The 72089-nt window shown below is 37.9% G+C and overlaps 2 protein-coding genes and 2 long non-coding RNA genes across 11 annotated transcripts; 3 read left to right on the top strand and 1 right to left on the bottom strand.

Moving 5' to 3' along the window:
• Positions 1 to 15178: 15178 nt before the first annotated feature.
• LOC113356350 lies at positions 15179 to 17851 on the bottom strand. 4 transcript variants are annotated; one of them, XR_003362949.1, is made up of 4 exons: positions 17372 to 17851; positions 16360 to 16891; positions 15771 to 16059; positions 15179 to 15509 (listed from the first exon to the last, which is right to left on the bottom strand). It is a non-coding gene; the product is annotated as an uncharacterized LOC113356350 (long non-coding RNA). The 4 variants fall into 4 exon arrangements; XR_003362948.1 differs by having other exon boundaries at positions 15179 to 16059; positions 17372 to 17546; positions 17678 to 17850; XR_003362947.1 differs by having other exon boundaries at positions 15179 to 16059; positions 17372 to 17505; positions 17678 to 17846.
• Positions 17852 to 19752: 1901 nt separating this feature from the next.
• Positions 19753 to 27747, top strand: LOC113356349 (protein STICHEL-like 3). 3 transcript variants are annotated; one of them, XM_026599462.1, is made up of 7 exons: positions 19753 to 20163; positions 20547 to 22581; positions 23746 to 23965; positions 25175 to 25726; positions 26225 to 26855; positions 27240 to 27303; positions 27450 to 27747. In XM_026599462.1, the coding sequence occupies exons 2-7, from the start codon at positions 20632 to 20634 to the stop codon at positions 27540 to 27542; spliced, it is 3510 nt and encodes a 1169-aa protein (XP_026455247.1). In that variant the 5' UTR covers positions 19753 to 20163; positions 20547 to 20631; the 3' UTR covers positions 27543 to 27747. The 3 variants fall into 3 exon arrangements, with proteins under 3 accessions (XP_026455247.1, XP_026455246.1, XP_026455245.1); XM_026599461.1 differs by having other exon boundaries at positions 20483 to 22581; XM_026599460.1 differs by having other exon boundaries at positions 19753 to 22581.
• Positions 27748 to 29214: 1467 nt separating this feature from the next.
• Positions 29215 to 31318, top strand: LOC113361320. The gene is made up of 3 exons (XR_003365069.1): positions 29215 to 29729; positions 29812 to 30213; positions 30413 to 31318. It is a non-coding gene; the product is annotated as an uncharacterized LOC113361320 (long non-coding RNA).
• Positions 31319 to 54453: 23135 nt separating this feature from the next.
• On the top strand, positions 54454 to 58364 carry LOC113356348 (geranylgeranyl transferase type-2 subunit alpha 1-like). Of its 3 annotated transcripts, XM_026599459.1 has the most exons (10): positions 54454 to 54660; positions 54897 to 55018; positions 55124 to 55283; positions 55381 to 55541; positions 55629 to 55733; positions 56232 to 56353; positions 56579 to 57035; positions 57146 to 57335; positions 57486 to 57672; positions 57867 to 58364. In XM_026599459.1, exons 2-10 carry the CDS (start codon positions 54906 to 54908, stop codon positions 58226 to 58228), a joined length of 1857 nt encoding a protein of 618 aa, XP_026455244.1. In that variant the 5' UTR covers positions 54454 to 54660; positions 54897 to 54905; the 3' UTR covers positions 58229 to 58364. The 3 variants fall into 3 exon arrangements, with proteins under 3 accessions (XP_026455244.1, XP_026455243.1, XP_026455242.1); XM_026599458.1 differs by having other exon boundaries at positions 54454 to 54638; positions 56232 to 57035; XM_026599457.1 differs by having other exon boundaries at positions 56232 to 57035.
• Positions 58365 to 72089: the final 13725 nt, after the last annotated feature.

The raw sequence follows: 72089 nt of genomic DNA, 5'->3' as shown, positions 1-72089 counted from the left end.
CTCTTCAAAATGGAGATTTAATTTGGATGAGTTAAGATTGGTATTTGTCATGTCTCTTGTTTTTGAGTGTTTTGCTCTGTTTCGTCGCACTTGTTCCACTTCTCTTATACTTGGGCGCTTGGATTCATGGAGTAGTACTCTTCTAAGCTCATTTGAGCATTGCTCGGTCGAACTCGCATGCGTTGCTATCTCAATCATGTTTGTCAATGTTAGTGATCAAAACTATAAGTCTTGATTTCTAGTCTACTATAGTTAAAGTCTCGGACTAGGATAGAAAGTGTAGTTGAGCTCATGAACTCCATGTAAATCATCATATAAGACGAAGAACTACTCAAGGAACTGGTGGAGCTTCATCGACTAAAAGGTATGTGGAGACTTGAACTTATCTATCACTCAAAACTCTATCTACTCTATCTCCTATTTTGAGACAAAAGTCGTTTTGCTATATAGACTTTGATTATACACATTTGCTATTTCGAGCCGAGTTTATCTCGCCTATCTATTTCTCGAAATATGTGTGTTTATGGGTGAAAACTATTCCTGCCTAATTTGGTAATTTGGGGTGTGTGGATGAGGAATGAATCTAAACCCTAAACAAATGCACTGCACGGGAGTGCTTTGTGATTCGAGAAATCAATCTGTACAATTCTGGCCTAAACCAAGAAATGGTCGTTCCAGACTTGTTTCGGTCACAAAGTAAAGGAGATGGGGTTGATCTTAGGGAGGTAAGCGAAGAAGGTGTTGAGATTGTGAAGGTGTTGTCAATGTACGACTTGTATCAGAAAGCTGAACTGGCTTGCAGAATGTAAGCTATCAGTTCCGGTGTTTGAATACGGTTGTATTAACACTGGCTTCTGTTGTCTTGTCTTGTTTGAAAATAGGGAGGAGAACTTATTTATGCAAGTCATTGAGCCTAACCCACATCTCTCATAGGATGTGGAGAAAGTGGAGTGATGGAGTAGTGGAGTTGCGTGTGTTAGTGTTACACGATCAGTCTTGCCCGCTTCTCCCATCATCACTAACCGTCCATGACTTCCTGACACGTTCTTGTGATGGCGCATTGTGCGCTGCACGCTGTAAACCGCCATACCAATACCCCAGTATGTATCCCCCAGTTTGTGAATGATTGATGTCTCGAATGTGCGGATCGTGGGACCCACAAAAGGTAGCATGTAATGCTAGGTTAAATAACTAAGTTATTTGGGAATTTTATACTTGTAAAATATCACGTGAATTATATGCATGTAATGCATCGAATATACTCAACATATATGAAGCATCGTTGTTGAGCGTCTTAAAATAGCATCATGTCCAGCCTACTTCATGTGATAGTTTGGAGGCTGCGCAAGCAAGTCCTCTCTTGGCTGACCACATGGTGTGGTAGAGTGGCGGATGGTAATCACCACGACACCTCATTAACCAACTAACTCCTAACCAGGGCTGTATAACCAAGCAGTTGAAGTTGAACGGACGAGATAATCTTTGAGACACTCATCTGCGACCGTTAGTGGAGATAGATGGGACCACGATGATCATGTTGATGCGCACCAGACCTGCCTAGTCTATTCCTGGGCCCTTCATTCGTGCAGGAGAAAATGGACGCTCGTGATGTTGAAACCCTAATTAGGGATTCACCGGCTGTGCGTCATGCCTTGTTTGGGCGCACGAACTGGAACGACCAACTATAGTTGGTCCTGACCGATCGGTCATGTATGTAGGTGGGACCACGGTGATTGTGTTGATATGCTCTGGGCCCTTTGAATCTACATCTACACCCTCCATTTATGCCTGCGAATATGGATGGTTGAGACTGCTTTGCGACACATGTAATGTGCCGCAGACCCTAAGTTAGGGTTTCACGTCCGCGCTGCTTTGGATGGACGATTTTTCCAGCCATGCCACCCTTTTGGGGAGGCAGACCATACGGGGCCCGCATTGGGTCGGTGGTGAATACTCCAATACATGTCTGGGGGTTATTGATCCGATCTAAGCCATCCAATCATGCTGGTGAAGTTGGATGGTCGTGATCGTTTCTGAGACTGATACGGACAGTCCAGATGCTCGATCGGGCTAGTATAACACTCTGAGAGTTATAGCCTGTACGGGTATTTCGTACATGCCTCCTTATTTAATGCTTGGAGATTCGTGTTGCTTTGCTGAGAGCGATCACTCAGTCGTCATGTCGCACCAATAATGAGAATGAAGTAGTACAGGAAATACAAGGCTGGTCATGCATTAATTGGTAATGCTATAAGTTTATAGTGAAGAAGTATTCTCCACTTTATCAGTGGCTTTATCCTTTGCAGGATGTTAGCGCATAGTTTTGGCTTTTACAATTTTAGCCTTAAATGAAAATCCACCATCAACAATGTGTTGGTAAGCTTTCGCTTTGGCCAAATTCATCTTTACCTAGTGACGAAAGTCATGTTATGTTTCAATCACTTTGAAAATTGCTTTGACGAAAAATGGTTTGTGAATAAAAACTATATAACATCCTCTAAGAATGTTTCAGTGATTGAAATGAGAGTTTAGATTATATAACCAATGTTGGATATAAGCATTGTGTGGCAACACATATACGTATAAGTCATTTTTTCTTGAACCGAAGTTTGCGAACTTTGTTGATAAATAGAACCAGAATAAGTGGCGTGAGCTAAGTCCGCGAACTCATTCAGCGAACCCAGTCCTCGAACTGATGGAAGTTCTCGACCCGAGAATATCTGCTGGAGTTTGAGAACTCCTTCCGGAAACTTAATTCCGCGAACTAAGTTTGCGAACTTGAGGTGGTTATATCTAAAGACGATTGTTTGTGACTTATTTATATTAACTAAGAAATGCTAAATGCAAACCGTGGCTATATAGTTCATGAACCGATTCGAGTGAATCAAATCGTTTTTGCTTCAATTGTGTCTTGTGTAGTACATAAGATTTCCTTGGAATTGAAAAACTCTCTAACTAGTTCATTTGAGTCATTTGAACTAGTTATGGTGAAGAAGAATATGGTTGATATGAAAGTGCTCATATGGCTAACCATTTGGTTAACTATTGTTGAACCAACAAATGTACATGTTTGGGTACGGTTACACAAACCTAAGATCATGCATTTCATTTGTGTGTAACAAGCTAAGTTTTTGATCCAACAGTTGAAAGATATTAGCTTGAATCTAATCAGGTTTTCATCTAACGGTGAATATTGAATGCTTTGTTACCAAGATAACATTGATTGCAAACCATGATTTGAAAGATTATATAAGGGAAAACTCTTGCAACTGGGAAACCTAATCCCCACACCTTACGTGTGATACTAGTTGTATTAGCTAGAGTTGATTCTCCTTTAACCTTTGGTTTCTTCTTAAAAACCAGGTTAACGACTTAAAGACTTTATTGGGATTGTGAAGCCAGACCGCTACTACTTTCTCGTAGTTGTGTGATCTGATCTTGCTGATTTTATCGTTTTGAGTACAATCATAACGATTGGTTTGAGATTTACATCTCCGATAGGCAAGATAGAAAAGCAGTCACAAACATCTTTGTCTCATCGTTTGTGATTCCACAATATCTTCTTCGCCGCGTCGATTAAGATTATTGTGAGGTGATTGATAATACTGAGTTGTTATTCAGGAATATAAGATTCTGGTTTATCAATTGGTTCCTGTTCACCTTGATTTATCAAAAGACGGAACAAAACTTGTAGGTATTTCTGTGGGAGACAGATTTATCTATTCCTGTAGACTTTTCAGTGTGATACAGATTTGTTTATTAAAGTCTTCGACTTTGGGTCGTAGCAACTCTTAGTTGTGGGTGAGATCATCTAAGGGAATCAAGTGCGTAGTATCCTGCTAGGAATATAGACATAAGGAGCGCAACTGTACCTTGAATCAGTGTGAGATTTATTGGGGTTCAACTACAGTCTAGACCGAAGTTAGTTTGTAGTAGACTAGTGTCTGTAGCGGCTTAATACAGTATGATGTTCAATCTGGACTAGGTCCCGGGGTTTTTCTGCATTTGTGGTTTCCTCGTTAACAAAATTCGGGTGTCTGTGTTATTTCTATTCCGCATTATATTTTGTTATATAATTGAAATATCACAGGTTGTGCGTTTGAATCAATCAATTGGAAATCCGACCATTGGTTGTTGATTGAAATTGATTGATCGTTGAACATTGGTCTTTAGTACCGTACAAGTGATTTCTCTTGTATTCAATTAGACTCGCAGATTTCTATTTGCTTGAGAAAGAATTGAATCAAGAAAGAGAGGTATAACTCTTTGATATACTTTATTAAGATTGAGTCTAGTTGATTCTCTTGAAAGTATATTCGAGTTTGTCCATACAGATTGCTAATCGAAATATTGGGAGAGGTTGTTGTACCCCCGCTTTTTCAGACTGGCCAAAACGTAGGGCCGTGATCGTTTTCAGACTGACATGGACAGTCTATATTTTCCTTAAGGAATTTAAACGCGTTCAATCGCGCTAACTTTTAATTAAAAAATGAGTAAACACGCTGGTCTCTTTATAAGAGAGTGGTGTAGCCTATGTGAGTGTTTTCATGCAGGTCTCAATACTGACACTTCGGGAGATTCATGCTACTCCGCTGCGAGTGAACATTGATCGTCATGTCATGCCAATATTGAGAGTTCGGCTGGGAATATAGCATAGGAAAATACCAGGCAGGTCATGCATTAGTGAATAATGCAATATGTTAAAATTTATAGAATATCTGGGATTGCTGCTTCATGCACCATTCTGGATAAATTTCATAAATATGCTGAATTTCTCAATACATATGTAAGTGAAAAGGTTTAAGCACTCATCACTTGTAAATGGCTTTTGTTCCTTTGCAGGACAACAACGTATTAAAATACAGGGTTTCACGATTTTATCCCTAAACCGAAGACCACCATCAATATTAAGTCCCCTGCTTAGCACGTAATAGCGATGCTATTGCGGGGTAAGCACTAGATAGTGACAGACGAAGAAATTCATTAGAGAAGTTCGGTGTACATTACCAGGATAGAGGCTGGCTCGGTTCTTGAGTAAGATACATTTCCTTTTAGCGCACGTCAGTTGTCTTCAGATAGATAAGTATCTACTTGATTGTTATCCCGCATCTGGAGCCTTTATACACGGTAAGTAGAGACTCCTTTTCTTCCCGGGATCTTGCTGATTTGTGGAATATAAAGAAGACGCTGAAGCCTTTCTCCCGTCACAAAATTGCTTCTCTTCTTCGTTCCAGGTATTGCTCCGTGTTCATTATGCGGTTTGATTTTTGATTGATGATGATAATGATTTTTTTTTATATATACCAGCTGTTGATATGATCATAACGCCCTTTTTGCAGTATATTATGGGAATTGCTGGTGATGATTACTCTTTTACTTCTCCAGAAAAGAGCTTTGAAGTCGACAAACCCAAGGTTAATGCGTTCGAGGAGGTGATGGCCAAAATAGATTCCCCGTTTCGCGAAGCTGGTCGTGCCATACGGGGTATGTCTCTTCTGCACTTACGCATCGTTCGAGAGCGTACTCAGGCTTTTTTGGCTTCAGTCAGCATGGAGGAGAAATGGAGACACGGCGAAGCGCCTCAGCCGATGAGCGTGGGAGCGGAAAGGTTTGCAGCTCGGCTAAAGCGGCGAAGATTGAGCATGAGCGCCCCCCAGTGAAAACAAGTATGATTACCCTATCCTCAACGGAATCATAATTCTCGATTCTGACGTGGACGAACCGGAGCATCCTCAGAAGGATGTTGGGGAAGTTCCTGAGGAAGAGGTCGAAGTAGCTTCCGTGGAGGGTACTGAAGCAACTGTTGGAGGGAACACTGAAGTGGCTGCTGAGGAGATCATGGGAGCGGCATCTAGAGAAGATGTTGAAACAACTTCCAAGCAAGATGTTGGCGCGTCTTCTGGATGGAATATTAAAGCAGCTGTTGAGAGAGGCGTTGAAACGACATTGGAAAGGGAAGCCGAGGCGGATTTCAGAGAGGATGCAGTAGTGGCTTGTGATGAAGTTGTTGAAGCAGCTTCCAATGACGTCTCCAGTGAAGACACTGCTGATCCCCTTAATGACTAGACTTTCCATTTTTGCTTTCATTCATAGTTGAGCACTTTTCACAGTTTGTAGACATTTTCTTCTTATAGTTAGTAGTTTTGTGGCTGAGCCTGGTTTTCATTGAATGATTTTTTTTTTATATTCACGATATCTGGGAACCCTAGTTGTAGTACTCCCCAGTAGGGTTGCAATAGAATCTCTCCATTCCACCGAGTCGTACATCCAAAGAGAACGCGACATTCATAAGTGATGATGCGTTTTTATGTGACCGTGCACTGTCTTCATGATGATTGCATGTAACCCTAAAAACAATGAAGGGGATGCAATGATGGAAACCAGAGATTGACCATGAACCTGTATGCCCTCCAATTGATAACGTGTTGCAATCCGCATAATCAAGTGGTGATCGAGAGGCCGCTTTATTATTGGAGTAGACTGCTCTTCAGAGTACGAGACGCTTGCCCTAATAATCATACGATTCCTTTGCCCCTTTTCCTTCTGCATGTATTCCTTCAATGTTTTTCGAAAGATATGAGATTTTCCTTTTTAGGGTTTTGTCCTTCTGGTTTGAACTGATGGGTAATGATGAGGGTTTAGGCTTGCTCAAGACTTTGTGTCATGATTCAGGAGTAAAGAGATTTCTAAAAGGAAATAATACTTTGATTAACTGACGAATTGAAACCCTAATTATGAACACAAGCAGTGCAATCATTTTGGAGGAATTACAAATATTGCATGAAAGGGGAAATTGCTGGAGAAAATACTAAAGAGAACGCTGAAGGAAAATGTAGCACAACGTTTTAGGTATTGAAAGGCTTGAGCCATCGTGAGTGAATTGTCACGCCTTCCAGTTTGTCGGCATTGATGAGCTTGCAGTAACCGTCTAAGATAACATCTGCCACCAGGTATGGCTCGTCTTCCCTTTCTGTAGGCGAATCAGGTTGAGCGGTCACCTTCACTGTCACATCTCCGACTTGAAACACGGTCACCTTCACTACCATATCTCCAACTTGAAATGGGTTTGGGCGTTGTACAACTACTTGATTCTTGGACTCGTTGTCTTTGGCCGAGACAACTTCTAAATTTTTGATAAAGCATTTGAAAGGACCAGCATCCCATTCACATCTCCTAGTGGCGGTTGGGTTGTTGATCGGAGTGAGTCCCCGATCCTTAGCGGAAGGAGGAGTGACTGGTTGCAAAAAGTTTGTTCAATAAGACTTACTTTGGTTCGAAATCTTCGAATGTATGTTTATGGGCTCTCTCCAGGTAACTACGTCATATTAGCAAGTTGTTGATACGACAACAGATAATCTTCGGGGTTGGACGGCTTGGTGGAAATCCTTTAGGTATAGACACTGGCAAAGGACACACTCCTAGCTTTGCTTTGTTGTTATGCACCAACGAGCGCCCCATAATCATATCATAATTCGGGTAGTCTTTCACAATATGAAACTTACCGCGTGTTAGAGCGTCTCCCACCTTGATTTCGAGGTCGATGTACCCGTAAGCGTCTCTAGACTCTCCTTCAGAATTTTTAAATATGGTTGGGTAGTGAACAACTTTCTTCTTTGAAATCTTTGCAGCTTTCAGGGTCTTGACAGTAACAATATTGAAATCAGATGCTACATCAATCAGTGTGTTTTCAAACTCGACATCCTTCAAGCGAGCGATGGTTAGGAGTCCCCAGTTACATCTCGTGTTTCCCAGGAAGGATTGGGGTCTGGGAGCGACATCCTTAACTGAAAACAGACGCTTGCCTTATACAACACGGTTGAGGGCTCCAAACATGTCTTGACGCTGCACTTTAGAGAAATACAGAATTTCACATAAATGCTCCATCATAGACTGCACAGTTTTGTGGACAGAGTCTCCAGAAATCATGCATCTCCTGACAGGAAGAGGTCTCCGTGGACTCCTTCGTTTCCTAATTGAAGTTCTCCCGCATCCACCTTTTATTTGAAAATGCGCTTCAATTTGTTGCCGTCACTGGTTGGGTGATTGACAAACCTGTGGTAACGAAAATATTTCGGATTCACCATCTCTTCTTCCATATACGGATGTCTGAGAGGAGGTAGCTTGATGGCGTCATCTTGAATCCATGCTTCCAGGAGTTCAATGAATTCATCTATTGGAAATGGAAAGTCTGGAGCAGCATCTCCATCCTCTTGTTGTTGCGTAGGCGTTTTAGTTGGTGCTTTCCATGGTGGAGCTGCCTGATGCACCGGTGCTGCACGTTTGGGTTGTTTCTCCGCTGCTGGAGCTTTTCTCTTTCCTCATTCACCCACTACACTTACAGAGGACCCAGGATTGTATTGTTTGTTGATGAGACGTCTGCTTCCTCGAGTCTCACGTGCATCTTCGTTTCTGGCGGGTCTGGTCCTCTCCAGTAGTGCCGATGCTTTCGTGGCTGAGCATTTAGCGGCTTCATGAAGTTCAGAAAAAGTTTGGAAATGCAAGTTCTCCAGCAGAGCGCGATAGATGGGCACCATGCCATTAATGCATGACTCTACCAACTGTTGTTTAGTCACGTTTGGATCGTGACAATCCAACGCTTGAATCCTGAATCTTTTGACATAATCATTTGGATGCTCATTGTTTTGCTGGAACATCCTCCCCAAGTCTGAAAAGGTGATTTGCTCGGATACGAAGAAATACTTCTTGTAGAAAGCAGTTACCATCTCACACCAGTTGGATATGTTGTTTGGTGCAATGTTGTTGTATCAGGTGTACGCTCTCCCAGTAAGTGACTTTGAAAACTCTTTCAGGCAGAGGACATGATTGTATTCGTGTTCTCCTAATGACTCCAGAAAACGAGAGATGTATTCACGGGCATTACCAGTTCCGTCATAAAGGGAAAATTGAGGAGAAGCGTATCCTCTCGGGAGAGGAACTCTTTGCACATCAGGAGGATAAGGAGGTTGATGCTGGTGCAGGTCTACCGGATTTTCCTTGCCTCGATTTCGGAGAATTCGTTCCAGATCCTCACGCGTGATGAAATTGGATGGCTGATTTCTGTCCGGTGGACGTTCAGGAACAAAACGAGCCTCTTCATCTATTAAGGCTCGCCATGCTGAGGAGCCTGCGCCGAAAGTATTAAAAGTACTCCTTATCGGCTCTGCTTGGGATCGACGTGGATCTTGTGGTAGACGCTCCGTCAGTGTCTTGAGGAAAGTAAGTACCTCTTTCTGAGTTGTGGCCATGTCTGTCTGAGCCTTAGCGAGAACTTCATGTCTTTCCATCAAATCGAGAATAGTAATAGGGGGTTGACCTCCTTTGGATCCTCCAATTTCTCGTCCAGATGAGGGAGTGACAGTAGCTCTAGTAACGACCAGGGGCGTTACGCTCGAAGAAATATTGGGAACGGCGGCAACAACTCTGGCTCTGGTGATTGGAGGTGTCACGCCTAAGGGAATGTTTCCTGCACCGCTGGTTTTGGTAGTTGAGGACGTAGTACCACGAGATGTGTTGATCGTGTTGGTAGGCAGTACATTGGTGTCACTGGAAGGAATGTTGATACCAGGGGTGTTGTCAGCGCCAGTAACATCAGGATTTGTTACTGATCCAGACCTAAGATCCAGTATCTTGAATTTTTGAGAAAATTGAAATGAAATTGAAAATTGATCTTGCAACCGAGAGATCAATCTATAAGACTCTAGCTTAAACCAAGAAATGGTCGTTCCAGATTCAATTCGGTCACAAAGTGAAGTAGAAGGATTGATCTTAGGGAGGAAAGAAAAGAAGGTGTTTGAGATCAGAATGTTGAGTTATGAAGGTGTGGATGTTTTATGACTTGTACCAGAATATGGTTTCTGGATACTTGTGTTCTTTGTTGAAAATAGGTTGAAATCCTATTTATACAAGTCATGTTCGAGCGCATCCTGATCTCATAGGAAGTAGAGGAAGTTAAGTAATGGAGAAGTGGAGTTGTGTGGAAGGTGGTAATCATCGTGTTTCCGTTATGAGGGAAGACTGACCACGTTTTCGCTACTACTCTCATTATTATTAACTGTCCGTCTTTCCTGACACGTTCCCGTAATGGGCGCGTTGCACGCCGCACGTTGTAAACCGCCAGACCAATACCCCAGTGAGTATCCCCCAGTTTGTGACATGTTTGATGTCTCGAATAAATGGTCAAGTCGTGAGACTTGCCGCTAAAATCAGCACATAATGCTTTTAGGTCAAATAATAAAAATTATTTGTGAAATCAATATTCATAAAACATCGCTCATAATCGATGTATATAAAGCATCGCTTTTAAATAAGCAGCCGAAAATAATCGATGTGCAGGAGACATCGTTGTTTTATAGCTCGTTTAAATTGGTCGCGAATTGAATGTCTTAAAAGGAGCGCGACCACCCTCTTTCAGGAAATTGGCAGGAGCTACGCCCGCGTCCCAAGGAGTGGTCGATCAGTCCCTTATAGGAGAGTGGCGACTGGTAGCCATTCTAAAATCCTGTCAGTTGATCCAGGTTGGATCCAAATGTTTTAAAACCCGGACCAGACGTCGAACCGGGAAAATCACTGGATCAGGATCAACTGGTTTAATCAGTGGTTCACTGGATCGCATATAAATAAGCTATATATATATTTCTGTATAATAAGCTATTTGGGGAACGTGGACATGATCAGACGGTAACAAGACTATTTAACTTGTTAATACCATATACTTGCCCTTAAATGTATTAACTATTTACATCCTTTTGCCCTTAAAACCCTAAGTCCCGAGTTTAAAGTTCAAAGTACTTGTCATCCCGTGTAATACCACCCACCACTGCACCTTTTTCCCTCTTAACCTAGATATAAAAATTGTTTGTGCTTGAAGGTGTGAAAAGTAGCACCAGTTATCAACTTTAGTTAAACCTCCTTCCAGATTCAGAATTATAGTTTCTTTTCACCTTTCTAAAATTCAATCTGAAGTCAATTTATATGTTATGTTGGGGGTTTTGATTCTCTGTTTAAGATCTGTTTTTTATTCTTAATCTTCTCGAATTTGTAATTTGATGAGATTTGATTTAAATCAGAAAGTTATAATAGATCAGAATCTTTTTTGCGGCTGAACAACAGAAATTTTCAAAAGTTAAAGATTCCACCGATATGCACCGTGCAACAGTATCTACTGGGTCACTTCGGAAAACCAAATAAAACCCGGACTGGATGGAAGGGTCACTAGATGGACCGTCCGGGTCATCCGGTTTTCTAGTTTTTTGAACATGTTGGTGGGTCTATAGTGAACCAGACCGTTTTTCTGACTGGTTCACCGGTCCAACCGACCGGTCCGGTTCTTAAAACACTGGTTGAATCTGAACCGGTTAAATTGGATAGCCAAGTTGAGTGGCTAAGATGATTTGCGGCAGTTGATGGCTGTCGTTGAATTATGTGTAAGCAGCACAACTAGTTACCTTTGGGCGATCGTTTGGGATCCTTATGGGATAGTCGTTGCTTGGCCGATCATTCCTCGTGAAAGAGGAGTGGTTGGTGATCACGGCAACATCTTGTTGGTCTCCTGGAATCGAATCTAGGCCGGCCGACTTGGCTGGCGAAGTCGGACGACCGAGATGTTTTGCGGCAGTTGCACACTGCCGTTGATTCAATTTTAGGGTTTTAAAACCGTGTGGCCAACCTACTTTGGGCCAAAGATTTTGGGCGTTAGCCGCGTGCTAGAGAATACTCGATTGGTCAGCACAATAGCCGATCCACTGGTGAACGTATCCGCACCCTACCGGTTGAGTGATATTGAATTTAGGCCGGTCAATTCGGCCGGCGAAGTTGGTTGGTCACGATTGATTTAAGACCGACCTAGGCAGCCTGATTCGATTAAGACTCCTTTCGTTCACGCGGCTGGCATGTCTTCGTGCTAACGTTTTTGGTGGTTGTTAGCATATCATAGGTAGTTCGACTGTCCAGGGATGGATGAGAGTTGCTGGTGAGCATATCTGCACCTCATTGGTCGTTCGAAATAACATCCGAGCCATCCAACTAGGCTGGCGAAGTTTGACGGATGTGATGAGTTTGAGACCGATATGGTCGGTCTTAGCTCGTTGAGCTTCTTTTCAACAGCGCGATCACCCTAACTTCTGGCTAACGACCATGGGTGCTGCGGGTGAACTAAAAGTATCCAGATCGTTTGGGGTGATAGTGGGCCCGATGGTGAACATTATGGATCTTGTCCGACCATGTTAGGAGGCGGCTAGGTTTTGTAAATCGACTGGCCAAAACGAAGGGCCGTGATCGTTTCGAGACTGACATGGACAGTCTATATTTTCCTTAAGGAATTTAAACGCGTTCAATCGCGCTAACTTTTAATTAAAAAATGTGTAAACAGGTTTCTTTATCAGAGAGTGTTGTAGCCTATGTGAGTGTTTTCATGCAAGTCTCAATACTGATACTTCGGGAGATTCATGCTACTCCGCTGTGAGTGAATATTAATCGTCATGTCATGCCAATATTGAGAGTTCAGTTGGGAACATAGCATAGGAAAATACCAAGCATGTCATGCATTAGTGAATAATGCAATAGGTTAAAATTTACAAAATATCTGGGATTGTTGCTTCAAGCACCATTCTGGATAAATTTCATAAATATGCTGAATTGCTCAATACATATGTAAGTGAAAAGGTTTAAGAACTCATCACTTCCAAATGGCTTTTGTTCCTTTGCAGGACAACAGTGTATTAAAATACATGGTTTCACGATTTTATCCCTAAATCAAAAACCACCATCAACACCCTTCCTTAAATTTTGTACATGGGACAAGTCTATTCAATATTGATACTTGAAAAGTAGCATGAAAAGAGTGTATGGAATTGAGAGAGGTAAGTCTCAATACGAAACCTTCAAAAATTCATGCCAAACTTAAGTTTATTATATTTGTATGATTAGATTTTTCTAAGACCACATGTAGAATCTTAGTTTGTCAAGTAAGAATTCTCATGGATCATATTCTCGTCTCTTGCTTAGAAGTCACATAGGCAGGGAGAATTTTATACTGAAAGGCACAAGACTTACTTTATACCCACATCAAGTCATTAATTCATGGACTTTTTAAAGAGATGTGTGTAGCATCAAGTCATAGACTCATTGAAGATGCAGTGAGAATAAATTTTGACATTTAAGTTAATAACTAAGTCAAAAACCAGAGTGGATACTTAACCATATACTGGACCAGATTCAATGAAGCAAGGTTCAACATGAACTATTGTTATTCTCTATTTTTTAATGGAAATAATTTTAAACTAAAATCCTCTTGATGAATCGAAAGATAAAAATGCAAGTAATAATATTAAAGACATGAACTAAGTATAGTTTGACCCAAAGCCCTTGAGGTGCACAATTCTGTCTTTTTGGAGGGCAGTTGAGACAAAAATACACCTTTTCCAACATAATTAATTTATGTTGGGGTTCGTGCATAGGTTTGTCAACATCCATTTTCACTAATCGTTTAGATTTAGATCTCTTATTTCCTTTAGGTTTATCATTTCCCTTAGAATCATTCAAACTTTTAAAAGAAGAAGAAGAAGAAGAAACATAGTTACTTACCTTGGAAGGGTTTGACTTTTGGAAGAATTGAAGCATATTTGTCAAACGACTAACCCTGCATTGCAGTTTATTGACATACCTCACTTTTTGTTTGCACTTGAAACACTGTTTGAGTCCCTGACCTTCAGTGGTACAGTAAGGACATGTTTGGTTGAGAAGAGGTCCGAGAACATCTCTTGTATCTGCAAATAGGCACACTTGATATGATCCTGAAAATTAGTAACAAAGTTTTCATTAGAAAGTGAAAATTCCATTATATCCTCAAACGTAATTAAAGAAGGATCTTCAAGAATCTTATCAAGGTTGATGTGAGTATTGCTACTTTCATCAAAATTAGCCACTTCTGCCAAAAGTGCTGTATATACTTGACACATCTTCCTCTGCTGATTCATAACGATCATAATTTTCATTAAGAGTTGCAGCAAGATCCCTGTTGCCAGTGTATTTTATGTGGTTTCAGATTCGTCAACAAAATGACTGAAACCTCTACACTTGAAGCACTGAGGCATATCCTCATCATCACTATTGTCATCCACCTTTTTAGGAGGAATACGATCATATAGCTTGTTTGATGACGACGGACGTTCTCTAGAGAACCGTTCATTTCTCTTCTCGAGAAGATCTCTAAACTGTCTTGTGATAAGAGATACAAAATTTTCAAGATCTTCATCTGGTAATTCATTAACAAGACTTTTCTCAGAGTTGTCAACACTTTCACTTTTATCAAGTACTTTAGTGTTTTTAAGTGCTTTGAAGGCGATATTTTTTCGATCTTTAGTTTGATGTTCATGATCAAAGATCTTCAACTTTCCAACAAGATTGATTCTGGAAAGTGTAGTAAGATCGTTTCCTTCAGTGATGGCATGTTTCTTAGACTCATATCGAGCTGGCAAAGATCTCTGAATTTTCATTAAAATCACCTTTTTCAGGAATAGTCCTTCCTAATATATGACAAACATTCATTATTTCATATAACTTGTGATTAAATTCCTCAAACGAATCTTCAACAGCCATGCAAAGGTTTTCGCATTCATAAGTTAGGTTTTGATGCATTGCTTCTTTCTCAACGGTATTCCCTTCAAATAAGGTTTTTAAGATATCCCAAGCTTGCTTCGACGTAGTGCATGTGGACACATGATGTTGAAGACTATGGCATGGATAATAGCATTTAGACCATAAAAATTGTTTTTAGTATCATTTATTTCAGCATCGCTATAGTAGCTATGTCTTTTGGAACAACGACATGAACTTCATCCAAGAAAGTTCAATTCTTGCTTTTTACAAGTTCTGGTTGTCGAAGCAGGATGTGTATGATAACTTTTGTATGGGTGCTTATATTTGGTGGGCTATCTGGAAGCTCGCAACAAGAATATTTTTGAGAAATCCCCTTTTAACATCCATGTTATAATCCACGATGCTTTGTATTGGCGTACCCACCTATAAAGAAGCAACTGATCATGAACTTGAGGAACTCGATTCCAACTATCACACACCTCCCAGCTTAATCAAGCTCCTACTACTCAGTGGTAACCTCCAGCTCAAAATTTTATTAAGATTAATACTAGTATAAGACGCACGCGCGATGCGCCTGCCACTCTGTTCCAAATAAAATAGAACTTATTAACATTTTCTGATACCATGGATACACACCTAGATCAATACCACCAACTATTGGTAGTTTCCAACAGATTCGACAAAATATTAAGTAGCTTAGTAGTTAGTACTGTGTAACTTAAATTCAGAATACCATTTACAATAATGTGTTGCAGTAGATGTGACTAATTTCAGTTTCATGACATTAAGATACTCCCTTGCACTAAATGAAGGTCCAATGGATAAAAATGGAGCATGTGCTGTTTCCCAGCATGAGAAGCGCAGTACTACATCAAGTGATGACCTGCCAACTTGTCGTTATGATTAGTTGCTTCCTGGAATTAAAACATTGTACTGTTAAAATAGTTTTGTACATGGCTCCTAAACTTATAATAACGAATGAAATGCTTTGTACAACAAGACTTGATAAGCTCATACGAGACTAATTAACAAAAGCACTCTAAATCCAATTCTTGGCCACACTTCTCTTATTCATATAACCCTATGCTAGTGGATGAGTTTCCTGAATATAAGAAGCAGGTCCGAAATTCAAACATGCTCAAGAAAATGTAGTTATTTACTATATTGATACTTACCATGCCAGTAAACCAAGAATGTTACTACACCCAAAAACAACAAAATGCTTACACAGTATGAACCCCTGTCCCGGTCGATAAAAAATTAACAATGTTAGAGAAATAGGTTATGTCCCGCCTCCTCTGCATTTCCACATGACAAACCAAAAAACAATCCAGAGAAGTTACCATCACCCATGACATCTGAATTTGTACCTGACAATATATGCTACAGTCTTGAAGCACAGACTTGACGTTTAACAGCCTCTTATTGTGGTACGAAAGACAGAAGTTCCCTGAATGAGTCCTCCTGTATAGCAGTCACAAAATGGAACTTATTAAAAGATCATAACTGATCAATTACTAATAGTCTAATACTAATTAACCTATATCAAATAACATAATGGATTCCTCCTATGAGAACGAATCTACATACTTGAAAGGATTTTATATCTCAATCTTGATCAACTTACAGCAATTAGGTGGAATTCACAAACTGTTATAAGACTTTGCTTCTCATGTCATCTAATATCACTAATGAAGTCTCTTAAACGCCAAGGAATAGCAGAGGAGTTCTGGTGAAGAATTTTAACTATGCGCAGAGAGTTACCTTGCAAAATGAGGTTTTGAACATTTGAGGACTTTGCGAGATTACTGCCCAGCCTAAAAGCATGCGCCTCCGCCACCAGTGGGTCATTCTAGTGAAGCAAGTCTGCAACACCTCCCTAGTAGATGCCATCATGGTCATAAGAAACTGCTGACCCAGCAGAAATCATTTTGTGACTGGCTATCTGATGCATTTTGCTATTTGTTGTTTCATATAAAATGTTTTGTGAACTCCACCTATAACAGTCTTATCAGGATTTTATATCTCCATCATGATCAACTTAAAGCTTCCCTTTCATGTATTGTCATTGAGCTTTGTTTGGCTCTTTCAAGAAATCGACGCTGCTGTAGCAGATTAGAACTTTGATGTGAGTCTAATTCATGGCAACATTGTCTTTTCCTTTCATTTTTCATATCCGGCTTCTCTCTAACTCGAGCTTGCTCTGCGATTGACGTTTCTATCAACTCCCGAACTCGATCTTGCCCTGTGATTCTAGGGCTATGACGGGGAACGAAGACTTCCTTGCTTTCCATTACTACAAAGATGCAACAAACATGTATAGCCTCAGTCATCAAAACCAATAAAGAAAGCTTTTATCATACAAACTGTCCAAATTCAAAACTTCATTCAAATTTTGTATGTACATAACCCAGATAAAATATCTTCCATTTGTTTTATTCTTATCTCTTGAGCATAACACTCTAACAAAACCCCAATCATTAACCTGTCTAAGGAATAAGCATTAACTCGAAATCATTCTTCTCCATGGTACTTAGTAGCATTTCTGTGTGTACTTGACCTAGCAAATCATATGATTAAACATGTATAGCCTCAATCATCAAAAACCAATAAAGAAAGCTTCTATTGCACAAACTCTATCCGTGTGCCCATTCAAAACCAACAAATAGCCACTTCGTTCAAATTTTGTATGTATACATAACATTAACCTAATCATATAAACAGGTTATTCCCAATAAAAATCTCAAATTAGTAACTCAATTAGTTTAACACTAACCTGATTCAGGGGGATAAAACCCCCAGTTCTAGAATTCAAACTGTCAAGAAAAGCTGATCTTCAACCGAAGCATTTATGTAGCTTGAAAGCTGTTCTCCAAACCATTGTTCACAAATTATCGAAAGATGTATAGTCTGAACCAAAAACCCAAAGGGAAATTGAAGTTCACAAATTTCTGTAAGGTCCAATTTTAAAAACGTTTGAAATTGCGAAGGCGAAACTAAAAAGTTAGGTCAAAAAATGAGTGATTGAAATTCCCAAAATTAAATAAGAATCAGATTATAGTTTGATTCAAAATTGACTAACCTAGATTGAAATATGGTGTTAGGTCTCAGAGTTGTCATAGCCGCTGTGTCTCTTTCATGGTGGTGGTGTTTCAGAATTCGTGGAGGAGGTGAAGAGGGTGCGTGTGTTCACGAAGAAGAGAGTTGAGATGCAGAGAAAAGGAAGATCAAGTTACTGTACTACCCTCTATTGCATAGCTGTGATCGGAATCTAAGCGAGGGTAGTTAAGTAAAAAAGGGGGGCCACGGTTGAAAAGCCCCCCTTTTCTTTATTATAGTAAGATGGATGTTGTTGTTGCTTGTGATGTCAACATAGTTATTCTTGGTGCTAAAACTACTGAAGTCCAGACAACTATTCCACTCGTGCCAAGAGCAATGAGTTTTCTGTTAGCCTTTAATGTTGTTGCTCATGTTATTGCTCATAGTATGATTGTTGAAGGTGATTGTCAAAGAGTAGTGCACATCCTTCCAAATAAAAGCAACTCCATTCTTTGGAGAACTCATGACCTGATATATGAGATTGGTGCTAAGGCAAAAAAAAAAAATGGACTCCATTGAGTTCTAATTCATCCGAAAAGAGAGATAATTCTATGGCTAGGGCAGCTTATGCTAAGTTCGGATATCCATAATGTCCAAATTTGGTGTACATCTTCTCAATTCCCATTTCTTCTCTTCAGCCAGTCCCTGTTAGGTAGGCTGTTGCTGTTGTTGTTTTTCTTTGGTATGTGTTTGTGTGCTGCCCAGATGTCCGAAAAACGCAAAAAGACTTATATGTCCATTTCTGTACACAACCTCCAAATTCGTATGGAGCCTTCTTCCGGAGCGTGCTTCCTTATTGACACATGCTCAGCTTCCTTGCGTTCTATCTGGTTAGGCTGGCTGAAGTGAAAACTGATCCCATTGGCTGGGAACCTCTGTTCTTCGTAGTCTTGCAGTGGCTGCTGTATAGGGTTTCACAGTATCTCTAGTTGGGGGATTTGGTGTGGCGATGTCTAGAGGAATATTCGCTAATCATCATACCTATCACAAATCTTCGTAGTCTTGCAGTGGCTGCTATATGGGCTTTCACAGTATCATTCACCCAAATATTTCTTGTTTATAATGACACCATTTAATAGCTAATCATCATACCTATCACAAATCTGGAACAGTCAATGGAATTACAGATGGTTAGCATTTAAGTACCAAAGTGAATGTCACTAGGCTGAACATGGTCAACAATCGCAGCGGCTTAGATTCTAGTGCGAACAACAGTACTTACTTGGTTGGCTACGGTACTCTAGTTTTAGTCGAGGTATGTATAGGGTCATGTGAGATAAGAAGTCTATGTTTAGACTTGAGAAGCTTAGAAGAGGTGGTCACGTGAGACCATCACAATTACATCTCTGGGGCAATGTGAGAGTGAACAGATTACGATGCTCGTAAGTCGCTTCATGATTACGCATCATTGACACGACTTTTCGTATTCAATTAAAATGTAATCATTACGAGGCGCACGTGTCTAACTCTAAAAAGAGGCTAAACCCCGATTAAGAATTCAATCCTCATAAGCATGCTTTTGCTGGTAGGATGCTTTGATCGTCAGAGGCGCAAGAAATTGTTTACTTTCATGGCATAATCACGAAGTCCATAATAACATCCTTTGCAATAATTCAGCCAATTTAAATGAATTAAGTTTTTGGAAAATGATAGGTGATCACAAGAAGGCCAAGACCAACTCAACCACTTCCAGGAAAATATCTCTATTAATTGTTTTTTGGAAAACATTAATCCGTCCGTAATTACTCATTCATGTTTTTTACTTCGATCTCAATTAAATGGAGCCATTAATTGTTAAAAGTTAGAGAAAAAGGAAAAAGAAAATTGTCAAGTTAAGACCAAAGCCGTCAAAGACAAGATCCATGGGTGTATGAATAACGGTGAACATGAGTGTGACAGAACAGATCTTGTTATAATTTTTTTATTTGTTTAAAAAAGTCCCTGTTGAATAGACACCGTTCTTTATGGGACATATTACATTCAATGCTATTTACATTTTTACAATGGCAGTCCATTAATATGCTACTACCCAAATTTTTATGGACCACCACCAGCACACTGACTGTACCATACTGTACACTCTTAAAATCTTGATTCCTCTTTACTATAGTTCCAGATTCGTACCCAAATATCAATAAAATTTCTAATTAAATTCCTTAAATTTTCTTGAATTCCAATTTAAGGATGTAATATCTAATGATGATTCCGAATTAAATCCCAGCAAATTATTATTTCGAAAAAAAAGAGGGTTCATGTTAATGTTCTGTAAGAAGAAAGAAAAACGGACAAAACCACCGTTGTGTGTATGGGGTGTGTCTGTTTCTCGACAGATCTCCATATCTTTCTCTCTCTCTCTCTAAAAACACTGTCGTTATCGCGAAAGAGAATCATGCGAGATAGATCTCTCTTTCATTATACCTACAACAAGATTTGATTTAAACGGATCCCATGCTTTGTTTTTCAGCTCAGGTGACTTCCATTACTCTCCTCCTAACTTCATTTTTATTCTAGGGTTTTTGCAGAGTAAGAAGCTTCAAGGTTTCTTCACATTTCTGGATTTTTCAGCTGCATTGTGCATGTTTTCAATTCTATCCTAGTCCTTGAGCTATTTGTTTGTGAGAATTTGTAATTATTGGTTGCTGGTTTTCGGATCAATCGATTAAGAATTTTTGTTTTCAAAAGGATGCATGTTTGTTTGGTATTCTCTGAAGCACATGAGATTCTTGATAACTGGTGATGTATGAGTTGTTGTTAGTATGATGAGTTTTCTATTTTTTCTCCGAGACAGTGTAAAATGATGCCGGGGAATGTGTTTATCTTCTGATCATGACTAGAGCTATTATACATGGTAGATTTGTCAAAGATGAAAATGAGGGTATCAGTGACCATCTTCGCAACCACGTACATTTGACGAATTGTATTCACTTGAAGAACCATATGCATAGACAAAGCCCCATCTTGGCCGAAAGGTCGCTTATGAGGGATTTGATTGTTCTTCAGAGATCAAGGTCGCTTAGAGATCCTTCTACTAGTCCTCCTTCATGGCATTCTCCTTCCATTGTTGAATCTATGTCTAGGAAACTTGAAAAGGAATCAGCAGATGGGAGGAGAAGGTCTGTTGGTCATGAACGGCGAAAGGAGGAAGCTAAAAGATTGTCTGGGGATTCACCAACTATAGGGACATCAAAAGTTGGTGCGGAAGATGTAACCAAGGGTGGTGTCAGCGATGGTAGGTTTAGTTTTAGTGGTAGTCTGAATGGAGTTCAAGATGGGGGAGGAGAAATTAGGGGAGAAGGGTCCAGTCATAGGAGACGCAAAAGCGAACAATCTGCTGGTATAGAGGAGTCTCCGGTAGATGGTCAGAATTCTGTTCTGGTTACAGGGAAAGTAGATGGAAAAGAGAAGAGGATGGTTAGAAGAGGGAAGCAAAATCAAAATGTCTATCTGAAAACTCTTTCTGAACAGCTGAACGAAATGTCTGTGGACAGTGATGTTGGACAAACTTCTCACATTCGCCATGATGGAAGATGCAGACGGCATGAGAAAATCAACGAGGAACCAGAAGCAAGCAATCGTAGTTATCGCAATGAGTTAAGCAGGGTGAAAAAGCGTAGGTTTCGTGGTGTGAGGAGACCTAGGACTTCTGCCGGATCAAGAGATTTTGGACTTCACAATGAATTGTCAGTCGCTTCTAATCCATTAGCACACGGCTCGAACCATCGGAGGCATTATGTGGATGACGGAGAGGAAGAGAGAAGACAGACGAGCATGGATGTTTCGGGAGGTCCTAGAAATGGTTGTGGGATTCCCTGGAATTGGTCTAGAATTCATCATAGAGGTAAAACATTTCTAGACTTGGCAGGTAGGAGTTTATCATGTGGGCTGTCTGAATCCAGGTTAAGAAGAGAAGGCTCCCTTCCTGAAGGTAGGGATGATTTAGATATGGCTGTGGGATCTGAATCCTCAAGTCCGTCTGCTAATTTTCATGCTGAAGCAGCACCATTGCTAGTTGAAAGATCCGGATCCCAGGGGAGCAGTGATAATCCTGCTTGGGTACATGATTACTCTGGCGAGCTAGGAATATTTGCTGATCATGGTTTAAAGCGTGACGCTGACTCTGACTTTGTTTCTGAAGCTAGATCTGGTCACAAGACCTTGAGAGGATCCCATGGTAGACATCAAAGTCTAACGCAAAAGTTCATGCCTAGGACCTTCAGAGATCTAGTGGGGCAGAACTTGGTAGCACAAGCTCTTTCAAATGCAGTTTTGAAGAGAAAAATTGGTTTTCTATATGTGTTTTATGGTCCTCATGGCACTGGTAAAACTTCTTGTGCTCGAATATTTGCCAGAGCTTTGATTTGCCAAGCTTCAGAGCATCCAAAACCTTGCGGTGTCTGCAATTCGTGCATTGCACATGATCTGGGTAAGAGTAGAAATGTGAGAGAGGTTGGCCCAGTTGGTAACTTCGACTTTGAGAGTATTATGGATCTTCTTGATAGTATGAATATGTCCCAACTGCAATCCCAGTATCGAGTGTTCATTTTCGATGATTGCGATACCTTGCCTTCTGATTCTTGGAATGCTATCTCAAAGGTCATTGATAAAGCACCTGGACGTGTCGTTTTTATCCTTATCAGTGCAAATCTTGATCATTTGCCCCACATAATCATATCCAGGTGCCAGAAATTCTTTTTCCCAAAATTGAAGGATGCAGATATCATCTATACATTGCAGTGGATTGCATCAAAAGAAGGCTTAGAAATCGACAAGGACGCGCTAAAACTCATTGCATCAAGGTCAGATGGATCTTTAAGGGATGCTGAGATGACTCTTGAGCAGCTGAGTTTGCTTGGTCAGAGGATCTCCGTTCCCCTAGTCCAGGAGCTTGTAAGTTTTTTTTATCCTACTTAGCACTGCACTGTGTTTTATTTTTACAAGCTGAGGCTATCCTTTTATATCATCGTATATATGCTTAGAATCCTTTGTTGTACCAAATAATACTATAATAGCCTCTTACCGCCGGAATTAGGTGTAAGTTATGATACATTGAATTTGAAGTTTATTTTTAGCCTATAGTCTTAATTTTTGAATGGCAGTGATTTTTTCATATTTTGTAATTAAAGAACAAAATAGTAAGTTCTCGTAAACTTTGGACCGGCTGAAATCCCCTTGGGTTTTTTGCTTAGTAGGAATCCGCTTTCACTGTGAGTTGAATATTGTACTGCACATGTTCATGTTATACGGATAAGTTATATGTTCTAGACGCTATTAATGTTGACTGAATCCCAAAGCATCCTTAGTATAAATACCTATTATTAATTATGCCCCTGACCAAATATTGTCGATCTACCATGATCTACCATGTCTGGTTATATTTATCATCATACATTAGATTCGTACGTAATGAACACTGAACTTGATCTTTCATATTAAGTAAGACTGTTGAGTTTGACATACCATGCGATTCATGCCCCACTTGCACTGGACTTCTTCATGAACTTCTTCTCTTGTATACACCCATTTGGAAGTTACTTCTCGAGAAAGATGAAACATCTCAGTCCTTAGTGCTCTTCAAATGCTTTAATGTTTTCCCAATGGATTTTCAAAAGCGTTGTCAACATAATAAACATAATGAGTGGTTTAGTAATAGAGTGTAGATGTCACAAACTTTACATTCAGTTATGGTATGCGCGGATCAGGAGTTTAGAGATGGGATCCCCGGGCGGGTGTTTGTAGTGATATTGGTTTCTACTGGCTGCTTGGCTACGTAGAATTCTGTCACTGCTAACTGTTGCTCCTCATGTACTTGTATATTTGTTGTGGACGAAGGAAGAAAAAGCATCTCGAACTGAATTCCACGGACTGAACTGACTGGCAAAGTTAATGTAGTTAGTTATATACATTAAGTTGATGAGTAGCTTTGCTTTAGCATCATCTCTGTGTAAAAACCTGAATTATATAATATATAATATGTATGCTGATATTATCTAATATTGTTTGTCATTCGAACTCATATACCCCTTCTTATACTTCTCTTCCATTTTTTTCCAGGTTGGTTTGATCTCTGACGAGAAATTGGTAGATCTACTTGATTTGGCATTGTCAGCAGACACTGTGAACACTGTCAAAAATTTAAGAGAGATTATGGAAGCCGGGGTAGACCCATTGGCATTGATGTCACAGCTTGCCACGGTAATAACTGATATTCTCGCTGGAAGTTACATATTCACCAAGGAAAGGCTAAGGCGGAAGTTTTTTCGCCGACTAACATGTCAGTACATCTCTTTTGTTCCCTTTTGTCTCTTAAATTGATTGAATTAGCCCATTCAAGTAACAGTCGTTTGGCCTGAGATCATTGACGACCTTCTATTGAATATGGAAATCAAATTCTATGATATCTAGCGTATCAAACAACTTTTGCGTGCAGCTGTACATACAACACATATGTATCTAATATATTTACTATCAGAATAGGTGTCCCATCGTTACCATATCTGTTTTGCTGTCAAGCTTTCATGATCTTTGAAAGCATGTTATATGATTGTGGAATCAATTTTGTTCAATAAGAAAATGGATATCTTCTTACAAAGTGCCGATCATTTTCTTTCCGAACTCATTTTTGTCCTCAGCTATCCAACTAAACCTTGGCAATATCTCTTTTCTAAGATTTAAATGCAGCCAAGAGTTATTGTTCTTCTTCAGCTTTATGCGACTAGAGGTACACTTATTTTGTTGTACTGCTGATTCTCTATTGTGAGACTGCAATATTGTCTTTCTTCCGTATCTCCCAATCAAAGTGTATTGTTTCTCAGGTCTTGTTGGGTTTCCATAATCTAATTGCTGCGGACTTGTTTAGCCTTCCAATTCTGGAAAAGCTTTTTACTCAAGGCCATACTGACACTTATCATTCTGCACTTAAAACTACTTAATGCATAACTTCATGCTTCTGGGTCTAATATATAGAAATACCTTATACCTTGCCTTGTTTAGTTGATAGGCATGTGCGGAAGTATTGCCAGTTTACGTAGATATGCATGCTCTGTAGAATCTGTACCGTACACTGAACCTCCATCTGTCTGGAGACCTTTTTAGCACAAAATAGTTCTAGCAATTACATTCAAAGGTTACCAAACTGGCCCAAAACATATCTTAATAGTGAAGTTCTAATGCTCAAGGCTTTCAGAAGTGGTACCGAGGGTTCCAAATTGGACAAGAAGTTCAACTGCTATGAACATGAGAAGACAATGTACCCACTTTGATGTGCATATCGACTTGATGCCTTTATGTGCTTGTCTTTGTCATCGTAAGAGATCAAATAATTGATGCCCTTGGAGCAAGCTCTTTCATCACTTATCTTCTGTTAGGAGTTGAAGAGTGTAATTTGTTTGGATAGGTTTCTCGCCATTTATATCTGTTTGTGTTGAAATTAACATATGAACTTCGTTACAGCTGCTGATATATAATTTTATTTCCAATTCAGTGTCCAAGGAAGATATGGAGAAACTGCGTCAAGCTCTAAAAACATTGTCTGAAGCTGAAAAACAACTTAGAATGTCAAATGACAAATTAACATGGCTAACAGCTGCCTTGCTTCAACTTGCTCCTGATAAGTTGTATATGTTACCTGGTTCTTCTGCTGATACAAGTATTACCCACAGTCCTTTGAGCCGAAGTAACCTTAATGGGAGGGATATGACCGGGAGATGTGCAGCTGAGCACGCTCAGACATCTAACAGTGGTCTGGGCTTGTCTACCAGTACTAGGTTGCGAGATTTCCAAGCTGGAAGTGGGTCTGATTTTAATCATGACACTGCTAAGGTAAATGGAAGTGTTACAGATGGAAAGAAACATGCTGGGATGACTCCTCAAAGGAAATCCGATGCAAGTAGGGGAAGTGCTGGGTATACTTCTGGTAAAGACCGCAAAGAAATAGAAGATATTTGGTTGACTGTGCTTCAGAAGATTGATATCGATGCCCTAAGACAGTTCATGCACCAAGAAGGAAGGCTGGTCTCTGTGAGCTATGGTGCAGGTAATATCTTGAATGTCTACCATGGGTTACATGTTTCTATTGACTTTCTATTTCACCTATAGTTAGGCTTTGTTGAATAGTTCAATCGATATATTATGAGCTGGCTGATCAGATTTTGAAATTTGTTATGGTTTTGTTTTTGTTTATTTCGTCTTTTTAACGACTAAACATTATGGTTAAATATACCGATGATATAGAGCTGTCACTTTTGTTCCAACTGTTGTAGATGCTACTTATAGCGGGATATTCTTAACATTCTACTTCGTAGTATCTATTTCATTTTGTCTAGGAAAAATACTTTCTTTAATAGGGTAGACCTAGAGCTTCGGTTTATTGGATTATTCTCGTGGAAAAGAAAACTAATTCTGGGTAAACATAAGTACAGTCAAATGTTGAATTCCTGGCATTTCCCTTTATAAGAGATCCTACTTCCTGAAAGATGGCATAATATTCCTGTTCTGCCTTTTTAAGTTGCTCACCTATTTATTTTTCTCGCAGCTCCAACCGTGCTGTTGATGTTCAGTTCTCATCTGAACAAGTCCAAGGCAGAGAGGTTCAGTGGGAGCATCTTACAGGCGTTTGAATCTGTTCTTCAGTCTCCTATCACACTGGAGATGAGATGTGAACAAAGGAAAGATGTGAGAGGGAAATTACCAGCTTTTGAGGATGGCTCTTCTGGAACGGTCACGCGCCAAGAGTCCCTTCCAAATAATAGTATGATTAGCATCTCAAAAGCAGGGTATGAAAGAGATAAAGCTCTTAAAGGAGGTGGGTCTAGGCATGTCCATTTGTCGCCCTTGAATCCCGTTGAGATATCAAAGAACGAAATTGTTGAAATAGAAGGTTCATCGAGGGGGCCTGAGGGAACTGAACGTTCAGGAAACACCGAAAAGATTAAAGGAAAAGGCTTGAAAAGTGGGTCGAGTGGAGAAACACCACCAGCTAATCAGAAATCTACATTGTATTCGGTCCCAGAAGGGAGAAAAATTAGAGAACATCCTCAAAGCCAGAGTATTGTAAAAAGCAAGGTATCCTTGGCGCATGTAATTCAAGCAGATGGATCACAACGAAATGGGTGGACAAGGCGTAAAGCTATTTCAATTGCTGAGAAGCTTGAACAAGAGAACTTGTAAGTAATGCAATGCCATTGTTTATATGCCTCATTTTTTAGTACTGTTCAAAGTAAATCTAGGGTCATATTCTTTATCTTGAGTTGATGTAGTATTTTGCTTTTTACATAGTATTGCCATTATGAGCATGTGCCAATATCCCAAGAACTTATAATCCATGAAGTTGGTTCATGTTATGCAAGAAATGTTTGGCATTTGTCCTATTTTCACAAAGAGTTTTTTTTTTTATGGAATTTTCACTGAGAGTCTATAACCCTGATCTACGTGCGTTAATTTACTTTCTGTTTATGGAATTGTTAGGTTACTCTTGACCAGTGTGATGTTCCTTTAAATACATCCTCTCAGTTCTTGAATTCAGTTGTTTCTTATTTCAAAATTTTCAGGAGATTGGAACCCAAATCAAGAAGCTTACTTTGCTGGAAAGCATCAAGATTAACTCGAAGAAAGGTAACTACAGGGCTATATGGTGTTACTACTTAGTATAACGATTTTCATTTGCTCACAAGTAATTATTACTTGCTATACGCGATCCCAACTTAACTTGCAAACTCATACCACATTATTCTGAATGTCATGAAATCATTTATCCGCAGCTATCACGTTTCCGAATCAGGACGCGGAGACCGCGCTCCCTATTGAAGCTCGTCCCCTGTGGTAGATATCTTTCTGATAAATCTCCTAGGTAAATTATTTCATTTTGTCTAGACATAGGTATGTGTTAGCTGTAAAGGCTTTTCTGTGTCTCTGCAGTTGTCTCCCTTGTATTTATTCATGCTTCTCTGCTGTTCACGAAGTCGATTGTGTCAGCCTGTGTACCTTTTAATAAAGTAAATTTTTATGCTGACCAGAAAATGTTTAAATGCAAAAGTAAATTTGAAGTTGTTGAACAAATCCTGATTTCCATGTCACCCACAGCACTTTAAGTTCATCATATACATTGTTCATCCAAGTATCAGATAAGGTGAAAATGGCATGACTATGTACATAGCCCGTTGTTTCAAGACCAGATTGAATTAAATAGTAGAGTAAGGAACTGTGTCATAGTACTGCAATTCAGTTCTGATTGGGAAAATGCTGCCGGACAGACTCATACCCTTTTCCGTTGCACAATCATTTCTCATGCAGTTATGCCTATACTACTTACCAGTGTGCGGAATTATACTATCTTGAGTTTGTAGTTTGCGAGGTTATTCTGTTTTTTGTCGCTTTTTATATATCATTTGGAACTTTTAATTGGAATAGTATTCGGCTGATGACGTGTTTCTCATACATGTCGTTGTATGTGGATTATAATATTATGCGAGAGTCAAAATGTATATTGGAAGGAAACCTCATCAAAACTTTTTGTTATCAGTTGAGTAGGCCGATGCAACAACTAGACACCATTTCATATCGAATTTTATGCACTGGTCGTAGTGTTGTACTGCCTTGATGGCCCATGTCATGATTGCTGTTTGTCAAACAAAGTCTAGTTAATATTCTCTGATACTGCGACCCTTGTTATTGTAGAAGGAAAGTAATCCCACGTAGGGACACTCTTCATTGTACCATTAAGAAAGTCTTATTGAGATCTCGCCAGTATTTCAACCATGAATTTCAACTACAGTTATTCACTATGTAATTAACCATGCTGATTTAACGTTGTAGGCAAACATAATAGTATCGTGATTGTTTGTGCGTACCTACCATTGGAAATGAGAGTAATGGAGTGCTGGATGTGGCCAAGGATTGCCCATCTATGGATAAAAAGTTCTTTTTTAATTGAATTGGTTCGTGCAAGTATGCATGGCCATACATGATATGGGTTTGCTATTACATATGCTATTTATATTTCTAACTCCCCATTTTATTGTGTCTATCTGTACATTCCCGAGAATGTAATTTGTTCTTACATATGTTGTTTGTATTTCTAAACGCCTCATTTTATTGCACATAATGCTCACTACTTCTCTCTAGACCTAGCTTCTATCAAGCTCCGTCTATCTGTACATTCCTGAGAATGTAACGGGTGTACGATTTGAGTTAGTTGTGTAAGTGCGGTATCTTATGGATGAAGTTGTACTGCACAATTATGGAAATTTTCGAACTTAGCGATTTCCTTCTCATAATCAATCTGCATTGCCATACTTTATGCTGCAGAGTTGTTCATAAGGTAAGGAAATGATAATCTCGGTCATATAGTACAGAGATTGCTTCCCAAAGTTTTTGTGTTTTCCAGAGTGATTCTGACTTCGTACTGGCCGTGACGTCTAAAGTACATACAGAGATGTGGATCCCTGTTTGGTTCAACTTATTAAAGGAAGACACTGATATCTTGATTTCAAGAACGATTTGTGTAGGTTTTGTTTATCCTTCCTATCACATTTGAAACCATGTTTGTTTACTTATATATGTTATTGGATTTTTTTGATGCGCTTCAGATATATTTTATTTTCTGGTACAAAATATGTTGTTATTGGTAGTGCTTTCTTGATGTGGCATTGGTTTTCTGCGATAGATTGAGGATACCAGGTGTTTGACGAATTGGTTGCATTTATGAGGGGGCAAATTATTCTTTTGATTTTTTTGAAATCATTCGCTTGTTGATCCTGGCTAGAGTGAGTGTTTCCATGCAAGAAGCTGTTGTTTCACTCTATTATAGAGTTTCTTTTGATAAGCCTTAAAAATTGATTTGTTTGCCGATTAAGAAGAAAATGTCATGCTATGGAAAATTTGTTATGTCTATGCATAAAGTCGCTGTTAATCATAAGTAGCAATTACTTGTTCTTCTCTTCTATTCATCACATGTAAGTTGCACATGAGAAAGTAGATCTGAAGCAGAAGAAGTAAATCATGAAGATGGAGTAATTCATGTGGTCATTACTAATTTACAGGTAGGTATAATTTTATAAACATTTATCCATTTCTAGTTTTTGAAAGTAGTCTAAGGTGTACGTATTACTCTGCATTTCTCAGGTATATCCATGATCAGAGAGCTGAGACAGAAACAAGAATATGATTTAAGTGACCCGGGTCTCTTAATATCCTCCCAAAACACCCTTGTTAGGTGCCTGCCATCGCCGCCACCACCACATCTGCTTCTGCCGCCACTACCATCTGCTCCGCTCTGTCGGTGTCACAACCCTTGCTACTAGCACGCGTCAGCAGCAGCGGTAGTGATGGTGGTGGTGGTGGTGGTGGTGGTGGTGGCTGTGGTGAAACAAAAATGTCTTAAAACTAGCTGAAACTCTTTTGAGGGAGTCTGTTAAAGATTTTGTGCAAGAGAGAGCAGTTTGAGAAGCATCATGGATGGACAATAAAGAAAATGGACAGTATTAGTAAGACTGTTTATTCTGATTCACACAAATATTTGAAGGGGTAAGATCCCTTGACATGCTTAGGTTGACATATCTTCACACTTTGGCATTATTCATTTCATGGCATCCAAATGAAGATGAATTACAATTTATTTTTTTTCATAAAATGTTCTTTTCATTATGTCTTACACTCTCACAGAAAAAATTAGAGCATTTCACTGTGTATAACCTTTCATTATTGTGGTTCATTATGGATGCAGTTAGACAAATTCTGGAGAAGGCAGGTATGCATTTGCAAGATCTGCCGAGGCCAGTTGGAGGTGAAGATTCAGTAGCGTCTATTCTCCGTTAGATCCGCCACAGATCTTTTGTGCACTAAGTTTTCAGCTTGAGGAATGAATTGATTTGGAAGAGTGGTTTATCCCACTCTTTAAGCTCAGAGTTCGAAAAAATTGTGGAGAAGGTGTTGTCCAACTAAAGAGAGATTTAAGGAGATTGACATCCCAATAGCTTCAAGGTGTTATCTTTGCAAGCAAAAGATGGAAACGCTAGATCATGTGGTTTCATGGTGTAGCTAGGCTTCGCGTGGAAGTTGGTTATTGCAGAATTTGATATCCAACCAAATCTTAGTTTTATTGCATTTTATATAGCAACAAAAGGTCAAAGCAAAGTGATCAATCTGTGGCTGGTCACACCAAACTTGCAGTTAGAGCTGAACTTTGGAGGTTAAGAAATTCTGGTAAGGTCAGTTTTCATGTCCTAAAGATGAAAATCCACTTGATTATCCACGAGAATTATAAACGTATGAAGGGCTGCATGCATAACTCTTTTGAGGACTTGGCAACACTATACTACTTTCATTTGGCGCAATCGCATAAAAGAGTTAGGCGTGCGACTCCCATTGAATGCACTCGGCAACTACCTAATGAAGATCAGATTCTGTGATGGTGCACACGAGGGAATCCTGGAGTTGCAGGTGCAGGCAGTGTACCTAGAGGTGCAGATAATAGTGAGCTTGGTGCTCAATCTATTGAGCTGGGGATCAACACAAATTATATGGCAGAAACTATCAGATTATACATCTAACATGTATTTCAAGAGTATCTTTTTGTTTGTACTTATTTAGTATATGAAAAGGAGAAACACAGATACAGATACTGCACATCAAGATGAAAATAGCATCAACGTGTCTTTGCATCCTTATTTATCCGTCCTCACCCCTTGAGGTTCCCCATGAATTCTTTATGAGCCAATACTTAGTTCCATCACTGTCAATTCCGTACTCCGCGGCGAATCCAGGATTTCAAGACAGCGGTAGCAAATAGAACAATACACAACAAAAAGATTCAATCGATTGATTTTTTTTTCTATTGCAGATAGGGGTGGGACTTGGATTGGGTTAACCTGCCCAATCCATGCCCAACCCGAATGTTGGGCGGACATGGGCTACATATTTCAAAATTTTGGGCAAGCTTGGGCATAAATTTAATAAACCCGAATTAAATTTGGGAAAGCATGGACACAAATATTTCTGACCCAAACAACCCGCCCTACTCGAAGAATTATTATATAGAGTATAGAATTATTTTTATAATTGGTATTATTACCTATTTAAAGTAATTTTAGATATTAAATATAAATTATATCTATCTCATTAATCATTGAATATGGAAAAAGTTTACATCATTGTAAATAATTTTCAATTATTTGGAAATTTAAGATAAATGAAGCATTAAATCTTATTATTACTAAAATTTGTTATTATCATATTAACAAACTCGTATGTCTAGCAAAACTTGGGCTAACCCAAAAAATCCGGGGAATCCGAGGACCATAACTTGGGCGAACTTGGACAGTGCCTTCATGGATTTCACGGGCTCGATGGACAATCTGGGCAAAGAATTCCTAACTTGGGTCTGCCTCGGCCAAGCCTTCTAACCCGCCCAATCAACCCAAATCCCACCCCTAATTGCAGATAATTGATTGTATATTACAATGCCCACTAGCCTTTGATACACCTAATAGTATCCACAAAACACCCGAACAATATAACCTTAAATCCAAAAGACGTTGTATGCTTACCATAAAAAACCACTCCTACTGTATTAAATACTGCCCGACATGTTGCCGTACATTGGTGTCGTTCAATGTATGTTGTATGCTTACCATAAAAAACCACTCCTACTGTATTAATTTGTTTGGGTACCAAGACCAACACTAATGGTCCCCAAGACTTCGCTGTTGCTATTTCTTGCCATGACACCAGCAGCTGCATCTCCAGGATTGTCCCTAGCTGCGTCATCACAACTAAGAAGAAGAACATTAACAGAAGGTGGTAATTAACCAGATGCATTCCTTTGGATTGTAGAATGTTGTCCTGTGGAAAGCCACCCTAAAGTACTTCATAACGCAAAAATCATACATCGTTCCCTGCATAAAGCTTGTTGTAAGAATCCAACAGCTTTGCTCCGGAGTAATTTGAAAATTGCGTTTAATCCATTCCCATGCTCTTCTTGCGAAGCTGCGACCCAAAATAATATGCTCTTGCTATTAGGTATATGTGAGTGTGTCAGATAAGTGTGTGTCAAGTCAACAGGTCAATGTTGACTTGACTTGTGCTGATTTAATACAGCCTTAAATACTCTGTAATAACAACTCATTAAAGTGTCTGAAAAATATTTTCTTTCAATAATATCAAGAATATTAGTTTCTCATGGTATCAGACAGATGATCCTGAGCCAAAACAATTCATTCTAAAATCTTTCTCAATAATCTTTCTCAATAATCTTTTTCGTCAAATCTTACAAGAATCAAACAACTTTCATATATAAATTTTACAGATTCAATAATTGTTCTCAACAATTTTTGTTCAAATCTTTGAAGTCAGATCTGGTTCGTCAACAATTTTTTTATCTCAACACATTTACGGATTCAGTTAATGTCACCTGCAACAATCGTTTATCGAAGAACAAAAGATATGGGTTCAAATTCTAATTCCAATTCTGCTGCTCAAATGGGTAATACATCTGACTTTACTTTTCCATTCACAAACATCTCAAATTTTGTTTCTACAAAATTAAGTCCGAACAATTTTTTGTTGTGGCAAGATCAGATGGAAACTATCTTGATTTCCACTCATCTATATGGTTATGTCAATGGTGAAATTCAAGAACCTGTTAAACAGGTTGAAATTGATGGAGTTTTAAAGATAAATCCATAATGGATCTTATGGAGGAAAATTGATTGTTTTGTTATTAGTTGTATGAAGGCAACTTTTACAGATTCTATCTCTGGTGATATCTTAGGGTTGTCTACTGCTAGGGAAATATGAGAATTTCTTGAAATTAGCTTTAGAAGCCAATTCATGGCAAGAAAGAATATGCTTAGAAATCAGCTTCCTAATGTAAAGAAAGGCAATTCAACTGTTTTAATATACTTACACAATGTCAAGAATATAACTGACTCTCTTGTAGCAATTGGAGAAAAAGTTAGTGATACTGATTTGGTAATGTATGTATTGAATGGGCTAGGAAGAGAGTTTGATACTTTTGTTATAGCTGCTCAGAATCGAGAGACTCCTCTCACATTTGCAGAACTTAAACCAAGACTCTTGAATCATGAACAATTGCTAATTGAGCAACAACATAATTCTAGTGTTACTTATGACTCTCAACAAACTACTGCATTCTATAGTAGAAATGGGTCTTCTAATAATTTCCATGGTAATGGAAGAGGCAAATCCAAGAATAATGGTGGTATTGGATCTCATAAAAAAATTAGTGGTAATGGAAGAGGTACTGGTTATAATGCAAGAAGTTATGGGAATGGTTCTTATCAAGGAAATGGTTTTCATCAAGGCAATGGTTCTTCTCAAGGGAATAGTTAATCTCAAGGAAATTCTTATCAAGGCAGTAGTTGTGGACAAGGAAATGGAGGTAGAAGAGATTTTTCAATGGTTGATTGTCAAATTTGTCGTAAAAAGGGACATTATGCTAGCAGATGTTATTTTAGATATCATCCTCCAACTTTTGCTAATTCTACAAATGAAGCACAACTTGGTTCTTCTCAACAAGCCTTTACTACTTTAAATGAGGAGAGTCCTTATTCTGATCCTTCTACATCAAATGCTTCTCATTGGTTTTCTGATTCTGGAGCCACTGCACATATGACTGGAGATGAAACTCTACTGCAACATACTTCAAACTATAAAGGAAAGGATAATGTTCAAGTTGGAAATGTTAAGGCACTTACTATTACTTCAGTAGGTACTTCCAATATTGTTACACCTGCAAATAGTTTTAGATTGAATACAGTTTTAGTAGTGCCTGCTATGAAACATAACTTATTGTCAGTAGCAAGATTTACTAGAGATAATTCTTGTTATTTCAAGTTTTATCCATATGGTTATGAAATTAGGGATCTGCATCCTGATGCTTTGCTTGTTCATGGAAGAGTAGTCAAAATTTTGTATCCTATTCTTAACATGCCTCCTTCTCACTGTTCTTTTTCTGCAACTTTGTCAGCATCTTCAAATACTTGGCATCATAGATTAGGTCATCCATCTGCTCCGATTTTAAAGAAACTTCATTCTGATAATAAAATTGTGTTAATCATTGTTATTCCTTCAGCTTTATGTCAACCTTGTCAGCTTGCCAAAAGCAAAAAGCTATCTTTTCACTTGTCTTCCTCACATGAAGAAAAACCCTTGGCCTTAATACATTGTGATGTTTGGGGACCTACCATTTCTTCTCTTCATGGTTATAGATACTATATTCTCTTTGTTGATGATTTTAGTAGGTTTCATTGGATTTATCCAATGGAACTGAAATCTGATGCTGCACAATGTTTTCAGCATTTTAAAACTCATACAGAAAACTTATTTTCTACCAAAATTTTATCTTTTCAAGTTGATGGTGCAACAGAACTTGTTAAAGGATCTTTTCAAGTTTTATTACAATCTAGTGGCATTAATGTCAGAATTTCTTGTCCAAAAACACCTGAGAAAAATGGACTTGCTGAACGAAAACATATACCTTGTTGTTTAATTCTTTTTGTCCCAAATAATTTTGGTATGATGCCTTTTTAACTGCCACTTATCTTATAAACAGAACTCCATCTAAAATTTTAAATTTTAAATCCCCTTTTGAGGTTCTTTTTGGTCGTTCTACAGATTATTCCTTTTTAAAAGTGTTTGGAACTGTTTGTTATCCTCATCTTGCTCACTCAAGAGCAGATAAGCTTTCTCCAAAACCAGTTAAGTGTGTTTTCATTGGTTATAGTACTCTTCACAAAGGATATAAATGTTATAATCTTGTTCTTAAAAAGCTTTATATTTCAAGACATGTTGTCTTTTCTAAATCTGAATTTTATTATGCATCTAATAATACTTCTTTCACTTCATCCTCATCTTTAGTAAATGATTTAAATCCTTCTAATAATACTTATTCCACTTCATCCTCATCTTTAGTAACTGATTTAAATCCTTCTGTTTCTCATGAAGTTCTTCCTTCTACCACAATGGTAACTAGGTCTCAAAAAGGTATACATGTTTCCCTGATCATGTTTCACATCTTTCAGTTAAACATCCTCTATCTTCTTAATATACATCTTTGTTGACTACTTTAACTGATCCCAAGTCATTTAAGATAGCAACACAAAATCCTAAGTGGCAAGTCTCAATGAAGGAAGAATATACATCTTTAATGGATAATGACACTTGGGAGTATGTTGCTCCTGAGCCACATATGAATATCTTAGGTTCAAAATGGGTGTATAGGATCAAACAAATATCTAATGGTTCCATTGATAGACTGAAATTTAGGTTGGTTGTTATGGGTTATGCACAACAAGATGGAATTGATTTCAATGAGACATTTAGTCCAGTTGTCAAGTCTCCAACTTTTAGAGTGGTTCTATGTTTAGCAATTACATATAACTGGCCAGTGAAACAATTAGTTGTAAGCAATGCTTTTTTGCATGGCTACTTGGATGAGGATGTTTATATGACACATCCACAAGGTTTTCTTCATCCAGATTATCCTCCAAATTATGTATGTTATCTTAAAAAGAGCTTATATGGGTTAAAACAAGCTCCTAGAGCATGGTTTCATAGGTTCAACTCATTTCTTATTACTTTTGGGTTCAAGAAGTCCATCTCAGATAATTCTATGTTTGTGTATTCTTCTTCAGATGGTATTCTCATTTTACTTCTTTATGTTGATGATATCTTATTAACTGGTAGTTCTTCTAAGATGATTGTTGATCTTATTACTTCATTAAAGAATGAATTTGCTATGAAGGAGTTAAGAGATTTGGCATTTTTCCTTGGTATTGAAGCAATTAGAAATAGTGATTCTATTGTCTTAACTCAAAAGAAATATACTTTAGAGTTGTTAGCTAAGGCAAATTTGTTGGAATCTAAACCATGTGATACACCAGTAGTTAAGTCTAGCAGACTTTCTATTCATGATGGAGTTAAATTGGATGATCCAACTGTGTATAGAACTCTTGTAGGAGGCTTACAGTATCTTACAATTACAAGACCTGATATATGTTTTGCAGTGAATTATGTTTCTCAATTCATGCATTCTCCTTCTGATTTGCATTTGCAATTGGTTAAGAGAATTTTAAGATATTTAAAGGGAACAGTTGATAAGGGTCTTACATTAAGAAAGGGTGATGTTTCTAGTTTAAAGGCCTATACTGATTCTGATTGGGCTGGATGCCCTGATACAAGAAGATCAACATCTAGTTATGCAGTTTTTCTGGGTTCAAATTTGGTGTCCTAGTCTTCTAAAAAGCAACCCACAGTGTCTAAGTCTTCTGCAGAAGCTGAATATAAATGTCTTTCTGTTCTGCTGCTGAGTTACAATGGTTTACATATTTATTAGTAGATTTGAAGATTATTATAAAGACAGTCTTGTCGATGCGTGATAATACTAGTGCAATTTCTTTGGCAATTAATCCTGTTTTTCATGTTAGGACAAAGCACATAGAAATTCATTATCATACAGTCAGAGAACTTGTTGAAGAAGGATTTCTAAAGCTACGACATATTTCTTCAGAGGATCAGCTGGCTGATATTTTCACAAAAGGATTGTGTTTTCCTACATTCTTCAGGCTTTTGCATAAATTGTTGGATTCTCATGCAGATAGGGATGGCAACGGATAAATATCCGTCGGATATTGGCAATACTGATAAGGTTAAGGGTTATCGGATATCCAATATCCGATAATATCCGACGAAATCCAAAAATTCCATATCGATAAGGTTAAGGAAAAACTATCGGATATCGGATATTATTCCGATAATTTCCGTTATCTACTCATGATACAAAAAACTTCCAATAATTTCCGTTAATATTCAATAATTTCCGGTAATTTCCGTTAATTTTCGTTAATATTCGATAATTTCCGATATTTACTTAGGAGAGACGTAATCAAATGGCTAAAGAGTAAACCTAAAGGGTATTAGGTATCGAAAATTTCCGAAATTTTTTATGATATAGTTATACAATAACGGTATCGGATATTAACCTAACGGAAACTCCCTTAACCGGTACCGTTATGTTAATAGACGGATATCCGTTACGTTAAGACTATCGGATATCGGATAACTGTTTTATCGGATATTAACCTAACGGAATCCGAATATTCGTAAACGGCTACCGGATATCGAATATCCATTGACAGCCCTACATGCAGACAAGGATTCTTCTACTTCACCTGCTTCCTCTGTTACAATATCAGAAATACATTCTTGAGTTGTTTGTTTTTCTCTTTTGAATTTCTTGTTTTTCTTTTCTCAATTTGATTCTGTTTTCACAGTATCATATTCAAGGGGGAATATTAAGTATATGTGATTGTGTCAGATAAGTGTGTGTCAAGTCAACATGTCAATGTTGACTTGACTTGTGCTGATTTAATACATCCTTAAATACTCTGTAATAACAACTCATTAAAGTGTCTAAAAAATATTTTCTTTCAATAATATCAAGAATATTAGTTTTCTCACTTGCTTACAGAGATAGCACCTATTGACCCATTCTCGCTAAAATCTGGAAACAATCAGGTCTTGCGTCGCACAACATTCTCTAGCCATACTTATCCCATATTGGGCAGACAAAGAAGGATGCATAACGTTCTTCCAAATAAGCTTAGCTTCCATGTTAACGTCATATCTGTTTTTTAGCTGGCTAAGTTGGGCTTAGGGGCACAAATATTTAATTGGGCTTGGATAAGGAAGGCTTTTAGTGAAGATTTTTGGAAGAGCGATTTTTTGGGCACCACTGTTTTTTTGGGGGACCATGGTTTTATTTTGGGTAAAGGCATTAGAAGTAAATCTAGGTCACCCCATATCTAGATATTATATTAATGCCGAAACTACCCTCATAATTAATTTTAGTTTATGATTAGTGAAATGATTTAGCTAAAAATAATTAGTGAGATTAAATTAAAAGATGGGTTTTTTATTAGATGAGTAGAATTATTGAGAGAGTAAAGTTAGAGAAGATGAAGGAGAAAAACATGGAAAATATTTTTTTCCCAATTCACTAAGTTTGGGTATTCAAGTGATGAAAACTCATATGATTCTTCATCTCCATCCTCTCCTAGAGTATTTGTTAATCTTCACAATGATTCAGATATGAGTTATTTATTAGATGGTGATTCTATTCTTCCCCAAACTCAATCTCAAGATGAATATGATGGATTTTATCAACCACAACCGTAGGAAGAGTATTTGGGTGTCCAGGTATACTCCAAACTTAGATAATGTATGTTGAATTGGTCAAAACTTTCCTAAAAATGTAAATCTTTCAAGTGGATTTGGGACGGTTCGGTTACCTTCTGTGAAGAACATGTAACTGAACTCCTCTGAAGGTGTAGTTCGGTTCCATCGTGTGAAGAACAGGTAACCGAACTCATCTGAAAGTGCAGTTCAGTTACTTGGTACAAACACGCAGGTTACCGAACTCTCTATTAATGGAAGTTTCTAAGATTACCAGCGTTATGTTCGGTTGGTTTGTAACAAATTAACAAACCGAACTTTACGTAAAAATTAGATCTAACTTAGTGTACAAAGTTTGGTTGGTTCGCAACCAATTAACCAATAACTAACCGAACTTACGTACAAATAAGAGTTAAATTAGTGTACAAATTAAGTTCGGTTGTTTCGCAAACTGCATGTTTACGAACTAGATAATCGAACTTTACATAATATAAGAGTATACTAAGTGTATTAAGTTCAGTTGTTTCGCAAACTCGAAACAACAGCATAAACAACCGAACTTAACAAACAATTTTTTTTTTTGAAGTTCCAGGGTTCTATTCGGTTACCTAGATAAAATAGGAAGTAACCGAACTTTGTATTTGTTATTTGTTCAGTTACATGTCAACTTTGCTTTATGAACCGAACCTTGAGTTCGGTTATTGCGATAAAATTTACAAGTAACCGAACTCAAATGTAATTCCAATTGATGCTGTTACATTTCTTGTAGATGGAATGCCAACCTATACCAATGGATGATCAACCTTCTCCGGTTGATATGTTGTTCGAAGATACATCTCATCACTATGCTAATGAGTTGGTATTTGACTTACCTATTGATGCGAAGAATTGGACTAGAGAACATGCTAAGAGAGTCAAGTGCGTCTTAGTTTTGAATGGAAAAGATAGCCAAACTCGTTTTGAAATGGTTTGTGAGAGAAGTGGAGATCCCGATGTTAGTCACAAGAGGAAGGGTTATGAGTATAAGGGAAAGACGACGAGGAAGAACACAACATGCTCAAAGAAAATTAAATGCCCGTTCAAGCTAGTATTTAGCAAGAGAAAATTAACGAAGAAATGGTTTCTAGCTATGGATAAGGTGGTAGGTCGTCATAACCACCCTCGTCCTGAAGATCTTGAATGACATGCAATGGCCGCAAGGCTCACTCCTCAAGAAATGGAAAAAATTTCTAAGTATAGGAAAATGAGTATTCCACCTACCGTTATGCTTCGCTTATTAAAGGAAGATAACCCGGATAACGTATCATCTTTGTCCACCGTTTACAATGCAATTGAGACAATTAAAAGGAATGAATGGAAGGATAGACAAGTAATGCAACAATTGTTTTTTTTTTTGGCTCAAGAGAAAGGCTACGCGGTTCAAAAGAAGGTAGGTTCGGAAGAAGAAATAACTTATCTCTTCATTGCTCATCCGAAGAGTGTTCAATTGGCTCAATCCTTTCATAAAGTTCTTATAATGGATTGCACTTACAAGACAAACAAATACGAGATGCCATTGTTGAACATTGTTGGCCGCACGTCAACGAAGTCACCGTTTACCGTTGCTTTTTGTTTTCTAAAGGACGAGCAAGAACCAAGTTACACTTGGGCGCTACAACAAGTGAAGGCGATCTACCGAGATGATATCCCAGGGGTTATCGTGACGGACAATGAAGTAGCATTGATGAACGCAATAGAGAAAGTCTTCCCATTGGCACATAATATGCTTTGTACATTTCATATATGGTGCAATGTGATGAATAGGTGCAAGCCTCAACTTTGTCCACCTAAGAGGAAAGGATTGGAAGAGATTAGTAAGCTAACGGAAGATGAACAAGCGGATGCAAAAGAGGCATTCGATAAAAAATACACCATAAATCACGCTAAATGGGTTGCCTTCTACAGGGAATGGGAGGCATTGACTTGGTCTCTCACCGAAGAAGAGTATTATCTAAATCTTGCCGAATTTAGAGAACATTGGTCTAGCCCCGAATATCCGGAGGATATAATAACGTATGTGGTGGAGCAATGGTTGGAACCGCACAAAGAGCGCTTCGTTTATGCTTTTACCAACAACCATAAACACTTTGAGAATCAAGCGACAAGTTTGGTAGAATCGGCTCACCGCCGGTTGAAGAAAAAAACTCTTTGGATGTGTCGATAATTTTGTGGTTGTGTTTAACACAATGGAGAGTTACTTCAACCGCGATATTGAGAGAATTAAAGAGAAGTTCCAAAAAAGCCGCATCATGAAGTACAAAAAGATTGTAGAAAAAGGTGGTAACATCAAGAAAATGGCGGACCTTTGGTTTTTCAAGGGACTCCACTATAATGTTTCACATGCTTGCATTAAGAGGTTAATGGTTGAGGTGAATTTGATCGACATATGGGGAACCAAGCCGGACGAGGTGTGTGTTTGCAACATGATAAAGTCTATGGGACTCCCTTGTCGCCATATGATAGCTAAGTATGAACATGGAATAATCCCTTTAAGCGATATAGATCCACATTGGCAACAATTAAGTTTTGTCCCTCCTCCAAAGGGCGATGTCAGAGAAGAGTTTGGTGACAACGAAACGGGAATAATCGTGATCGAGATGTACTGGAACATGAACAAACTCGAAAGGCAAATCTTTTGGGATGACATGCGGCCAATCGTTTATCCGCACACTTTGGATAACGTGCAAGAACCGAATAAAGTCAAGGGCAAAGGTAGGCCAAGAATTCCACGATTATCTCTAAAGCGACCAGTCTTTAACCTGGTTTTATAAAGGAGACATCTAGCATTGTGCAAAACTAATCCCCACACGTCTGTGTGATGTTAGTGCGCTCGCTAAAGTCGATTCTCCTTTAACCTTTGGTTTTCTTCTCTAAAACCAGGTTAACGACTTAAAGACTTCATTGGGATTATGAAGCCAGACCGATACTACTTTTATCGTAGTTGTGTGATCTGATCTTGCATCTTCTATCGTACGAGTACAATCTTTGATTGGCTTGACATCGTGAGAATTCTCTGATAGGCAAGATAAAGAAGTCATAAACATCTTCGTCTCACTGTTTGTGATTCCTCGACAAACCGCTTGTGTAGTCAGGAAGGATTTTTGAGAGATGATTGATTGATCTAGGATGTTCTTCGGGAATATAAGACTGGATTATCAATTGGTTCCTGTTCACCTTGATTTTATATCTTAAGACGGAACAAAAACCTAGCGTTTTTTTCTGTGAGACAGATTTATCCTTTGATAGACTTTTCTGTGTGAGACAGATTTGTTTGTTATCAAGTCTGCGATTTTGGGTTGCAGCAACTCTTAGTTGTGGGTAGGATCAGCTAAGGGAATCAAGTGCGCAGTGTCCTGCTGGGATCAGAGGCGTAGGAGTATAACTGTACCTTGGATCGGTGGGAGACTGATTGGGGTTCAACTATAGTCCATTCCGAAGTTAGCTTGGAGTAGGATAATGTCTGTAGCGGCTTAATACAGTGTGTATTCAATCTGGACTAGGTCCCGGGGTTTTTCTGCATTTGCGGTTTCCTCGTTAACAAAACTTCTGGTGTCTGTGTTATTTCTTTTCCGCATTATATTTTTTATATAATTGAAATAATACAGGTTGCGCATTAAAGATCATCAATTGGAAATCCAACCTTTAGTTGTTGATTGATATTGATTGATCCTTGGACATTGTGCTTTGGTACCGTCCAAGTTATCTCTCTTCGATAAAGACTCGCAAATTTTCATTTGCTTGAGTAAAGATCAAATCGAGAGATTGAGATATAAACTCTTCGATATATCTTTTTATTGATTGAGTCTAACTGTCTAGTTGATTCTCATAAAAACTATATTGGAGTTTGTCGATACAGATTGCTAAGCGAAATATTGGGTGGTGTTGTTAGGCCCCCGCTTTTTCAATTGGTATCAGAGCAGGCAAACACGTTAAATACCTTATAAGTTTGTGTTTGTGGCAATCTGAGTTTGTGGATAGAATCTCATACGCATACCAAAAATGCCTCCTAAAGCTGTCAACTTTGTCAAGTGTCTCGGAAATACCTCAAAGGGTCACTCCTTAGATGATTCTTCCGAATCCCGAGGTAAGAAGATTGTCCCATCCTGTGTTGGCCATTCTTCCTCCAATGAGACATTGGACATAATGACAAAAGTTGAAAATGAGCTCACCAGAATTTCAAAAAATTCTACAGAGTTTGTTGATCTCAAGGATCATGTACAACTCATTTATGAATTTGAAAAGTCTATTGATCGTGAACAGGTACTTTATAACATTATAGGGTCATTCTCTAAGGAAATTGAGAAACTTCTTCAAGAAAACAATATACAGCGTGAAAAGATTTGTGATATTGAAAAGCTGGTTAAAGAAGGCTCAATTAGAGAAAAATGTTTGATCAAGACACATTCATTTGATCTTGACAGACTTCGTGTTGAGAAAAAGAAACTTGAAGCATCACTTGTCATAGCCCATGGACAGTGCAATTTCTTGGAAAAGGAGAACTCTGTTTTAAAGAAAAATTCTTCTGCACAAACTAATTCTCATGAGTTACTGTACAGAATTGTAGATGGTGAATTTTCTACAAGGGTAAAATTGTAAAACCCTAACTATGCATATTCCGGATCCAGCAATCGGATGAGTATTGAGACTCATGTCTCTCAATAAAGCATGAAATCTCATGCCATAAAACCTCTGACTGAGAAGGATGTCTCTCAGAGTATATGTAGATGTGTAGTCTCCCATCTGAGGCCACGACACATCTCATGAATACTGAGAAATTTCAGTAATTATTTATACTCCGGATCCGGCAATCGGATGAATACTGAGACTCATGTCTTGCATGAAAGCTCATGCCATAAAACCTCTGACTGAGAAAGCTGTCTCTCAGAGTATATGTAGATGTGTAGTCTCCCAGCTGAGGCCACGAAACATCTCATGAATACTGAGCAATTTCAGTAATAATTTCTATATAGAATCGAAAGATTGGACGGCTCCTAGACAGCATGCCTGCTAGTATAGAGCGACAACGTCTTCAGGATGCAACCAAGTTTTCCCTGACTAAAGCCATCGGTTAATTATCTCTAATCTTCTGAATATCCAACAATATTCTACGATTCTTCGTTATATTTCGTCATTTAAATTCGTGGTTCATCCCAGCAGAATTCCACGGGTTAGTGATAAATATTCAATGAAACAGGTATCTGAGCATCGAATAAGCCCTGATTAAAATGGTGCAAGTGTACTTAGCAATACTGCACAGACCAGTATTTGAATGCGCAAACGAGCATTTCAAAAATATGAATGAACGATGAAACTATGCAAAATAGGAAGCAAAAATAATAATGATAAAAATATTAGCAAAGGCGGCAGGGACTGGGCTCACCAGCCGGCCGGTCATGTCGTGACCAGTCCCACGCCCAATTTCATATTTTTATCATATTTTATTATTTTTCCTGATCTCATGAAAATCCTCTCGTTCGAGCAAATCTCCTTCGATTCAAGGAAATTCTCTAATCTCATGATATTTCTTTATGTCAAGAAAATAATAAAATTAGCGAAAGGTGTCCCGCACCTCACGTCCCCGTTATTTCTCTCAAACCATGAAAATTCCCTGATTTCATGAATTTTCCCTAAAACCATGAAAATTCCCTGATTTCATGAATTTTCTCTAAAACCATGAAAAATATTATAAAATTAAGAAAAACTTGTGGGACCGGGCCCTAGCCGGCCGGTCATGCCCTAGCCGGTCCCACATGCCTATTATTTTATTATTATTTTTTTTGTTTTCCTCATTCCATGAAAACTCCTTGATTTCAACAAAATACCTTGGTTTCAACAAATCTCTTTGATTTTATGAAGACTCCCTAAAATCATGAAAAAATTACATAAAATTGGTAAGAGTGTTGGGACCGTGCCCCTTGGCCGGCCGGCCATGCCTTGGCCATTTCCGGTCCCACACTCCATCATTCCCTGTTTTATTATTATTTTATTTCCCTCATCTCATGGAAGTTCCCTAATTTCATAAAACTCTCCAGTTTCATGGGATTTCCCTCAATTCAGAGAAAATACATAAAATTACATAAAACTGGGAAAATATTGTGGGATCGCTTGCTAGCCGGACGGCCGTGTCCTAGCCCTGGATGGTCCCACATCCTGCAATTCCATGTTTTATTTATTATTTTTCATCATCTCATGTATTTTTCCTAGTTTCAGCAAAATCCTGGATTCTGCATATTTTTCCCAAAATGTTGCTCAAACGCGCACCGGAAAATATCAAAACTCTCAGGACTGAGACACAAACAACATGGTGACACGGGCACATCCCCTTGACCGACCAAGGGTGGCCCTGAGGCTTGCAAGTGGTCGGTCCCACATGTTTTAACTATTTTTAACCTAATTTTCTCAACTGCTCATATTAGGTTCAAACTCTTTCCGAACAATCGAGAGTTTGCTAAAACATCCATCTATTGGTCCCACGGACACCAAGAGCTGGTCCCATGACCTCTTGGCCGGTCCCTCATCTTTTCACGGCTAGGTTTTATTATTATTTGTCGCTCACACGAGCATTATTTTAATAAATGATTAAACCAGCATTTAATCATTCTTTCACCAACTGGTCCTCAAGAGACTTTGGTATTTTGCTCATCTGAGCATCTGGGCGTTACATGGTGAACTCATCATCCCATGTATCCGGTCCCTGCGTCACTCTGCGGTTGATTTGCAATAAATCATCATTTCAGTAAAATTAGGGTTTTGAATTCAGAGCTCCGCAGAAACATGATTCTGAGCAGATTCAAATACTCTGATAATTTTATGTTAATTCCATGATCAACATTTTTATTTATTATACTTGACCCAGCAGTCAATATCTTAAATTAATATTTTATTTGGTCCTGCTACCAACAATTCATCAAACGAGCAATATTTGCTCAAACCGACAATATTTGCTCGAACTGGCAATATTCACTCAAATCAACAATATTTTCTCATACTAGCAATATTTGTTCAGATTAAAGAATATTGGTTCAATTATCAATATTCAACAATTCAGCAACACAGTTTGCTCGTCTTAGGTAATCAACATAATAATACCTCGTCTCAACAGACATATTTAATTCATGAGTTTCAGAACATTTGCAAATCATGTTCAACTCAGCAATACATGGACTCATCGTCCCATAAAGTTAGCAATTGACTCTACAATCACGAGATATCAATCGTGTCACATGGGGGGATATTAACTAGGGTTTTGGTTTGGCGTTCTACGACACGTGTGTTCACCCACGGTGAGAATGTGAGCAAGTCGTGCAATCAGTTGGAGGAGTCAGCAAAGTAGTGGGTGGAAAATTAACCAAGTCTCCGCACGATGAGCAACTGTTTTTAACACGATTTCCCACTTCCCCACTCTCTAATTCCAGTAACTGTCACACTTCATGGGATCATGGTGTTTACAACTCCGGCATTATAAAATGTCTCTGAATCCTGATTGAAAGGACAAGATTCGAATACTCGAACATTCGTCTAAACAAGAAATTTCTCGGCAAGTTCATACAGACAATCTTCGTCTACACGAACTCATTATCTGAGTAATCACTCTCAATTGAGTAAAATTCAATCATTCAGAGCGTTCTTACGCTGAATTCACAACACACCTACAATCTCAGATTACCTTTGATCTCACACATTTCTCAGCTTCCCTCCTACAGATCAACCCATCCTCTCTTGTGACCGAATTGACTCTGGAACGACCATTGTTCTTGATTTAGGTCGGGATCTTACATATTGATCTCTCGGACTTAAAGCACTCCCTTCTTGAAGTGCATCTGTGTGAGGTTCAACATTTCGCTCGGTTCAAGGAGTCTCCACATGGTCGACTCTTCAATTCCGTAAAAACCAGCAAATCGTTTTTCCCCATCTACAAGAATGAAATTTTCTCCAGATGAAGATTGTGTCAAGAAAAGTTTTCATAACTTACAATCTTCTCCGATGGCTATGAAGTGTAAACAAGTACCAGTTGTTGCTTCTCCTCCACGAATCTGTACCTTCTGTGGAAAAGGAAATCACTATGTTATCCATTGTTTTACCAGAAAGAAACGTGTTTTTGAACTTCACAAATTGCATCTTTCTACTGTCAATGGAGTAAATAGTCGGACGACTGCTACAGTGAAGGTCCCTTTCACAGGAAACCAGACATCTTATAAAAATGATCTCTCTCCTAGAAATCATTACATGACATTTGTAAACTCTCGGGCTACCAATGAAAGCATGTCCTGTGTTTATAAGAACAAATCTGGTAAATCTAAGTCTAGTGTGTGGAGACCAATTTCAGAAAATCCCCTAGAACCTATTTCTAGAGGTCCTAGACTTTGTTATCAGAAAGGTTTCTCACCAGTGATTCCCAAAAGGACTGCGAGACGCACCCTTTTTCCTGGAAGCTGCAGTGAGAGGACAAGAAATGCTGAGATAAGATATCTTTGAGGAAATTACAGCTACTCTCTCAGAACCTATGGTGAGACTATGTCTCCCTCTGCTGCCTAACAACAGAATGTTCTATTCTTGTGTCTAACTTGAGAGATACAAGGATAAGGATTTGAGAGATGATCAGGTATTGTGCTATTTTTCTCTAGCTTGTATATCTTTTGATGTAATGCTCTTCTCTAGTTTTCTTTTCTTTTGTCACTATGACCTTTTGGGATGGAGAATCTTTGAAAGCTGCACCGTGTGCAATATTTCCTCTTAGGACCATTTGTCTTTTGGTCGGCCCACGAACGCCCACATCTCCTCAAGGAACTCTAGGGTTTCTAGACAGGACATTCACAAACATATATAACTCTTATACTTGTTTCATTTTTCTTCAGAAAGGAGCTCTATGGAAATTTTTCCCAAAGAAGAAGTTAACCCTATGGTTGAGCATGATCTCAAAGGATGTGATTCTGGTCAAGAGTTTATACTGAAGAAGATGCTTGAAAGAAAAGAGTATAACTCTTGGATTGGAGAATCTGTCAATGATCTGTTTCGTGTTAAAAATGAAATTAAGAACGAACTGGCTAACCTTCAATTGCAGATAAACCAGCTTATCGATGGACAGGCGAAAATCCTTGGTACTCTGAATATCTTGATCAGAAATAAAAAGAAAGTTATTCTTGATTGTGCAAAGGCTCGTCATTATGCTCGCACTGTTGATCGGAAAGTTAATGTTCTAACTTATGAACATGGTGTGCCTATAGTCAACAGGATCAAGGATATCAGTGACTCATACTTTGATGGACCATTTCAGAGGTATGAAATTATCAAGGAAAACTGAGGATATTTTCAGATACCTAGTATGTCTTCTTTTGGATTAGTTGGAAGAATAACTAGCGTTTTGAATAGCGAAAATTGTGACTACACATAGCTATTTTTGTTTTCATCTTCTTATGTTATTTTTTAGGTTTACTGGTTTTTAAATTCTAAAAATATTTGGAGGATGATATTATTACAGTATTAATCTGTTTTGAAGTATTGCAATATTTTATGGGATATGTATTGTTTGCGTCCGCGAACTTGAAGGTCCCATATTTCATAAATTGATATCCGTATTGATGAAAGGACGAATGGACTTTTGACAATTACAAAAGTTATGCCTATGCAGTCATTTATTTGATGGAAAATAGGATGAAATCTTTTGTTGACAAGGATAAAGTCTATTATGTCATTATGCAAATAGTGATGGAAAATAGAATAGATCCTTGTATGTTATCCACGGTATTGATCTTCATTGATCGATTTTGTTATGTTTTACTGTGAAGGATCCATTGTGTATCTTATGTTGAGCACCTTACAACTATGTCAATTAATATTGGCCTTGTTGGTTGTTCCATGAGATGCTATATGTTGAGCATTCTTGAACTAAATTAATCATATTGATTGGTTATTTAGTTATTTGCTCCGAAAGTCTTCTTTTGTCGAGAAAAATCTTTTGACAACTAAATTGATTGCTTCGGTGATTAGTTTGGTTGTGTATTCCAATTAGATTAATTATAGGTTCTCTTGTAATTAATCTAGTTGAGTTTGTCATATATTCCACAGGTTCTTGTGTTGAGTATATGAACGACTATACTAATCATGTTCTATTGGTTGATGTAGTCGTATATTCCGTAAGGTTTTCCTTATGTTGAGTATTTGAACGATTAAGGTAGTCATCTCCGTGTGGTTATCTTAGTCGTAGCTCCGTGAGTTTTCTTATGTTGAGCACAATCAATTAAATTGATCACTTTTGTGGTTTGATTTAGTTGCATATTCCAATTAAATTAATCATGGGTTTACTTGTGATTAATTTGATTGAGTTTTGGATATAGAAAATCATTTCCATGGTTTTTGGTGTCCAATTAAAAAATCCTTCTTTTCTTTCGAAATTAAGGTCGCTCTTGTTGTTCTTTCGGGAATGACATCAAATGGGGGAGAGTTCTTTTGAACTTGTGCTTAATGGTAATATCTTGCGGGGTGTGCGGTTGTGGAATTTTATAGGGGTTATCTTGTATCTTAAAACTCCTTGATGAATGCATTTAGCTTCGGCTTTATGATTGCATCTAAATTAAGTTGGTATGTATTTTTCTTTTAGTCTATGAAATGTCTCTTGTGGAAATTTTCATAATGATCCCGTTCTTTACCTTTGCCAATTTTATTGACAAAAAGGGGGACAAATAATGTAGTTCACACTACAAATATATATGGTTTTCGGATCATTGTGTAAGAGGGAGTGGTTTCCATGATCGAGATGGAGTATTGACTAAGGGGGAGTGATACATATCACCATAGTATTGTTGTTAAAGTCATGATTCAATTGGACTTTGATGTTACATAATGATACTATGACATTGTATAATAATGATCGAGAATCTCGATTTCTCTCATTGTTATAGCTACGGATCTTCAACAATGGTGGTGCTAAACTCACAACCTTTGGGATCATTGAAGTACTTGGAAGGACGAAGATTTCAAGGAACGTTGAAGATTAGACTATGGAATAGGAGACACTAAAGTTTATCTTTTTGTATTCCATATGTATTAATAGTTTTGTCACTAAAATTGACAAAGAGGGAGATTGTTAGAGCATAGCTCGGTCGACCTCGCATGCGTTGCTATATCAAGCATGTTTGTCAATGTTAGTGATCAAAACTATGAGTCTTGATTTCTAGTCTACATAGCTAAGTCTCGGACTAGGATAGAAAAGTGTAGTTGAGCTCAAGGACTTCATGACGATTCATCATACAACGACGAAGATCTACTCAAGGAACCGTGGAACTTCATAAACAAAAATGTATGCGGAGACTTGAACTTATCTATCACTCAAAAGTATATCTATTCTATCTCTTACTTCTTATGAGACAAAAAGTCGTATGCTATATAGACTGGATCATACACATATGACATTTCGAGCTGAGTATTCACTACTTATTTTTTTCTCGAAATCGTGTGTTGGTAAAGCGTTTCGCTTTGATCAAGTTTATCTTCGCCTAGTGACGAAAGTCATGAAAAGTTTCAATTACTTTGAGAATTGCTCTGAGGTGAAACACTCTGTGAATAACGGCTATATAACGTCCTCTGAGAATGTCTCAATGATTGGAATGAGAGTTTAGATTACATAACCATGTATTCCTTAATCCGAAGTTTTCGAACTTTGTTGATTGAGAGAAACCGGAGGAATTGGCTTTGCCAAGTCCGGGAACCCAGTCCGCGAACCCACGGAAGTTCTCTTACTGAGAATTTCTGCTGGGATTTTCCAAAAACTCATTTGCGTGTTTAGTACGCGAACCTAGTCCACAAACTGGAGGAAGTCTCTTTGCCGATATTTTCTGCTGAGTTTGGAAAACTCTGCCGGTTTCTTTAAGTCCGCGAACCTGTTTGTGAGCTTAAGTGGTTATGATCTAAAGATGTGCTCATGAAACTTAAATTACTAAGGAATGCTATATGCAAACCGTGGCTATAAAGTTCATGAGTCGATTCATCGAATCATCTTTGTTTCAATTGTGTCTTGTGTAGTTACATAAGATCTCATAGCAATTGAACAACTCTCTAACTAGTTCATTTGAGTCAATTGAACTAGTTATGGTGAAGAAGAACTAGGTTAATATGAAATGCTCATATGGTTAACCTTTTGGGTTACTATGTTGAACCAACATACACGTATACGTTTGGGCATGGTTTTCACAAACCCAGTAAACGTCTACCCAAGTGTGTGTGACAAGCTAAGTTTTCGATCTAACGGTTGAGAATTATTAGCTTGAATATAAATCAGGTTTTCATCTAACGGTGAATATGGATTGCTTTGTAACTAAGGTAAAACCCTGATTTGAAGGCTATATAAAGGAGACATCTAGCATTGTGCAAAACTAATCCCCACGCGTCTGTGTATGCGCTCGCTAGAGTCGATTCTCCTTTAACCTTTGGTTTTCTTCTCTAAAACCAGGTTAACGACTTAAAGACTTCATTGGGATTGTGAAGCCAGACCGATACTACTTTTATCTTAGTTGTGTGATCTGATCTTGCATCTTCTATCGTACGAGTACAATCTTTGATTGGCTTGAGATCGTGAGAGTTCTCCGATAGGCAAGATAAAGAAGTCACAAACATCTTCGTCTCACTGTTTGTGATTCCTCGACAAACCATTTGTGTAGTCAAGAAGGATTGTTGATAGGTGATTGATTAATCTAGGTTGTTCTTCGGGAATATAAGACCGGATTATCAATTGGTTCATGTTCACCTTGATTTTATATCTTAAGACAGAACAAAACCTAGGGTTTTTCTGTGGGAGACAAATTTATCCTTTGATAGACTTTTATGTGTGAGACCGATTTGATTATTATCAAGTCTGCGATTTTGGGTTGCAGCAACTCTTAGTTGTGGGTGAGATCAGCTAAGGGAATCAAGTGTGCAGTGTCCTGCTAGGATCAGAGGCGTAGGAGTACAACTGTACCTTGGATCGGTGGGAGACTGATTGGGGTTCAACTATAGTCCAGTCCGAAGTTAGCTTGGAGTAGGCTAGTGTCTGTGGCGGCTTAATACAATGTGTATTCAATATGGACTAGGTCCCGGGGTTTTTCTGTATTTTGGGTTTCCTCGTTAACAAAACTTCTGGTGTCTGTGTTATTTCTTTTCCGCATTATATTTTTTATATAATTGAAATAATACAGGTTGTGCGTTAAAGATCATCAATTGGAAGTCCAACCTTTGGTTGTTGATTGATATTGATTGATCCTTGGACATTGGTCTTTGGTATCGTCCAAGTTATCTCTCTTTGATAAAGACTCACAAATTTTCATTTGCTTGAGTAAAGATCAAATCGAGAGATTGAGATATAAACTCTTTGATATATATTTTTATTGATTGAGTCTAACTGTCTAATTGATTCCCATAAAAATTATATTGGAGTTTTTCCATACAGATTGCTAAGTGAAATATTGGGTGGTGTTGTTAGCCCCCGCTTTTTCACTCTACGTCTTCCTCTTCAAGTCCTCTGATTCATCATCATCCTTATCTCCATCTTCCTCATCTTTTTCACCGTCATCATTGTCACCCTCATTTCCTCCTCCTTCATCTGGTTCACCTTCTCCACCTTGATGATGTTCTTGACTGCCCATCTCTTCCACGATCTCTTCATTAACTTGTTGGATTACGTTGTCAACATTATCTCTATTAACACCATCTTGGATGACAACACCCGGTAATGACCCACCTCCATACTTAGCATTTTTGGTTCCACGCTTACCGGCACCACAATGTACTTTTCCTCAAGGCGTGGGAGTTATCAGATCTTCCAGTAAAGGTTGGTTGGATTTTTTGCCTCTGCCACTAATCAAGAAAATAAAAGATATTAGCTTAACCGATAAATGATTCACTAAATCAGATGCAACATAAGGGTTCTCAGCGTAAGGTTTGGTTAGTAGCAAAAGTTCACGAAAAATAGGTCAACTTTAATTTTGTGTTCCAGAGTATAGTTCGGTTACCAAAGTTTTTTTTACGAACAAACCGAACTCAACATTGGTCAATATTAATGAAGAGTTCGGTTTGTCAAGATTTTTTGTGAACAAACCGAACTCCACATGTATGCAACTACTGAAGAGTTCGGTTTGTCAAGGTTTTTCGCGAACAAACCGAACTCAACATTGGTCACTATTAGTGAAGAGTTCGGTTTGTCAATGTTTTTGGCGAATAAACCGAACTCCACATGTATGCAACTCAACATAGTTGGACAAGTTCGGTTAAATTGAAACTCAACATATTGGGCAAAATAGCATAGTTCGGTTACATTGAATTTATTTTTATTAATTTTTTTGTAAATTTCGGTTACTAAATAGTTTTAGAATTTTATGCGAACCAACCGAACAATATAGCTCAGTTCGGTTACATAAAAACTCAAAATAGTGGGCAAAATAGCACAGTTCGGTTACATGTGAAAAAAAATTTGTTGTAAAATAGGTTAAGTTCGTTTAGAAAAAAGTTTTAGGCTTCTTTGCGAACTAACCGAACTGGCAGTTCGGTGACCTAGTTTTTGAATCCTATAGAACCGAACTGTTCTTCGTATTCTTCCTTTCAGGAAGTTCGGTTAACAAACTAGGGTTTTTTAGAAATTCGTCCTAACCGAACAATGCACTGTAACTTCCATTTGAACCCTATTTTGATGATTTCTATTCAATTAAACGAATCAAAATCAAATTAAAAGTAATGGGTTTGTTGGAAAATACCTGCGAATTGGTCTCATGGCAGAATCAGGCTTCTTCAAGCGTCTATTATACTGGATTATGGCTTCACTTGGCAGTTCCACTTCTTTATGAATCTCAAAATCACTTGGATGATTTGCTAGATGTCCCAATCGAGGACCTTCTCCTTGAAGTCGGTTGGTTTTCTTTCGAAGAACCATTCTTATAGTCGATTGATTAATCGACGATGAAAATTTTATGAATCGACGATTAATCGATGAAGACGATGTTGAAAGGAAGAAGAAGAAGAGAAAGAATTTTTTTTTTTCTCAAAAACAGTTTGTGCGGCTGGCTAGGGTATGGATTGATTTTTGGTTTTTGTTAATAGATTAGGTTAAACTTTGGTAGTTATTAGTTTAGGGTTAATTTAAATTAGGAAAAGGCCAAATTAGTAATCTCATGATCTTAGGACATCCCTTAAGATTGTAGGGTAGGTGGCGTAATAAGACCATGGTCCCAAAAAAAACCATGGTTCCTAAAAAACCCTTGCCTCACGGTAGGGGTCGCAACTGCACACCCTTGCTTCACGGTAGCTCCGCTACTGTCCGTACTCCACTACAGTAACACCGAGGTCTAATTCTGTCCTACAAGTTCCTGTGAATCCTCGCTTGAGTGAAAGTGAAAGTCCTGGCCACTGGCATCAGTGGCAACTGAAACAGGTTGCATTGAAACGGCCTTCAGTAGAACGTTGTTGGCCGGCACATCTTTGTTTTGTTGGATGAATTTAAAGGCGTCATCTTCGTTTAGTATCGCAGTCTACTACGAACTCATGCTCAGCTAGAGGTTAGTTTGCCAGTTGCGAGCAGGAACCGATAGTCCGAACCGATTCCATTTTTGGTCGAACCGTTTCGCAGAGGCCAGAGCCTAGTTAAACATAAAGTTATCTCCATCGAAGATCACTCCTTCTACTTCTCCTACAGTTCTCTAGATTCTTTACTTAACCACCAAGGTCCATTTCCACTGCCAACTTCCTTCGTCGCAAAGGTAACTCCAATTAACTAATCAGGTAATTTTCATGAACCAGAATTTATCATGAGAATGCAAATTTTAGATTTCGATCCCTTTTCAAATTTTATGATTACAGTTCAATAATCAGGTAATTGTAGAAAGTCATGAACCAGAATTTATCATGAGAATGCAGATTTTAGATTATTAAATTATTCGATCCCTTTTCAGTTTTATGATTATATTTGATTGTTAGGGTTAAACCAATAATGTAGTGCTAAACATTACGAATCACAGACTAGGAAAATGCACGGTCAGCCGCGGAAACCCCTAGAACCAGAAGATGCAGCTACGATACAGAAAGCTGCTAATCTAAGAGCTCTTCAGACTCAATTATTGCATAATCACCACAACAAAATGTAAACTTCTTAATTATGCAATGTTTCGATTAAAATCTGTTTTTTGGTAGTGTTTTTGAATCTATGGATAACTCTAATCAGTTAAGTGACTAATTTCTTTCTCAGCTATAACGAAGAAGCCGTTGATCTGAGCACACGGTTAGTAGAAACTAATCCCGAATTTTACACGGCTTGGAACTACAGAAAATTAGCTTTTGAACATAATATCATCTCAGCAGTAGATCAAGACGCAGTTAGATTAATTCTAAATGAAGAACTAAGAGTTGTATGTGAACTATTTCATTGTTTACGGAGGATTTGAGTTGTATATGATGTTTGTTTTGGTTCAGTCATCAATTTTAATTCTATGGATGATTATGTAGGTTGAGAATGCTTTGAGAAGGAATGTTAAGTCTTATGGAGCTTGGCATCATAGAAAGTGGGTTTTAGCCAAGGGATTATCGTCAACTTATCATGAATTTCGGTTACTCGATGGGTTTCAGAAACTTGATTCTCGGAATTTCCATGCTTGGAATTATCGGAGGTGCTTATTTGAGTTTTAATTCTGAGTTACTAAGTGGTGAGATGCATTTTTTGAAATTCTACTGATCTTTGTGCTTTTTTTCTTCAGGTTTGTTGCGGCGTTGCAGAATGTCTCAGAAGAGGTCGAGTTAAAACATACAACTGAGATGATAGACACAAATTTCAGTAATTATTCAGCGTGGCACAATCGTAGGTATTACTCTATTTTTAAATATGATACTATGTGTTTGGAGATTGACAGTGGTTTATTTGATTGGATCTCATTCTTGTACTCCTTGGGAGGATTTAATGATGATGAAGTCGATGTCAAGCGAAGTAGAACTTATATATATATTCTTTTGTTTGATAGTTGGAATAGAGTGTTGGAAAGGGGAATAACGTATGGTAGTTTTGTATGATTGGTGTTGGGTGATGAGTGAAAATTCTAACTTTTGGGTGAATGACTTAGGTTTTTGATTTGCTGTACTGATTTATTTGGTCATACCAAGGCACAGAGTATTGGTCACATCAAAAGGAGACATAAACTTCAATTCAGTTGGCGATTAGTAATAGTTGTTAATTTGATTTTACTTTCTTACATTACTCTTAAGTATAAAATTTTGTTGATTTACATCAATAGACATTTAAAATTTGTTGCAGTGCTATTCTTTCTCATTGATTTACTTCAATAGACATTTAAAATTTGTTGCAGTGCTATTCTTTCTCATTTGCTAAAGCAAGGGGTTCATGGGTTTGATTCAAAAGAGAAAGCGTTGGCCGAAGAGTATGAAGTTGTGCACCAAGCAATTTTTACAGATCCAGATGATCAAAGTGGTTGGTTTTATCATTATTGGCTTCTTGATCAAACAATTACTCCAGATGCTCCTCTCCTGCTTTCGTCTTGGCTAAATCATGGTTCAGATCTGATCTTATCCACTAATAGAAACTTCGAGGGGTGCATGTCGAGTCCTAGCACAAATTTTTGTTCAGATAAAGGAGCTTTTCCCCTCATTCTTTATTTTAATCAAAGTGTTAAAGGTGTGAACTCATCTACTGTAGATATTAAGTTCACGTTCGTTAAGAACGAAGATGTTATCTGGAAGCCACTTTCAACCAAAAACTTGGGATATGCTGATGCTTGGGTGACATACCTGAAGTTCCCTGATGAAAAAAACAGCTCTTCGGATACTTATCAGGTTGAGGTGAGTGTCGGACATTCTCAGGGTATCATTTCTTCCAGTGGGTCCAACTATAGCTTTCCCTCACAATTTTCATTTACAACGAGACTGGGGATTGGTAAAAGAGATGGTGAAGGAGGAGTGGGTGTTGAGAAAGTTGTTTGGACAGACAATAACTTTCATACTGATTTGCCCTTTTTGGAGGAGCTCAGTCATATGTTGTCTTCTAATCGAATTCGGGTCATCACGGACCAGAACCCAACAGCTTCAACGTGGCAGATTGAAACAATAGTCAAAGAAATTGCTCTATTCCGGGAGTTGTTGTTAGAAGTGAACTGTTATTGTATTCTTGAATCTCTCTTTCCCTCTCTCACACACAGAGACTGTTTATTTAGCTTTCTCTTGTTGTTGTCAAACCGATGTACTTATGCTTTTTCTAATTTTATAGTAAAATTGGAAAGCTCACACTAGTGCGGCTGTTGGTGGCTCATGATGCAATGATGTCATACCATGCTTCATTTGCATACAAGAAGGTTAATACTGAAGAAATTCTCGAACTGCTATCCGACTTGATGAAGCTGGATCCTTCACATTCAAGGTATTACAAGGACGGACACAGCTTAGCGTTGTTAGAGAAGGTAATTTACTTTTGAATTGTGTCGTCTGAAGCAATATTCATTCATGCTGTTACGGCTCTTGCTTTTGTTGGTTAGGCTCCATAATCCATTTGACTGGAAATGAACCATATTTGGAAGCTCGTATACTGATATTTCTGGGCGTTGCTGCAGGTGTTCCTGAGCAGGAAGTCTTTGATGAAGCACTGTCTTTACTATGGAGAGTCAACTTCTTCATATTCACATGACCGTGTCTGCTTGCGTCTCAACAACATGTCATTATCTCGAATTGGATCCTTCGAAAATCTACTGTGGGTTCGAATGCTGGATCTCAGCCACAATGAACTTCAAACGACTGAAGGTGAATTTTTGTAAATTTGGTTTATGTATCCAGGAATTTTATTTTTAAGGATTTCGTCGTACCATTATATTGTGAAACTAAAGGTCATCACTTAGCATCCTCTTACTTGATAATAACTTACTTCTTGGTTATCTTTGCATATACTCTTGTGTGATTGCACATCTCTGACACTTACAATTGTGTTTCTGTATCAGGTTTGGAGGCACTGCAACTTCTCTCTTGTTTGAACCTAAGTTACAATAAATTCAGAAGTTTCACTGCACTGGAACCCCTGAGATTGTTACAGTCACTAAGTGTATTGGATATATCCTACAATGAGATCGGTTTACACCCGATTGATACAACTAGTTATCTGTGTGCTTCACCTTTATCTCACAAGTCAAACATCGAGGGTATTGGAATGTCAGATTGCTGGGAAGCGGAAGTGGTTTTTAAAGGCTTACAACTAAAGCAGCTCGATGTTGCTGGGTGTGCAATTAACGGTGATAAACTCAGGTCCTTACTGGTTAAGGTTCTTCCCAATCTTAAATGGTTAGATGGTGAAGTTGTAAATTAATCATTTATAGTTGATATTAAGGCCTACCTTGCTTAGTGTTTTTACATCTTATAGTGCATGATTGAAGTATCTTGTAGGGTTCGTTTTGTTTGTGGACAGGTTTTAGCAAAGACTAATGGAACAAACAATTTTAGAGTTAAAGCTGGTGTTTAAAAGTCTCATTGTCTAAATACTATACATATTCGTAGATGATACCACTTCTCAGTATACAGTGCTAAAATTACGAAGTTTCTTCAAGGGAAAGCACTTGGCTTGTCACACACCAAAGTTACAAAATTTAGAGGTCCGACTGCATGCGTAGGGATTGAATTCAATTGCTAGAATCTTGTTTCAGTATTTGTTTTTGTTTTTTTAATTTCAAACTCCAGGTTTGCCTGGTGAGAGCCTGTTTTGGGACACTGGTATCGTGGACTATAAAAGAAGTTTGGGCTTTTTTCTAAAGTGACCAACATTTTCAATTATATTTTCGAAAGTGGCCGTTTTCTCGAATCATTATATAAAATGGCCGGGTTGGACTTTTTCCGTCCCGTTTTTTCTAAAAAACGGGTAACAGCAGGTTAGTGATCACGTGTCAGTTATCTAAGTTAGAAAATGTCATCTAGACCCCTCATAGAGTCACTAGGTCCGATTAGTGTTATGAATCGTTGTTGAGTCAACTCGCTGACTCAGTATTCATCTTCTTCATTTCTTCATGAAACTCTTTCATTTACTAACATCAATCAAGAAAAATTAACATCAATCAAAATAGGGGTTTTAAAATTTTCCATCCACCACCAAAAAAAATAAATACCCAAATCATAAATTCACAACATTAGACCCAAACTGAAATCAACTTGTTCTCCCCAATTTGAAACCACGCCTACTAAACTCAATTGAACCTAAATCACAAACCCTAAGATGTAACAGGAAACCCAAGTTGAAATCACGTATTCATCTTCTTCTTTGTGAAACAGTAACATGTTCTTCCGAATCTTCACCAAATCTCCATTAATGTACTCCAAACAAAGCTCAAATCCTAGATTTTTTTATTACTTAAATCAGTCAACTGATTCATACCCAATGATGCATACTCCATATCAATTCGAATTCGCTGCAGACCCATTCTTCCTAATCAAACTATGACACAAAATCACTTTAAATTCTCCTCAAAAAGTCTTCTCAATTATCGGCAGCAATATCACCACTATGAACTGATTTTTAGGTTGATATATATGTCAAAAATCTTGATAAATCCGTACCAAATTTATATCGAACTCTAACCTAATCTTCATATTCGTATTGAGTTTTGGAATTGCTCTTATTTCTTTTATGGTTGAAGAAGAAAAGATGCAGAAAGGAGCTGAAGAGATGAAGAACGGGAGTTCTAATTAAACGATGCTCTTTTCATAGGGTATAGTGGTAATTTTAGGGGATTTATTGACTAAATCAACTTTTGCTGACTATTCTGGTGGGCCCAGACGTGAAAACTAACAGTTTGGCTACTTTATATAAGACCTAAAAAAAATTGGCCGGTTTATTAATAAGGGGCTAGAGGGGAGATAGGAAAATCAAGTTTTGTGGTAGTAATGCCAAGTCACACGATGCTCTGATTGCACTTTCAAGGAGCAGACGCAGCACCACCAAGCCAAAATGAAGCCAGCAGCCATCAAGACATCCGAAAATCAACCAGCAGTGATACCCATGGAGGGAAGCCTCCCACAAAATGCAACACCACCCGAAAACTCCTGGCTAATTTCGACCTATGTCTTTTAGAATGGAGATATATAGGAAAATCAAGTTTTGTGGTTAGTATTCTAATTGTCAAGTCACATGATGCTCTGATTGCACTTTCAAAGAGCACACGCAACACCACCACGCCATAGGAAGCCAGCAGCCATCAAGACATCCGAAAACCAACCAACAATCATACGCATGGAAGGAAGCCTCCCACAAAATGCAACACCACCAGAAAAATTGGAGGCTACCGTAAAATCGTGTCTTATGTTCCTCCTTCCAGCCACTCCAAAGCCAAATACTGTTGTCTATAGTTAAATTCCAGAGTTCCTTCCGTGGAAAAAGAGAGTGAATTTTGAAATCCAAAGTAAAGCATATCTAGTTGGTATTCCTGTAGGCTTTACTGTAGCAGCTTTGCAAGTGTTTATACTTTATAGCCAGCCGTAGGCAATAAAGAGATTAAGTCAAAAATGCTAATCAAAATGTTATTGTTGTTAGATTCGGCGTTATTGAATCCATCGTCAGGTTTGGAAGAATCTAAAACCACAGTTTCTAAGAAAACAAAAGGAAAAACCTTTTGGGAACGACAAACAATATTAAAGATAAGTTTGCTTCATTTTCTTTTTAGAGTCAAAGGTGACATTAATATATGGCGCATTTTCTATGCAACTCGTCTGTCCTCTTCCATTCATACCCATAAAATCAGATTCCACCAACAATGTCTAAAGTCTAAATTTTTTATAATAGCAGTTTGATATTTATAAGTTGGATTCTGTTTTTTTCTTTTCTAATTGTCTCTTTCTTAACACTGTTTATTATTAATGAATACAAAGATGGCAGGGGCCGGGCCAACTACATTACATGAATCATATATGATCATTGATCATTGTCTATGTATTTGATTAAAGAATAAATATGGGAAGAAGAAAATATGAGATGATGGGCAGATATCATAATCAATACTTGATTATTTCATTACTCGTCAGGTCATATTTTCCTAACCTTCCTCTTCATTTCCGCTCGACATTTTCATGCAATTGTCCAACGGTTCTAGTCAAAGGTTCAAACTAGTGCCGTTCGTTAGGGGCGTCTTCACGGTCTTTATCACCGATTTGAAGTCTATTTGTAGTGATAGAAAAAAAAATTTACTCTTGACTCAGATGCCTAAAATGTGCGCATGAATTCACCCACTTAAAGTCTCAAAATGTGTCACTTCAATCCAAAATTTGGTGCTGAATAACCACCACATCACCATGGTTAAGAATACTGTCACGGCGCAAGTGTTTCCAATTGAGCTACGTTACAAATGATTTATAATGTTGTTGTTTTTGCGCGTCAACGAAATCTAACATGTCCATTAAGACTTTCAAGATGAGGAATGCTTTCATATTGGACTATTGAGTTATTCTTCCCGTACGTACTGATTAAGTTTCGCTGGACCCTTCGGTTCTCAAGTAAATACTGAGGACTTGGGGGACGTAGGTCGACACGTTTTCTCTTAAGCCTCATCTCCGTCTTTATTTCTTTCGCTCTCTTTTCCAAACCAACTAGGCCAGTTGGGTAACCGACTTGGTTGAAGGTGCAAGAGTATCAGTGTTGAAATTCCACGGATCATTGATGGATAGTGTCGGAGGCTGGGGCCTAATATGGGGAAGTTGCAAATACAAATTAACTTTCTACACTATCCGTACCCTACCAGAGACTTAGTTTGATGCACCAATACACTTCCGTCTGCTTCAATCCTGCAGTGTGTCCCATTTTAACATACGGGATAGACCGCATGATTTAACCCGCGATCAATGTAGAATTTCAGATACCCGAACTGCGTCATTATTCCAGAAGGGGTCTCAGTCTGCAGTATCCTAGTGGAAACTTCATCCACAACCATAACCTTATATGGAAGAAAGATCTAATAATTGTATCCATAGATTCGTTTGGTATTGCTTGTCTACGACATAAAAGTGTGCTTCTTGTTAAAGTTTTGTGCAAGTGCAACAATACATACTCTTCGATTGTCCATTGTAACTTGTCCAACCACTTGTTGTTTCTGCTTTGTTTTTTCCATATAAAATCAAGGGTAGACTATACCTTTCGTGCAAGAAAAATCCCTACAATTATATCGAATGATGGTGGTCGTTTACTTATTTTTGTAAGTGATGATGGTGTTTAAAAAGTGATGTCAAATTATACTTTGTTTCGAAATAATTAAGATGGCGAGTGACACTTTTTATTTCATTGGTTCCGATATATGATCATACATTTGAACTTTAGCTTTTGTATTTTCTTGTTTTTATATGGGTGGACTTGAGTTATTGGAACTCTTATGCACGATCACATTATGAATGCTGACCTGGTGCTTTTGTAAGATGAGGACCCCCTAAAATAGGTGCCCAACTGCCCATTGCTTGTGATCCATATGGACGATACACGATAATGGTTATCGTATCCTACATGTATATATACATAGTCAGTAAATTTACGAATTATATCCGTCTAATTCGCGAATCCGTTCGTATCATCTGAATTCGTTTTTATAATCCGTAATTTTAGAATAGTCGAATTAGATTTGCCGATTTCCGGCCTAAACAAATTATATACATATTTATTAGTTACTAAACTATCATGTACTTAGATGTCTGAATGGGAAGTCAGATTCAGTGAAATGGACATCACTCAATTTAGTTTATGATGCTCAATATATTTTAAATACCTTAGATTCTTGGAGATGTAATTATGTGCACAGAGGTGTGAATCACTTAGCTGATTCTCTGGCAAAATTTGCAAGAACTCAATCTCTTAGTTTTAACTGGTTAAATAATAGTCCAAACTGGACCCAAGTCCTTGTGTTGAAAAAATCTCCCAATGGTCTTACATTTCAGAATTAGCTAAAGTAATCAAAAACCCGTGGTTTTTAATTGGCGATCTGAATATCATTATAGACCCGGGCGAAAAGCAAGGTGGAAACAACACAAGCTCAAGCAGTAAAGATTTTGTTAAAAACTTAATAGACTCAACGGGTTTACAAGATGCGGGATATGAAGGTGCACCATTCACTTGGTCGAATAATAGAAGCGGAGAAGCAAACATTTCCGAAAGAATAGACAGAGCCCTTGAATCGTTTCAGTGGATTCAAAATTTCCCTGATACAAAGGTAAGCCATCTATCCAGAGTAGGGTCAGATCACACTCCGATTTTATTTGACTCTAATCCGGAACTGAAGAAATTACAAAAGCCTTTTAGATGTATCCGATCCTGGTTAAACCACCCTACGTTAACATCTGTCGTTGAGACTTCTTGGAAGCTAAAATCCAGTTCCTCCCCAAGCTTAGCCCATCACCTAAAAGCATTATCCGTAGATCTAGCTCATTGGAATTATGAAGTTTTTGGTAATATCCACAGAAATATAAAAAGATTAACTAAAAAGATAGAGAATATTCATAATTCCGTTAATATTTCTACCAAACTAACAATTCTCAAGGATTTACAATCGGAGCTGGGGAAATGGTATGAAATCAAAAATGATTATTACCATCAACTCTCTCGGGATAAATTTTTCAAGGAATACGATCAAGATACTGAATATTTCCATGCTTCAGCCTCCAGTCGGAAAAAAATCAATGCAATCCACACCCTCAGAGAACCCTCAGGTCTTTGGATATCAAATAGAGAACAATTAAATTCCCTCCTAATAAACCATTTCACCCAGATTGGAACCTCAAATAGGAGTAATTATGACGTTGATCTTTCGGAAATAATTACACCTTGTATATCCTTAGACGAAAACATTGCCTTAACTCAAATCCCATCTCGAGAAGAAATATGGTCTACCCTATCCAACATGAATCCCTGGGGTGCTCCTGGCCCAGATGGTTTTCAACCAGGATTCTTAAAAGCAAATTGGGGAACTTTAGGGTCTGATATCACCCTCACAATACATGAATTCTTTAAAACAGGATTTCTGGATCAGGAATTAAACCACTCTTTCCTTACTCTAATCCCAAAAAACATCACTCCTCAAACCCCGGGTGATTTTAGACCCATCAGCCTAAGTAATTCTGTTTACAAAATAATCTCAAAGATTCTCGCAAATAGGCTAAAACCCTTTATAAATAAAATCATTTCCCCAAACCAATCCGCGTTTCTACCAGGGAGACAAATAACTGATAACATCATCATTGCTCATGAACTAATCCATTCAATGAAAACTTCGAAGAAAAAAAAAGGTTTCTTAGCCTTAAAATTAGATATTTCAAAAGCTTTTGATAGGGTTGAGTGGTCGTTTATCAAAAAGGCCTTATCCTCCTTCGGGTTTAGTGATAACTGGGTCCATTTAATCTCCCAATGCATCTCAACTACATCTTTCTCAATACTCCTAAATGGCTCCCCAGGTCCAACTTTCAATACTTCCAGAGGTCTTAGGCAAGGGGACCCTCTATACCCCTATCTTTTCCTCATCTGCATGGAGATCCTTTCCAGACTCCTAGAAAAAGCTACCTTAGAGAAGAAAATTTCGGGTATAAAGATAAACAAAAACGCTCCAACCATTTCCCACCTTTTCTTTGCCGATGATTGTTTTTTATTCACAAAGGCCGACCTGGGTAAAGCAAAAAATCTTCTTGATATCTTATCCTCTTTCGGGGAGATCACTGGGCAAATGGTAAACCTCCAAAAATCCGGAATTTATTTCAGCCCAAAAATTCATCCTAAACATGGGAAAATAATAGCAAATTTTTTAAAAGTTCCCCTGATTACAAAGATTTTTAAAAGTTCATCTTGGAACACCCCTTTTTTTCGACAAAAATAGAAAAGAAAACTTTGAACCTTTATTACAAAGGTATTACAACACCCTTTAGGGTTGGAAAGCAAAATTGCTATCTCAAGCGGGAAGAACAGTTTTAATACAAGCTACGCTTCAATCTTACCCCACTTATCAAATGCAAATATTAGCTATTCCAAAAGAAACTTTGGATAAACTAGACAAAGTTCAGAGAGATTTTTGGTGGAAAAAAGATGATTCCAAGAAAAAAGGAGGATATATAAGGGCGTGGAACAATATGTGTAGACCTAAATTGCAGGGAGGTTTAGGCATCAAAAACCCACATAAATTCAATATAGCTCTGCTAACAAAGCTAGCCAGTAGAGTAATAATTGAAAATAAACAACTATGGGTAAAACTTCTAGAAGCCAAATATTTTGATAAAGGAAACCCAATGGAACCAACTAGAAACTATGAGCTATCTTGGATTTGGAAAAGCATTCAAAAGTGTCTGAACATCTTAAAAGGAAACTACACTTGGCAGGTGAAAAATGGTAATCAGGTGAAGATTTGGGAAGACCATTGGATACCTAGTGAAGACATTGCGAAACAACCAACGGATACAGAAGAACCCTTACCACAGAAAGTAAACGAGTTATTAAATACAAACGGAGAGTGGAATTATGATCTAGTTACTAGCTTATTCACTCCTGAAATAAAGGAAAAGATTCTGACAATTCAGCCTAGAATGGAAGATTCGGATAAAATTAGATGGAAACACCATAATTCGGGAGTTTTCTCAGCGAAAAATATTTACAACTTTTTGATCAATCAAAACCAGGAAATTGAGAACAATAATAAATTTCCCTGGAAATCTTTATGGAAAATTCAGATTATCCCAAGAATTAGACTATTCATATGGAAGCTAGTTCAAAAGGCATTACCCACAAAAAATAGACTGGCAGCTCACAACTCGGGAATATCGCCAAACAGCCCCATGTGCCATTCTCAAGAGGCGGAAACGGAAATACATCTGTTAAAAAATTGTCATTTCGCGAGAGCCATATGGTTTGGGTGCTCCCTAGATGCAGCAAACACACAAATTTTCACAGATTCAATAGAGGAGTGGGTAAAAACTTGGATTGAAGATCCAAATTTCGCAATTTTCAAGGAAAAAATTGCTACCATTTCGTGGTTTATTTGGAAATACAGGTGTGAGGTAGTTTTTCAACAAACAAACCCAAATCCCATAAGACTGATTGAGCAAATCAACAGTTTCATGTAAGAGGCAAACACAAAGGACAATATTTTGACTAAAAAATGAACTAAATCTATTAATCCCTCTTGGTCGGACTTCAATTCGGATTGGATAATATTTGTTGATGCTGCTTTTAAAAAGGAAGACTCTTCAATGGGATACGCTTTCATCCTTTACTCGACGGACCAAGAAGCGTTCATGCATATTTCAGTGGGGTCGGAGTTGGCATTCACAGCTGTTCATGCAGAAGCTAAAGCGCTCCTAAGAGCCTTGAATTGGTTAGAAGACAATCTTCTCTCAAGTGTCACAATAGCCACATATTGCAAAATTTTAGTCGATTATATCAACAATGCTGGTGAGATCACCTCTTGGGTAACTGAGAACACTGTTAAAGACATTATGCAGAGTCTAAAAAGACTTCCCCAAGCAACAATTAGACACATAATTAGAGATCACAATGCAACGGAAGACTCATCAGCTAAAGAAGCAAGGAAATCAAGATTCCAACACAGGAATAGACACATCCATTAGAAGATCAAAAAGGAGAATATCATCTCCAATATTATTGAAAAAAATGAGATTGTAAAGTTATTGTATTGTATTTCTTAGGTTTAATATAATTTCGTCTTTCATCAAAAAAAAATAATTCTATCTTTCCTATTAAAAAAAAGAAGAAGAAGATGTCAACAGTTGGTGATCCCACGGTCTGTTTTATATCTTGTCTCGTCATCACCATATCACCATTCTCTATCACAATTTGTACCTTTAAAATTTTACATATATCAATCTTAACCGTATACTACCAACGTACATGTTATTTGCTAATTAACGTACATGTTATCTGATAACTGTATTGCATAGATCATATGCACAGTTTTTTTAAATCATAAAATAATAATGCCTAAGGCGAGATTCTGTTGAAAAGATTTTTTTTATAGGTTAATGTATAGTCGAATTTTGGGTGCCGAATTTGTATTTCTAAAACGAATTATACACATATGTATGACGTTCCAAATTATCCACGGATCATGAATCGTCAACCTAATAGTGGATAACACTCATACGTTTGCCATCCCAAACTCTTCCCGTACCCCGAATTCCTAACGAGAGTATATAACAACAAGATTATGATTATGCATGCATATACCCGATGTTTAGAGTAAAATGGGCTGAGGTAGAATGTTTTTAGTTGGGAAAGTTATTCCAACAACAAAAATCAGAGTGATTTTCCAAAAAAGAAATTTATGAGATTTTCATAGTTCAATTAAAGATCAAGCAATAATTAGTGCCTAAGTTTAATAGACTTGCGGTTGAGTCACAAAAAGTTATTCAAGGGTATCTCTTTAGTGAACTTCATTAGCAGATGGTAAAGGTTGTCTTTGATCCGTATTTCCAGTTTTACACATTTTTTATCTAGTTTATTGTCGTGTTATTACTTGTTATGTTATTGAATCTTGGTTGTCCGAGTCTTTTCGTGGTCGGTTGTAAGAGGGATCATCTCGTCTTTATTTATATATAAAGTTTTCTTTTTGCCATTTTTATTATATAATATTATAGAAGGAGGACATTTCGAATTCGTATGAGAAAGTTATGAGCAAAACTAGAAGATTTGAGAAGGCTTTTAATGGATCCGCGGCCCAACTTCTCTTTTGGATGTGGAAAACTATTTTTAGTCCTAATTTGGGTTTTTAGCTAGTTTTTGGAAACCTGTTTGGACCGGGATTCGAGCATGGGATTACCTACACTTGGAGAACTATATTCGGTAAGGATTTCCTTACTTGAGAAGACTTTTGGGCCAAGCATTGAAGGCTATATGAAAAGACATTTAAGGCTCAAGCAAGAGATCTCTACACCTCGTGTCACATCTAAACCTAGGGTTTCCCCCTTTAAGGGGGAAACCATTCTTTATTATGAGTAGTTAAATTTGTTGATTAAGGATGGATTCGATGTACAAAGCGTGAAGCTTAATTATTAAACAAGTTTAATTGACGTTATTATCATATTATCGATTGTTTTCACTATAGCTAGAGTTTATGATTGATTTTATGGAGCAATTGTTAGTGAAGAACTGAGTGTACTGAGTTTCACTGTTGGAATCAACCTAAATTCACAAAACCAAAGCGTCTATTGAGTTACACCTTGAGAGCATACTTTATGGAGGCTCATATGGATAAAATATGGTGAATAATTTTACATGTTATCCGATGATATAAGGAGTTTCAGGGATAGCTAAGCGTGCCTGTTATTCTACGGTTGGTGATGAATGGTTCTGACGACAGATTATGATGAGGTTGCGGTGGTGGTGGTCATGAGTTGATTTTTCAAAACTACCTTGCTTAAAAAGACTGTTAATGGCAATAAAAGTTAAAAAGTTCAACAAATTGAATATTTCATTTCTGATAAGATTCCAATACATTACGTATGACTGTTAATGGCAGACTGAGCATCACCTTCACTAATGCAGGCTGTATTTCCAAAAAGAAAATTGAACTCCATGTAGAAAGGTCAATGATTCAGCAATGAGACGGTCGAACCCCTTGGGCACCTGCGAGCAAGGGAGATAAAAGTCTCTCCCATTGCTCTTGATCATCGATCATTCCACAAATCGTCAAGTACTAGAAAATATCTAAGTCGGTTTAACTTTTCATAAACTTTTTTAGTACATCCAAATTTGACATACTATAAAACTCAGCTTCAACAAGGGACTCGAAAAATTTTAGTAAGATATTGATTCAGTCAACGTTGGTAACGACGAAGGATTTCTTAATCATATATTATCTTTTTAGTTAATTAATCAACCAATCCACCTTTTTGTTTTACTTTATTATTTTTTGCTAATCTAAATAACATCTCAATTACACAGCTCCTCGTGGGAACGATCCCTACTACCTCTATATTATTAGTTAAAATATCTTGAGTAATTCTTTGTACTTACGAAATGCATCAAATTTTGGCGCCACTGCCGGGGAGAATCACATTGGTTAACTTAAGGAGGATATGACCACGGAAGAAGTTTGGTCTCAAATCCAAAACAATTCTGACGTTCTCATGGTTAACAATGAATATATAATCGATGAAAATTCTAAAGGTGATCAATTTTTCGTAAATCCTTGCACCAATGATAAAATTGGATCATAATAATGATCATTCGCCTACCTATTGTTATAAATGGTGTCACGTATTCAAACGAAGATATTAGGATGTACACCAATGAACTAGATTTTCTTTGAGATGATTCTGATCCGATAATGAGGAGTGTAGGGATTGTGATATCTGAAAGAAGTACACATTAGAGGACGCTCTTATATATTAACCTAATTTTTGGTCCGATGACGACAAGAAATATGAGCAACCATTATTCGAGAATGAAACAAAATTGATTGACTTCGTGGAAGACCCAATTGAGCTTACCAATAATTATAATGATGCTGAGATTTTCGGTTGAAGCAGAAAACTGACGGAGAATGGCTAAAGAGCTTGATAGAGGAACACAATACACATGAGGTAAATAACTCATTTCAATTCCTTACAGATGATGAGGATCCCATAATACAAGAGATTGTGAAAGGTTTGTATAATATTTTGTATATTTCTATATCTTTTGATCCTCCTCTCCTAATCGGAATAATTCCCCAAAGAGTTGTTAATCAGTTAAGGAACTAACTCACTTGGGGTTGGATATGTGTGCTTCTAAAAGTCTTAAGAATTATTTATTTCTAGTTATCTACCACTAGATATGTGTGATTCTAGCATTGTGTAGGTTCACCGGCAGGAACCCGAATAAGTTCTCTTATTTTATGTTCTCTATCCACTTCCGAGTGTAGAAAGGACTAAGTGCTAAGGAAACTTCCAGAAAGTAAAAATTTCACTGTTTATATCTTATGCTAATTATTGTGTGAAGTTGGTATTAAAACTGTATATTTTTATCCGGGTGGATCCCTAGATTTCAGATTGTTGGCGTACGGACGATAACAAGAAAGTCAAGCTGAACACTGAATGAGAGGCAACTCATTGGTTTTGTTTCTCTTTTGCTTTTATTTTTCTTAGTCTGCATATATCATATTAGGATTTCCGACCTTGTTTTACGTTGGATTAGTCAATGACATCGAGGAAAATGTAAAGTTTAAGTGGGAAGGTATTTATATATTTTGCATATACATTTTTTATTTCCTTTAGTTGGTTTTCACTTTTTAGGTAGAATTTTCAAATTTTCGTATATATTTTTTTTCTTCATAACTTCCAAATTTTAGAGATTTTAGAGTCACATAGTATACATTTTGCTACGATTATATACATAGTTCTTACATAACAACTGAACTTAGAACTACTAGAGAACAATATTCAGGTTTCTCACTTGTTCGAGATTAATTGTCGGATTTAACCATGTTGGTGGCAAACTAGGTGCAGACTAAATTTAGTATTAGAGTTGCAGATCAATAATTAGTGGAGAATACCTATTGTTACATCAAGCGAGGCATGTAGTTATATAAAAATTGTCCTTTGTAGTATGTTTCACATATTTTGATTCCGCGCAGAATAGTGAGCATCATTCTCAACATTATTTTTGATATCTTGAGTGTTATTTCTTCAATCACGAGGGTGCCGCCAGAGTTTCTAAATTTCAACATCTCTTGTAATCTTATTTGCAGTTAGCACTGTTCTCCTCTCGACAAGAACACGTCCATAGAAACGGCACTATCATCAACAAACAGAACACGAACTTGAAAAAAAATTGAAGACGTTCAAGGTTTACAAGAAACAGTACAAGAAAGAGCATATTTCAAATTATTGTAAAGCAACAAGACATCTTCTGCAACATAGGAGAAAACTTCTCATTTATTATGCTCGGCATATATTGCAGGGAGGTATACTAGGAAATTACCAAGATTCTTCTCAAGTTGGTTATAAGATGTTGTTCTTGTTAGTGCTTTTTGGTGCATCTGGTGGTCAATAAATTAAGTAAAGTTTGATGGTTTTTTTAGTTTCTATTCATAGCTACATTTCTAAGATTAAGAATATTATTGCGGAATATGGTGATTTGGTTGATGGATAAATGGGGTCAGAGGTCCGTGAGATATTTATATTGTGTTTATAATTAAATAAAGAGCTAGAAGTGATCCTATGATAATTTGGGTTCAACAGTATCCTCCGTTTGAGGATTGATTAAGTTTAGTTCAGATGGTTGCTCTTTGGGGAATCTTGGAGGGCTGGGTGTTGGGTGGTTCTTAGGAATCACCTAAAATTGACTCTTGAAGAATCTTAAAGGCACGAATAACACTCCAAAATTCTGTTGTAATCGAAGAAGGGAGCCGAGCATCTCCCTACTCACTTGGCTGGTCACTCATGGTTGTCTTGGCAGGCCTCAAAGGAGTGTATAAAATGAAGCGCAGAAAAACGCGGGCCTACAGTAATACCGCAAGTGCACGGTCGTCGGTTGTAGCTCGTGCAAGTACGGGTCGATCCACAGAGATCGGGAGTGTTTTGTAGTGTTTAGCTATTTGGGCTCTAAATTGTTGTTGGGCTTTGGGTACCAATGGACTTATGGGCTTAGTGGGTTTTGTACCTTTGAGCTTTGGGCTTTGATTGAGCTTTGGGCTCAATTTCACCCTAACAGTGAAGTGGTCTTTCACAGTAATTGGGCTTTGGGCTTCTGGAATGAAATGTACTGGGCTTGGTTATTGAACTGGGCTATGGGCATGAGTGCACAGCAGAGCAGATGCAAGCAGTAGCAGCTGCAGGGGAAGGGGAGCAGCAGCAGCAACAGGGTTGCAGCAGCAGCAGCACAAGGCAAAGAAGAAGGAAAGCAGCAGTACTGCAGCAGCAACTGCACAAGGCACAGAGGGCAGGCAACAACAGGGCAAAAGCAACAGCACAAGGGCTTCTGGCTTAGCAGCAAAAGAGGAGTGTAAACAGTGGCTCTAGGCCAAATTGGAAGCAAACCAGAGAACAAAAGAATGGCAAAAACAGCAAAGATTAAACAGACTAAAAACTAAACAGCAACAAAACAGTGAACAAAAACAAAACAAAATGGAACAAAGTGAAAGTGACACAAAGGCAATTAGCCTAAGGCAGGGAAGATGGTGAAACTAACATGGTGACAATGCAAGGCCAAGGGAAGAATACAGGCATACAAA

The sequence above is a fragment of the Papaver somniferum genome, chromosome 3 (assembly GCF_003573695.1).
Source record: "Papaver somniferum cultivar HN1 chromosome 3, ASM357369v1, whole genome shotgun sequence".
NCBI classification, from domain to species: Eukaryota; Viridiplantae; Streptophyta; class Magnoliopsida; order Ranunculales; family Papaveraceae; genus Papaver; species Papaver somniferum.
Note: the sequence above shows the minus strand (reverse complement) of the source record. Positions and strands in the feature narration are given on the sequence as shown.

Bases quoted from the DNA above. Each gene is read 5' to 3' on its own strand.
- LOC113356349 (XM_026599461.1), top strand. From the start codon at position 20,521: ATGACTAGAGCTATTATACATGGTAGATTTGTCAAAGATGAAAATGAG. The intron at 22,582-23,745 runs GTAAGTTTTTTT...ATTTTTTTCCAG, and splicing joins TTCCCCTAGTCCAGGAGCTT to GTTGGTTTGATCTCTGACGA. The intron at 26,856-27,239 runs GTAAGTAATGCA...CAAAATTTTCAG, and splicing joins AAGCTTGAACAAGAGAACTT to GAGATTGGAACCCAAATCAA.
- LOC113356348 (XM_026599458.1), top strand. From the start codon at position 54,906: ATGCACGGTCAGCCGCGGAAACCCCTAGAACCAGAAGATGCAGCTACG. The intron at 55,284-55,380 runs GTATGTGAACTA...ATGATTATGTAG, and splicing joins TAAATGAAGAACTAAGAGTT to GTTGAGAATGCTTTGAGAAG. The intron at 57,336-57,485 runs GTAATTTACTTT...GCGTTGCTGCAG, and splicing joins GCTTAGCGTTGTTAGAGAAG to GTGTTCCTGAGCAGGAAGTC.